At 46.1% G+C, this 72089-nt stretch overlaps 2 protein-coding genes across 7 annotated transcripts in view; both read right to left on the minus strand.

Moving 5' to 3' along the window:
* Positions 1-1034: 1034 nt before the first annotated feature.
* raver1 (ribonucleoprotein, PTB-binding 1) lies at positions 1035-35478 on the minus strand. 3 transcript variants are annotated; one of them, XM_038784633.1, is made up of 17 exons: positions 35114-35477; positions 26805-26871; positions 23996-24465; positions 21822-22013; positions 21377-21506; positions 19945-20048; positions 17432-17518; positions 15298-15406; positions 13240-13511; positions 12853-12931; positions 12121-12311; positions 11071-11142; positions 10571-10651; positions 9984-10055; positions 8750-8872; positions 5573-5650; positions 1035-4019 (listed from the first exon to the last, which is right to left on the minus strand). In XM_038784633.1, exons 1-17 carry the CDS (start codon positions 35423-35425, stop codon positions 3873-3875), a joined length of 2586 nt encoding a protein of 861 aa, XP_038640561.1. In that variant the 5' UTR covers positions 35426-35477; the 3' UTR covers positions 1035-3872. The 3 variants fall into 3 exon arrangements, with proteins under 3 accessions (XP_038640561.1, XP_038640562.1, XP_038640563.1); XM_038784634.1 differs by lacking the exon at positions 5573-5650 and having other exon boundaries at positions 35114-35478; XM_038784635.1 differs by lacking the exon at positions 17432-17518.
* A 23467-nt stretch (positions 35479-58945) lies between these two features.
* The window catches only part of tyk2 (tyrosine kinase 2), a 113478-nt gene continuing 100334 nt past the window's right edge, over positions 58946-72089 (minus strand). For 3 of the 4 annotated variants that reach the window (XM_038784728.1, XM_038784731.1, XM_038784729.1), the window contains exons 19-24: positions 69233-69425; positions 66973-67091; positions 66398-66570; positions 66067-66184; positions 64499-64609; positions 58946-59316 (exon numbers count right to left, since the gene is read on the minus strand). In XM_038784728.1, coding sequence (XP_038640656.1) covers positions 59179-59316; positions 64499-64609; positions 66067-66184; positions 66398-66570; positions 66973-67091; positions 69233-69425 — 852 coding nt within the window. In that variant the 3' untranslated portion in view covers positions 58946-59178. Of the gene's footprint in view, positions 59317-64498; positions 64610-66066; positions 66185-66393; positions 66571-66972; positions 67092-69232; positions 69426-72089 lie in introns of those variants that run through there. The other variant, XM_038784732.1, reaches the window with a different exon arrangement.

Raw genomic sequence — 72089 nt, forward strand, 5'->3', positions numbered from 1 at the left:
CCAACTTAACTGCAGGACATCACAGCTGAGTCTGACTCACATGACTGTAAGAGCAGTCAAAGGCTGGGAATTCTTTGGCAATTGTCCACCGTCTGACTCCTCAAAGCCTGCCCACCATCCACAAGGCACCAGTCAGCAATGTGATGGAATACTCTCCACTTGCCTGGATGAGCGCAGCTCCAACAACACAAGAAGCTGGACACCATCCAGGACAAAGCAGCCCGCTTGGTTGGCACCACATCCACAACATTCACTCCGACGCACAGCGTCAGCTGTGTGGACCATCTACAAGATGCACTGCAGGAACTCACCTAGGCTCCTCTGACAGCACCTTCCTTCACTGTCACTGGGTCAAAATCCAGAACTCCCTCCCTAACAGCACTGTGGGTGTACATACACCACATGGACTGCAGCGGTTCAAGGCAGCTCATCACTACCCTCACAAGGGCAATTACAGATGGACAATAAATGCTGGCCCAGCCACCGACATCCGTGAAAGAATAGGAGGCCAAATCACTGAGTGTCTTTAAGACAGAGATAGATAGGTTCTTGATTAATAAGGGTATCAGGGATTATGAGGAGAAGGCAGGAGAATGGGGATGAGAAAATATCAGCCATGATTGAATGGCGGAGCAGACTCGATGGGCCAAGTGGCCTAATTCTGCTCCTATATCTTATGGCCTAACAAATAAAAACCGTAACTGCATTCACATTGGCTGGATAGAGATCAGGAGCAGGAGCCATAGCCAAACTCTCTCCATTTCAGCCCCAGTGCTCCCAGAGTAAACATGCTGCTTTAAGTGAGATCAACAGGACAGTTTCACACTGGGCAGTAAAGTTACTGGGCTAACAGGGGTCAGAACCGTGCTGAACTGTACTTTCAACTGACTCAAAACGAGGAATAGATGTATCAGATTAAGGAGATCATTAATCACTTCAATATTTTGAAATCCACAATACCAAAATGTAGAGAAGGGAAGGATAACAAGTGATTAGACAGATTGAGAAATGTTTAAAGGAAACAAGAAACTGAATTAAGAGCAATTTCCAATTTTATTAGAGATGTTTTTCATTTTTTCATGTATACAGGACTCTCCAAACATGAAATTGCATTAAGTTCCGACTCAATAAGCAGTTGAATGTATGTCCAATGATGAAAATACTCACTTTTCAGACTCTTTATGCCACCTTTGATCCCCACACAAGCTGCAGAGCTCTGACGTACTTGAAGCAGCTACAAAACAAGCGTATCTCTGGGTGACTGGACTCAAGAGCACAGGGAAGGGGCGGTAAGAAAACATCAAGTCCATCCTCCACCTGCACACAGTTAAAGGATTGAATGACCTACGCCTCTTCCTCGGATGGTGCAGCTAAAGTCAGGGAGACACTGTGGGGGACATCCCAAGAATATTCACACCTACTTCAGACACAATCTGCACATCCTGTCCTCTGGAGGACTGAGAGTGTAGAAATACCCATTTCAATTACAGAAATTGTCTCCAGATTTTGCCCCCCTAACCCCAAGATGCTCCATGATCATTTGTTATAAACAAACCAAGACTGTCAAACAGGGTTCCAGTGTAAAGAATGCAGCTGAGCCCAGTCCTTTACACACACTCTCCAGCAGGGGTCACTTGATAGCAATTCAACGCAGGAATCTGTCAATTTAGCCTTTCACTTCCGAACTCGAGGCTAAGGGACAGATCTGACATGTTAAACATGGCTCACGGCTCTAACGCGCCCCAATGACTTATCCTTTACCGAGGATCTGAGCAGGTGAATCACAGACAGGGAGGGTCAATAAGCAGATCGTGGCTACAATTGGCCAGAGTGGAGTTTGAGGCTCATGTCCTTCATTACCATTGACTTTCTTAGTCTGCAACAATAGACGAGGGCAGGGTCTAGCTTAGGCCGGGGTCTTCCACAGACTGAATGTCAACTGTCACCATCTCTGTCCATTCACAAACTGAGAGTCCCGTATTTCAATGAAAGCAGAAGTTCGGACATGGACCCCACGCCAATTGGAGGGGGAGGGAGTATTGACTTGGTAAGGTCTTGCTATCTACTTGGTCAGAATTGGGACCACTTGCCAGATACACCCAGCCCGAGTTCAGCCTGGAACAGGATCGGACTAGAGAGTCAAAGCACTGAGTATTCAGTTAAAGGACTGGGCACAATTGGAGATCAGTGCTCGATTTCCTCCCATTTGCTTTGTTTTTAGTGGTGAGGCTATTACAAATATTACTCTCCATGCACCATGTGCTTGTTCACCCGAGACTTCACTCATCTGCACTTGTCTTTTGGAGGCTGCAGGGTGTGGGGAGAAGAGAAATACGCCCAGAGATGTTGGTAACCATCTGTTTCTTGCAGTTTCTCCCCGTTCTCTACCCTTCCACACCCACCTCAACCGTGGGCATTGGGAGTCTGCTTCCAAATCCCAACATCTGGAAGATGCAAACTGGACAAATGCTCAAGAAAAACCTGTTTCCTTTCAACTCCAGACTCAAACACAGGAACTGGGGAGCAGTCAAATGGAGGAGGAATTTCACCACCAACTTCAAATATTAAGGGAAAACAAGTTTGTTTACCAGACACTACACACAGCACAGGCGGTTAACGTACTGCGAAGTACCTTCCTGTAGCTTTTACAAGTACACAGTATCCAATCAGAAGCTAGTGTCAGCAGTGTCTGCCACCGTTGCTTCTATTTACGTTGGACTGATTTTAAGGTTAGAGTCCCAATCTTTCTGGTTCACCATCTGGTCCAAACCTAGTGGAAAATTGGTTGGCATATAAATTCCCCAAGTTAACAGACATCAGGAATTCAACATCGAACGTTTTTGTAGAATAAAGTTGTCAGTAAGTTGAAACAAACAGTAATATGTTCACACGTGCCAAATAAAACAGGAACAAAATTAGTTACCCCGACTACTTTGATTTTTTTTTTTTAAAAGGAAAAAAGGGGACAAATATGCAACCCATTTCCTGCAAATAATTAACGGAAAAAAAGGGGCATTTCTAAATCAAAGGCAAATGTAGATTCACAGAATTAAATGAAAAGTTTAAGGAAATACATTGAAAAATAAAACTACAGATTTTAAGGGGGATATGCAGAAGAACTGAAAACCAAAGCAGCCGTGTGCAGATGGATCTTAAAAACTATGGATATTGCGCAGTGCAATGCAAAGGAAAATAACACTCTGGATTAATTCCAATGCCTTAGGAAATGTGTGAAGGAAATTGCACAGAATCAGAACACAGCAGAGAAAAACCATCAACTTATAGGGGCTGGTTTTAAAGTAAAATATCTGCTTAAAATGCTGATCTATTAAGTGTGCACTGTGCTGCAGCAACACCATCAAGTGGTTGTTTTCAGGCTGGTTCTACAGAAAGGCTCACTGAGCCCTCTTTAAAAATGGGGATTGGTACAGGGAGAATCTTTGTAGCCACCTTTTAAGCATTTTTCAAATTGCAGTGGAGAAAACAAAACGAACACTGCCCTAACGAGGGCAAGTGTTCTTCCATAGACCACCCAGCAGCTCACACCAACTGGTCGCACAGTTCAACTAATAACAACGAGAGAGGCAGATAGTGATTTCCACCTCACTGCTCACTCACTTCCATCAATAATGGGAATCTGCATGTTCAGAGATACATTGTGATATTTCTGTGGCTAACATTCGTGGGTGTCACAGTTTCACGTGTCTGGCCTTCTGCATACCCCAACTTCACAGATAAATGTTTCACCCTCATCCAAAAAAAAAAACTAAAGACTGAATTGTTTTGACACAGATTAAAAACGTCTGTACAAGATTTACACCCTTAAGCGAAACATAACCATGTAATTTTAGATGGCAACACCAGGTCCCCAGCTAAAATATCCTCTTCCTCTTCAAGTAAGAGTCAGCGTAGTGGCCACCCAGGCCTTGCGAGTGCTGTCCAATGTAGCCTCCCTCTGGGCTGGGCTCAGGTGATGGGATCAGATGAGAAGCACCCCGCTTGTGACCAACAAGTGGCGCCTGGAACAGAGAGAATTAAAATCAACTGAAGGACAATTTCAATCAACCCCCATCCCACTCGTACCCCTCTCCTCCTCCTAAATTTTCGACCACTGCTGACACCGCTTCAATAGAAAAGTGCTAAAGGAAGAGAGACCATCCTTTTCTTTTTTTAAAATAAATTTAGAGTACCCAAGCATTTTTTTCCAATTAAGGGGCAATTTAGCGTGGCCAATCCACCTAGCCTTCACATCTTTGGGTTGTGGGGGTGAGACCCACGCAAACACAGGGAGAATGTGCAAACTCCACACGGACAGTAACTCGGGTCCTCAGCGCCGTAGGCAGCAGTGCTAACCACTGCATCACCCTGAAGAGAGGCTACCCTTGTTTAGTAGCTCCAATGGGTGTCTGATGTTTACAAATAATATTGGATCCAAGGAATGAAGCTGAAACTATAACACACTGATGTGTAATGATCTGCCTTCACAGGTTGTCCAGCATTTTCTCTAAATACTTTTAACCCTGAGAAAGTCCATTTCATTTTTAGGGTTTTACTGGAGGTATTGTCTGCTTGGGTTCAGTTTTTTGAATGAGTAAGCTTGGATGCTTTCCTACCCAGTATCTTGGTAGGTTGCAGAGAACTCAGAAAAGCTTCAACACTGTTAGCATCTTGGTTAATAAATGTGTGCGCGCGCAATTTTCCTGGGGTTCTGCCTCTCTGCTGTCATAGCGAAAGGGCAGCTAATATGGCAGGTCCTGTATGACTAACGTTGAGTGGTGGTTACCACACAGAACCATTGCATTCTTAACTTGGACAGCACGGTGGTCAGCGTTGCTGCCTCACAGCGCCAGGGACTCAGGTTCGATTCCAACCTTGGGTGACTGTGTGTGCGGAGTCTGCACGTTTGCCCCATGTCTGCGTGGTTTCCTCCCACAGTCCAAACATGTGCCAGTTAGATGGATTGGCCATGCTAATTTGCGCCTGAGGGAGTTAAAGGAATAGGATGGGGGTTTGGGCTCAGGTAGGGTGGTCTTCGAAGGGTCAGTGCAGACTCAATGGGCCGAATGGCCTCCTTCTGCACTGTAGGAATTCTATGATATCTTTCCTTTGTAAAAAGGAAGGTCGCACCACCCCTGACCAAATCCAGAATGAGTAACCTCCTGTCTCCGAGTTCAGACACGGTTATTCCCAGTACACTGTGCAGCTCTGCTGACTCTCCCACCTGTAACAGATTGGTTCTACTCTGACATCCCATGAGAAGGTCACCAAGATTATTAAATCTACAGGTGGATTACTCTTCACAAAACAGTCTTTAATTGAATACCTATTAGGTGGATGAATTTAAATCCTCTTTCAAAATTTGAGTTCTAAGGAAGCCACAAGTTAGGCTGCAAGTCTAATGTTTGAATGCACATTCCTGACAAACTCAGACCATTGCCTATTGCACAATCCTACACCAGACAATACTCCATTAAACTGGAACACCAGGAGATCGCTCATTGTAGTTACGATGCCATGTGCAGAGGCACAATGCAAAGACAATAAGAGAGAAACAGAGCGATCAGATGGTTACCTTCAGCATGGGGCCTGGTGGAGAGTTGGAAGGCCGAGCACCCAAGAGTCCTGCCCCAGAACTCAGCATTGGATTTAACTGCAACACAGCAGACAACAGTCACATCTCCAGCTCTCAGTATCACAATCATTTCACACGGTGACAACAATTATTCTGCATTTACACAGGATTTGAAACACTAAGTGGAAATACTATCAGTGATAATGGGGAAATGGCAGACACGGTGAACAATAACTTTGCCTCGGTGTTTACAGTTGAAGGACGACAACTTGTCGGAAGTCCGGAAAAAAATATTGTCGATAGAGAAAAATGAAATGAAAATCGCTTATCGTCACGAGTAGGTTTCAATGAAGTTACTGTGAAAAGCCCCTAGTCGCCACATTCCGGCACTTGTCTGGGGAGGCTGGTACGGGAATCGAACGAGTTACTGCTGGCCTGCTTTAAAAGCTAGCGATTTAGCTCAGTGAGCTAAACCAGCCCCAGGACTGGGAATTAATACAATTAACCCAAGTACAGCATCAGTAACTAGAAAGTTAATGGAACTAAAGAGTGGCAAATCCCCAGCACCTGACTGGTTCCACCAGAGGGTGTTAAAGGAAGTAGAGGAACACGCTGTAAATGCCCAAACTATAATCTTCCAGAGTTCCCGAGATTCAGGAATAGTCCCTCTGGATTGGAAAATTTCACATGTCACTCCACTTTTTAAGAAGGGTGAAAGGAGAAAACCAGGGAATTACAGGCCGGTTAGCCTGAAGTCTGTGGTGGGAAAAATGCTGGAGTTTATAATCAAGGATAGTGGGGGAATGAACACCTTGAAAAATGTTGGTCAATCAGGGAGAGGCAGCATGGATTTGTGAAGGGAAGGTCATGCCTGACTAATTGAAGAGGTGACTCAGGTAAAGGATAGGGGAATGTCCATGGATGTTATTCACACGGACTTCCAGAAAGCATTTGATAAAGCCCCACATGGGAGACTGTTAACTAAGGTGGAAGTCCACGGAGTTGAGGAAAGATTATTGACACTGTTAGGAAATTGGCTGAGTGCCAGGCGACAGAGTGGGGAATTACTCTAATTGGCAGACGGTGACTAGTGGTGTACCACAGGGCCTCAATTATCCACACTATTCAAGATTAGATGATGGCATAGAAAGTCATACATCCAAATGATACAAAGTTAGGTGGGCATTGTAGACAGTCTAGATGATGGCATAAAATTGCAAGGGGATATTGAGAGACTAGGTGAATGGGTAAAATTGTGGCAGATGGAATTCAATGTAAACAAATGTGAGGTTACCCATTTTGGACCAAAAAAGGATGGGGCAGAGTACATTCTGAATGGAAAGAGGTTATGTACAGTGGATGTTCAAGGAGACTTGGGGGTTCATGTGCATAGATTCTTAACATGCCACGAACAAGTACAGAAAATAATCAAGCCTTTATATTTAGAGGATTGGTGTCCAAAGACACAGGGGTTATGCTGCAGCTTTACAAAACCCTGGTTAGACCCCACTTGGAGTCACTGTGAACAGTTCTGAGCACCTCACCGCAGGAAGGATATTTTGGCTTTGGAGGGAGTGCAATCTAATAATAATAACGTAGGTTTACAAAAACGATACCTGAACTACATGGGTTAAGTTACGAGAACAGATTGGGTGAGGCTTGTTTTCCCTCGAATTGAGGATTAAGGGGTAATCTGATATGAAGCATTCAAGATATTAACAGGGGAAGACAGGGTAGATGAAGATAAACTATTTCCATTGATTGGAGATTCTGAAACGGGGAGGAAAGAGTCTAAAAATTAGGGCCAGACCGTTCAGGAGAGACGTTGGGAAGAACTTCTTCACTCAAAGGGTGGGTAGAGGTTTGGGACTCTCTCCCCAGACAGCTGTTGTTAATGGAGTTAGGTCACAGATCAGCCATGATCTCATTAAATGGCAGGACAGGCTCGAGGGAGATTGTGAGAGATTGCAGAACTCGGAGGAGGAAATGCGAGGCTCACTCATCGACAGAGATGGCAGGTCGTGACAAAACGACGCCCAGAGAAATCTCTTCAAGAGCCCCCCCACCACCACCAGTCCCAATGCACCTGGACATTTCCTGGTGAATTAGATTATCTAACACAGCATCAAGGCTAGTTTAATGATGCTAAACTCGTGAGCTGTGAAATTCTACTGGCTACTTAGTGTACTGACAGAAGCTAAAACCACATTGTGGCATCAGTTGAGAAATCACAGACTTGTTCCAATTCAATGGATAAGGCAGCAAAATGGTGAACTGAATTTAAAATCCATGACCCAGCTGCTAGTTAGAAGGAAGACCCCAGCAAAGGGAGGGGGTAAAACAAGAACTTCCTGAAGTGTCATTTCTCTCGTCACATGGGGGAGTCAGTTCAGTCCTCAACAACCGCCCAGGTTGGGGATGTGCCTTCAAGCCTGACACCAGCAAGGTGCCACGGGATTACAGAACCATTATTTGAGGATACTGTATTAAACAAAGATCCCATCCATCTGTTGACTGGTCAAAGAGGAAGAGGATTTCATGGCATCCTGATAACCTTTCCTCCCTCAACAAACAATTGCCGTAGTGAGTCAATGCTCTGTAAAATAAGTCACTGTACACGATGCACCTGGACATGTTTGAGGATCTTGGTCCAGTGTTACAATTCATTTAGAACCAACATGGGGCGCTAGCGGGGTATGGAGGACTGTATCAACACTTCAACCCCAGCTTTCCACAGGGAGAGGCGACTGCCAGCCGCACTCCTCCCCTCACTGAAGTCTGGCTTCACGTCCGGCACAAACCCCACTTTAGTTGAGTTATTTTAACTGTGGTGAATTCTAGTCTAGGTGGAGTCTATCCGCTGTGAACATTCACACACGGACTCTTTCCAGAGGATATGTCACTGGACAATCAACCAGGAAGAGGATTCCTGACTGGTTCACCCTGGAGTGACATTGCCCAACCGTGGCTGCAATCAGTTAACCAATCACACACTGGGAGGGGAAACCAAATTACTAAAAACTGGAAGGTGGGATATTAAAATGATCCGAGCATCCTAGTTAAAATGTGCTGCCCTCACAGTTAGAGAAAGCTGTGTTGCCTCGGGTGTAAATAAACCCTGGTTATTAGTTAATAAATCAGCTTCACAAAACAGTCTGCTAACAATTGGTGGCATACCTTGCTGGAGTAGCCCTGTCGCAGTCCAGCTCTTACACCACTGGTGAAATAGGATGTGGGAGAGCTGGAGTACATGGAAGGGGCGGCAGGCTCCAAATCATTGTATCCACTTGGTGTTGATCGCTTAAACAAGGAACAGAATGTTAACAATCTTACACTTCAAACAAAGTTCAACAATTTCCAAATGACTGTAATTTGAAGAGAACTTCCGGCCAATCCAGGAGAAACAGCCAAATAACCTCACTTTACATTGCCCCTGTTCTCTCAAGGTTTGTACCAGGATGAATCTAACCAACCTGGACAGTTACATCCCTCAGACTGGACCCCAGCAAAACAGTCTCAGCCGGTGTTGACGCACATGTACTGGATGAGGATCCAGAATTAATAGGTTGATTAGCCTGAACCCATTCTGAGGTTAAGAGTAAAGAAGTTTTGGTGAATTCTAAATATTCCTAGAATTTACAGTGCAGGAGGCCATTCGGCCCATCAAGTCTGCCCCGACCCTTGGAAAGAGCACCCCATTTAAGGCCGCACTTCCAACCTATCCCCCTAACCCCACCTAACCTTTTTTTGGACACTAAGGGGCAATTTAGCATGGCCAATCCACCTAACCTGCACATCTGGGCAGCAGGGTAGCATGGTGGTTAGCATAAATGCTTCACAGCTCCAGGGTCCCAGCTCCGGGTGCTCCGGTTTCCTCCCACAGTCCAAAGATGTGCGGGTTAGATGGATTGGCCATGCTAAATTGCCTGTAGTGTCCTAATAAAAGTAAGGTTAAGGGGGGGTTGTTGGGTTACGGGTATAGGGTGGATACGTGGGTTTGAGTAGGGTGATCATGGCTCGGCACAACATTGAGGGCCGAAGGGCCTGTTCTGTGCTGTACTGTTCTATGTTCTATCTTTGGATAGCGGGAGGAAAATGGAGCACCCGGAGGAAACCCACGCAGACCCACCAGGGAGAACATGCAGACTCTGCACAGACAGTGACCCAAGCCAGGAATCGAACCTAGGACCCTGGAGCTGTGAAGCAACTGTGCTACCGTGCCACCAAGTAAACCCAGAGACCAAGGATCAACCTGGAAAAGGTCTTTATGACAGTATGTAATGCATGTTTCCCTGATCTGTTACTAGGCAACTCAAAATGTTCTGCACAGTACAGAGAAGCTGTGATTTGATTAATTAGCAATCTGGAGTCTGGGGAATAATTTGAACAGTTTTTTAATTCTAATATTTACCTCATTTCGGTCAGATCCATATCCTCCATGTCCAGGGTCCGGCAGCAGTGGGTATCGTTCCATCTCCCTTTCCTAATGAAAAAAACCTCAAGTGAACTTGGATTTTCCCTCCTCAGGGCATCAACTCCTTATTGGGGCACCGGACAGGTTTTACTGACAGCCCACAACTTTTTCAACTGGTCATTATTGGAAGCAAGTGCCATCAGGCTATGCGACTACACCTTGCACCTTCGCCAATCCCTTTGCAGCAGCTGACAGCAAATGAGTGGCTGTTCGGCCTTCCTGCGGAGGCTGACTGTAGTTTGCCAACTCCAGGCTGCCAGAGATGAACAGACAGAGCAACAGACTGGGCTGAGGACAGAGTTGGGAATGTTGGAAGTCTTCCGAGTTCCAAACAACAGCGATGACTGAAATCAGTCACTGAGCTGTCCCGCCCTGATGGGATGGACTGTATCCAGTAAAAGGAGCTGCAGTTACTGGCGGCTGAATTTAATAAGGCAGAGTCGCCAACAAAGGGAGTTATGAACCAGTTAACACGGCGCCCCGAATGCTGCATTCTAATTGTCAACTTGCTTTGCAAAACCTACCTCATTTCGATCACGCCCGTAGCCCCCCATTCCTCCAAGGCCAGGGTCACGGGACATTGAGTATCTCTCCAGCTCCCTTTCCTAATCAGGAAAAAAAACCTCAAAATCAGACCATTCATTTCACTGGAGAAACATCTTTTCTTTGTCAAAGCCCATAATCGCCTGGTACTTCCCACAGATTCCTGCTGCTACCTCTCTCGACCAGCCTTTGTACAAGTGAATCTCAGCAAGGCTCGTCACAGCAGTCTAACCTTCACAGAATCCAAGCTAAACCTAGTTCCTCACTATGCAGGGCACTGGCAATGAACACAAAGCCCAGCACAGTGTACCGAGGTTGCTGATTATAGCCCTGGTGAAGAGTTAACTCTTCTCGTCTGGAGAGGAAATCCAAGGTCCTTCGGCCTGTAAACTGAGCTAATCTATCCCGAGACCCTACAGCACCCAAGCATCCAGCTGCCTACACCAGACTTCCAATCATAGATATCCTTTTGAAGATTTACCTCATTTCTGTCACGACTGTAGCTTCTAGGCCCAGGATTACGTGATGGTGGGTAGCGCTCCATTTCTCCTTCCTAATAAAATAAAATTAGAATGTTAACTTAAAAGAATAAAGTCAGTTTTCTCTTTTCCTTTCTGAGGTAGTTACTGGAACATGGGCAGTTCTATTTCTTTCAGTCTTCACGATAAAGACAGGTAATCTGATATAATAATAATCGCTTATTGTCACAAGTAGGCTTCAATGAAGTTACTGTGAAAAGCCCCTAGTCGCCACATTCTGGCACCTGCTCGGGGAGGCCATTATAGGAATTGAATCCACGCTGCTGGCCTTGTTCTGCATTGCAAGTCAGCTATTTAGCCCACTGTGCTAAACCAGCCCCGATGTGATGGGTATCCATGGGCCAAACACAAGCCTAACCCTCAATGGTTTAACTTGAAAGACGGCACCCTAAACCTAAGCGTTCCCTCAAAACTAGAGTGAATACCCCAATGCACCTGAAAGTTCACAGCATATATAGTTTGCCAATATATTACCAAATTTTGAGTTTCATATGAAAAATGCAAATACTTTGCCACAGTAAAATTAAAGTGACCAGCCTCCCCAATGTGCCTAACTGCTCTGTGGATCAGTTCCCTAAACAAACAGATGATGGGAGACTAGAAACAAGTGTTGGCAACAGCAGTAGACAAACACCGTAGCAAATGTTTACTCAGTAATAGGAACTGAGGGCAGCACGGTGGCGGAGTGGTTAGCCCTGCAGTATCACGGCACCGAGGTCCCAGGGTCGATCCCAGCTCTGGGTCACTGTCAGTGTGGAGTTTGCACATTCTCCGTGTCTGCGTGGGTCTCATCCCCACAACCCAAAGATGTGTAGGGTGGGTGAATTGGCCACGCTAAATTGCCCCTTAATTGGAAAAAATGAATTGGGTACTCTAAATTTAGAAAAAAGGTAATAGGAACTGAACAAGAACGATGGATATGGTAGATTATTCAGATAAAGGATTCCACTGATTGTGACAAACTGCCAACAGACAATATATTCCAAACATACCTGTTCATAATCCCTGTAAGACTGATTGTAATCATCATAACTTTCATAATTTCCATAACTCAACTGGCTGCTTCCAGACTCTGGATAGTCACTGATGCTGGATCCCTGCTGACCTCTGGAGATGGAACTGGGATAGTTCCCCAGAAGACCAGTGCTCTGGCCATAAGACATTGAGTTGCTGCTGGAATCACCTATGAGATAAAGAGCATTTTTAATGGCAGCAGAGAACCTGGTAACGTTGTGCCTCAGAGCTGTGCCTGACATGGATGCTTAAGGTACAAAGTTCAGCAAGGTTCAGGGCGTGTGGCGGGCTGGCGTGTGCGGAATGGAAGAGGGACGGTCTGCGGAGCGGGTGGCATCCGTGAGGCGGGTCAGGGTGGGGAGAGGGCAGGGGTGACGGGTACTAGGGAGACAGATGGTGAGAGTGACCTGCGCCGAGGGGCTGAGGGCAGGTGTGGCACAGATAGGGAGGGGCTGAGACATATTGGGGGGGGGGGGGGGGGGGGGGGGGGGGAGCGCAGGGCTGCTGTGCAGAATGGAGAAGATGGGGTTTCGGGATTGTGGGATAGTGGGTTCACTTAGTTATAGTTTGAAGCAAAATGTTTTCAATCCACAGTTTGACATTCGTTGCAAATATGTGGAGGGAAAATGCAGCATAACGGGAGCATCAATTATGACATGATCCACACCCTCTGATGCTCATTAATATCAAGCTAACCGTCTGCTCCTTACCAGGGAACACACTTTGCAGATTGAGATATGGATTCTGAGGCATTCTGAAGTCTTTTGGTGGTTCTCCCAACAGTGATGGCTGCAACAGAAACATGGCAATATATTTACAGTCAGAATATTCCCTCATCGCAGTCACTACAAACTCTCTGCATTTTACAACAATGTGCATTTAAAACATTTCCAGCTCTGAGTTAACAGTCACGATCTAAACTCCTCAATCACAAGTTTCCAATTGGTAAAGAAAGCACACAAAAAAATGGCTGAACAATTAGTTGGAAGGAATTGCCAATGTTTCCCACCCAGGATGTAACAGGGGACGAGACAGGATTAAACAGGAAAAAAAACCCACTGCAGCCCCTGGAAAATGTTTAAAGCCTGGCCTCTCACCCCTGATGTGACTGAGCCAGTTTCCACTTGCGCCATGCTTTGTTTCCTCTGTTTCTTCAAATCACGGAGCACGGAGCCCAGAATGGACGTGGGGAGGCCTTGTAGAGGAGCTGGAGTAACTGGAGGAGAGGTCACTTGTCGAGAATGCGGCAGATTCTCCATCATTCCCTGCATGTCTGGTGGCATTTGACCAAGGTACTGCTGGGACTGCATTGTTCCCATTGGCATCATAGGCATCTTCATCTGTCCCTGCACTCTTTCAGAATTCAGCCCTGTAAGGAGAACAAATGATGTTGAGAAGACCAGCTTAAGTGAGACGCCTGGTAAAGTAAAGGTAGCCGTTAAATCAAACCATCCTCAATCCAAAAACTCCATATTGTCACCCAATTCAGACTGCAACAGGGGGAGGCAGACATTGGTAATTGTAATATCAATACTGCTAATCTTCTTTCTCCAATTCAGTCCAGTGTTATTTAAAACTCAATCTGTACCGACCTGTAACGCCAGCTGCACCCAATGCAGGAGGTAAAGTCCTTTTGGGTTTAAAAGCACAAGATAAAAATTCTCTACAATGGTTAGAATGAATGCTTTTCATCGATCACAGCCTGTGGTTGTTGGAAGGTGTCAGTCCTCAGAGCGAGATGACGAGGTGTGTGTAAAGATGAACCGACAGGACGTTGATGATGACTGTCGATTCAAAGCAACATGTTTGGTTGGTATATATATATATATTAAAAATAAACTCCACAGCTTCTATTTACGACAAAATTAGCTATTCAACCCTGGGATTCAATCAACCCTCATCTACTTTGCCCAATATTAATGCCATCTGAAACCCTGGAAAGATTAAGAAATCTCTAAATCTCACACTGTGGTGATACTCAGTGTAGTCTGTGCCCTGGACAGCACACCATCCTCATCCCTGTGACATTGGGAGAGGGCCACCTGCAAGCTCTTTGGGTCCTCCATTCACATCTGCCCAGCTGGGACCCAGCACTGACTCCTCCCCTGCAAGCAAATCTAACTGCAAAGCAGTTAGCAAGCTGCAAGAGCCCCAATGAAAGATGCCGATTAGCAGATCTGAAAGCTCTCTCCTCAATCAGTGTAAATTAATTGGTAGGTGCTGTGGGAGCCAGAGGTCCTCAACCTCAGATCAGTAGCTCATGAGCTTAAAGAAGGATAAAGCTCCAACAGCACGTGGGTCGTACCGTCCCATTTCATTATTGGATGTGGATGTTTCAGTGTCTTCCAGTTTTCCTTACAAAATCTTTCTTTGCGTGAGTCATAAGATGATCTCGTCTTTTATTTAGGGCGGGCAGGAACCCATTGGTCAACAGGCATTTTTACAACGGGATAGGCAATCAGAGGGCCTTGCGTTGCCCAACCTGTTATCCTAGGATTGGGCAATGAATATTGAAAAGGTGTGGGGGTGGTATAGCCGGCCAGAGTCCACGTGGGGGTGGATGTAGAGGAAAGACTGTAAAGGCACCAGTTTGAGAGCATTGGTCACAGCTCCCCTTCTGTTTTCCCCAACAAAATAGACACAATGGACAACAATCTGGTGGTGGTGGCCACATTGAGAATATGGAGACAGTTTAGGTGGCATTTTAAACTGGGTGCCTCGTCAGTGTGAGCCCCAGTTTGTGAAAACCATTATTTTGAGCCGGCGGTTTTGGATTTGTCCTTTGGGACATGTGGGGAAGAGGGAGAGAGGAGGAAAGAGAACATGTACGTAATGTGAGTGTCAGCTGTTTATTTCCTATATCAAGGAGTTGGTTCACCGTCAGATTTTAGGGGGGGAACATGGTACATAGGGGATTGGTTCTTTATTTTGGGTGGGTGGGGGGGGGGGGGGGGGGGTGGGGAGGGAGTGTTGTTGCAAGGGTTGAAATCCTGTAATTTATTGTACGTATATTGATGTAAAGGTGATATATTGACTTTTATAGCATTCTGCTACAACACAGATTTGATTACACTAGCTGACAAACCAGTGTACTGGGGGATACATGTGGAAAGTGGGAATAGCTTCAGGGGCTTCTGCATATAAATTATACATACCTGTGGGCGATTCCCCAAGAAGACCCTTTCCCCGCTGTGGAGGGGCTCCGAGTCCGATTGGGTTTTGCTGCAAAGCTGCGAGAGGAGATTCCCCCAGAATGCCGGGCTTCTGAAACACAGACAAACATACAGACAATGCCATTCTGTAACCTGAACATCAATTGCTCATCAATTTAGCTGGTTACCAAGTAAATGAGAAGAGGCAGATCTGCTTCAATCTGTTTGAATGCAGGGCTGTGTCAATTTCTGGAACAGTGTAAAACATAACCCAACAACTCCCCATTGTGTTTATCCAACACATCATCCCTCTTACTGAACTCTCTCCCCTTCTGTCCACACCAATAGGGCCATAATGCATTACAATTCAGTCATTGCTACTCAAGATTTGTTTAGCGCCAAGATATTTGTTTTCCCTTCCAACATCTCCACGTTAAGACTAAATTAATGGCAGTCTCTTGATCAATCTGGTCAGATGGTCATTACAGTGGGAACTCCTTCACTCGTCTATTCATTCCACACTCTGTTCCTTTAAAAACCCAAACTTGCATTCACCTATTCAGCCCCGCCCACTCCCCAGCCCCGGCCACCCCCCCAACCACCCAGCCCAGGCCACCCACCTTTTTCAACTGTGATTGTATGGAGAAAGTATGAGCCGGGATCAGTCACAACACGGAATGGCAAGAGATGTGTTTGGGCCGGGCCGTGGGGCTTTAATGGCACCAATTAAAAATGAAAATTCAAAAGCAGCCACAACTGATTTGCCCATGAGGGACAGCAAATAATCCTGACCCTGCTGCAAAGTGCAGATGTACTTTGGGCTCCGCTACACTGCTTCCATATTTTAATTGCCAATCAATATTCATCAAGGCTTCGTGTACGAAGTTTCAACAGAAACCAATGCCCATGAAATGGCAGTCCAGCCAAAACTCCATGCTAATCTGAATGTTACTTCACAAAACACATTTAATCCCACTCAGCTGCTTCTATATGATCAGCCTTTAAATTGGAATTCCAGGAGACTTTACTAAAATCAGGCAGCTAGCATATTTCTCATTCCGAGAAGGAATTTGCGCTGTTAATAAAAAGCTAGTGCATAGATGGCCATGTCCTGAAAATCGGAATCCAAACAGTAGCAATGTATAAGCAGTCAATGACTTGCCGTTCATTACACCACATGCACACTTTGCATTTTTCACACTTCACTTGCTAAACTGCCATGTGCAAAGCAAGCCCATTCTTGGCAAAGGCTATGGGTGGGATGGGGCGGGAGAGCAAAGGTCAAGCGTGCAAGGTATGAAATATATGGATAAGCAAAGCAAAGGTTAATAAGGATTAAGTGGCATAAAGTGACACCATTCTGATTCTGCACACAAAGTGGGGTAACAGAGTGAAACAGTAGAGACCTTGACCGGCGTGTAGACAGAAAATATGACCTGATCTCGGTCAAGTTGCTGGCACAATGTCAGTGCTAATGCCTCTCAGAATTGGGAATTGCACCCTAAATTCACATGGTTGAATGCAGGGCTCACTCAGAAATCATTCTGATCAGAGTCATGTACAATTTGTCACGTGTAAACAAACTGTCCCTGCAACGTGAAATGGATTCTCGGTCTATCCAAGAGGAGGGAGCAACAGATAAAAGAGAAAGAGCAGGATTCAGGATTGGGGGGGGGGGGGAGAAATCAAATGTGGCAGAACTCAAATTATTATAAATCATAACATGCCAGGTGCTTGCAATGTTCCAAAGGAACGTTCAAGTGAATTGTGCCTATTTTGGGGGGGGTATAAATGACAATGTGTAAACTACACAACTGCACTGACTCAAGATCAGAAAGATTTGACTTTTTTTTTCTCTGTTAAACAAAACACTGAAAGCATTTAACAGCCAATGGGGCACAGTGATCAATCGTCATTGTAAACCAACAGCCTCAATAAGTCCCTTCTCAGTGACATTGATGCTTAGAATGTTAAACTCCTTTTTCCAATTATTGCAACAAACAAGCCAATTGAAATGCCACCACTTAATCCAAATCAAACTGTACACAGCAAGGCTATAATGAATGTGATCAGTATGTGCTGTAAACACTAGGAGGGCAAACCCTAGCACGACAAGCTACTTTTTTTGTGGACTTACATTGAGGAATGCCTGGTTCTCTTTATTGTGCATCAGCTGGGTCCAAACCAGATTCTGCAGAAAAACTGGATTCCCAAGCAAAGCATTCTAGGACATAATAGGTGCAGAAGGGAATGGGGGATGCAGTAGAGAATGAAAGGTCAGTCATTACATCAATAGATTAAAAAGTAAAGCGTAAGAATAGTATAAGCTATTAAATCTCAGTGCCAGGAAAAAAGCCACCTTATTGAATAGATCTCCACGAACTAGCCCACTTCCTATGGAGTCCTGAAAGAATCATATCCATTCCTTTGTATATGACTAAATTTAAAGATAATGAGGCAGACTTGTACCTATAATTCCCCCATCTGAAACTATGTAGGTATGCTCGAGTAAAATATTGTACTGGAGTTCCGTACTTCCTCTTCAATCCATTTGACCTACCAATGCTGCCTTCAAGGTGGCCACACATGCAACTGTTTGCTTTAGCTCCATACTGCATAAAAAATAACTTAATTGCACCATCTCTAGACTTGCCAGTGTGTGGTGGTATAGCCCCTACTTGATCACGATATTGAGTTATAAAGTCAGGAAGGGTTCACATTTCATCCTTTATCACATTTTGCACCACAGGTGTTGCTGTGATGCCTCCCGTTGTTAGGTGACTTGCTAACATTCATCACCTAACACACAGTGAACAGCCACTTGGGCAGCTGCCAGGGTAACAACATCCCAGAGAGTTGGTAATCCAGGAAAGGAGAAAGAAAAAGAAAAACAGGTGGTGGAGCAGGGCTGGTCTAATGTTCAACTCAACTGTCAGGATGTACACAGCACTGCTAGCTTCAATGAGAGTTGACGACACAACGAGTAATTCTGGGCCAAAAACAACGATATGAAAGGAGCCTCAGCCTGTTTTCTGATATTCACATCAGGAATTCAGAAACATGAAATAGTGTTACTTTTCCCCATGAAAAAGAGAACTCCTCCCAGTGACTACGTTCAAAACACATAGCAGTCCCAGGAATATTTGTTATCCTACGACATTCAGCTGCAAATTGTTCTTCGCATTGTGGGTGCTGACAGTTCATCTGGGTTTTAGGCTTCTGCTTGGAAGGCAGCACTGCAAACAACTTTCCTCTGACGCCTATTAAAGGGGTCCGGAGTGAATGGAGTTTGTGCATCCTGGGCTGGAATCCTCGAGGAAATTAATTCCTCATATCATCAGCAGTGGAGTGGAGACAGTGACTCCCTAACTCACTCAGCTGTCATAGTTATTGCATCACTATTTTGCCAACTGATGTCTGGGATCACTCCCAACGCTTCATTGAGCAACAGCACGTGTAAGACAGATGAGCTAATGTTTTCGAAGAAATGAGAATAAGGTTAACAAGAAATGCATTGAACAATCTGCAGCATAGTTAACTTCAAGCTGATAGGAGAAACGGGAGCTGTACAAGAGCTTGCAGGATCTCACAGAATTCATTCGAAGGTCAAGCAACAAGCCAGTCACACTGGTCACTTGGGTCAGCTGTCAGAGGGGTAATTTATGGCCTTTTCCACTTCTACTCAAACAACTTTAAAAAAATTTTAATTGGTGAATGATGACATATTTGCATCACCCAAAGTAAAAACATCTCCATGAAGTATGTTACACACACAGTACAATTGCTCATGCTCTACAGTTAGAGTCCAAGCACATTTTAAAAAAAGATTTTAAATTCTATACTAACATATTCAATCTGCCATTCGACACACAGTCAACAGCCACCAGTACGCACGCATTGTAACTAGCCAATAATAGAAAACATGGGTGGCTGACAATGTGCTTCAATACTGGTGGTTTTAATACTGGCTTAAGCAGCGCTCTGAAACATGTCATAGAACCATAAGTGCAGAAGGAGACTATTTGGCCCATTATGTCTGCACCGGCTCTTAGAAAGAGCACCCTATTTAAGCCCATGCCTTGACCCCACCTCTTTGGACAGCAAGGGCAATTTATCATGGCCAACCCACATAATCTACACATCTTTGGACTGTGGGAGGAAACCAGAGCACCCAGAGGAAACCCACGCAGACACAGGGAGAACGTGCAGACTCCACACAGGCAGTGACCCAAGCCAGGAATTGAACCCGGGACCCTGGAGTTGTGAACCAACTGTGCTAACCACTGCAATCGTGCTGCCCATATACTCATTCAAATGGTCAATTTTGTCATTAGATGGAAATGTTAGTTTTACTGAACCCACATTTTCCATTTCTTCGTGGAGACGACGGTGCAAGTGAAACACTCACTGAACAGCACAGGTGATTTCTGGAATCATCCTCCTGACAAAGTTCTCCCCGACTGATTTGGCACATCAGCTCAGACAGGGAAGAGCAAGAAAAAGAAAGAACAGAGTTCTATGTTACTACTGTAAATGCCAAGCTATCAAAGACAAGTGTGCTTCCTTTGGTCACCACTGAACTCTGAAGCTTCAGCTGAAACCCTCCCTGTGCCAGTTTACAATTACTGGCTTTTGTAGTTGGAGATTTACCTGGGTTTGTGCTGGATTTTGGCTCTGGAAAACCATTTGAAGGAGGGCTGCCCCTAATCCAGGATTCCCCAGCAGAGGCACTGGAGGAGCAGCTCCCAGAAGTCCTAAAGAAAAGAAGTATTGTAGTCAGTATTCTTCATTCAGGAACTTCATCGCTATGTATTTGAAAACATTTTCATACTTTTGGAAACTGGAAATTAAAACCTATTTGTACTTATTTATCAAGTAGGTTTGATGAGACAAGAGTCTCTCCCAGATGTCAAGAGGATAGAAAGGATTGATTTTCTGACATGGAGCACTTGGCATTTCCAAACTTCCCACATGAACAGAAGTTAAACTCTACCACCTAGGACACAAAACCACCGGCAACTCCAAGCTCCCTTCCGAGTCACGCAGCATCCTGACTTGGACATATATAACCATTCTATGGTTAAAAAATCCCTCCCCTCCTCCTCCACAACATTGGGCAGTGCCGCCACTAAACTGACTCCAGCAATTTGAGGAGACCCACTATTGCCTCCTCAAGGGCAATTAGGGAAAGGCAGTGGCACCCATTCAGATTTCACACAGGGAAAAAAAATCTTACCTCAAACCACTTCCCGAGAAACAGTACGAGGCCAGGCCACTGACTAAAGGGCTGGACCATTACTGTTCACTAAATCAGTGATGGCTAACCATGTCAAAGATTAAGGATGAACTGCTGCACTGCACATGCAATACCGGACCTACTCTCGATCGGATGTTGCCGCGGGACAGCAAGAAAGATGATTTTGAATAACTGTGGTAATTATAAATCTAATACAATGTATATTTCTAAAAATGTGCTTATGCATGCATATCCCATTGTGCACACGATTTCTAGTTATATTTCTTGTGTCAGTGTTGCCAAAGTGATACGTTGTAATGGGAGATCTCTGGTATCAGTCTGCTGAAGGCCGTTCAGCTCCTCTATTTTTAAATTTAGAGCATCCAATTTTTTTCCCCCCAATTAAGGGGCAATTTAGCATGGCCAAATCACCTACTACTGCACATCTTTTTGGGTTTTGGGGGGGGGGGGGGGGGGTTTAGTGGTGAGACCCACGCAGACACGGGAAGAATGTGCAAACTCCATATGGATAATGACCCGGGCTAGGATCAAACCTGGGTCCTCAACGCCATGAGGCAGCAGTACTAACCACTGCGTCACCGTGACACTCAGCTCCTGGTTAACTTGGACCTGACACGTTGAGTAACCAGAGGACACAGTCCAGTTATGAATAAATACATAGTGTACAGTCTCCCCATGACTCCGTGATCCCACAACCCAAAAAGATGTGCAGGGTCGGTGAATTGGCCACGCTAAACTGCCCCTTAACTGGAAAAAAAAAAGGAATTGGGTACTCTAAATTTTAAAGCAAAAACGAATGAAGACATGTCTATCACTCTGTCTCACCCTGCTGGGCGCCTGTGGCCCCGTGCATAAACGGGTTCAGGAGAAGCTGCAATGTGGCTGGATTATTCAGGCTGTTCAGAATCTGCACAGGATTCGGTTCTGGGAGAAGACCCTTCCCACGGTTCATTGCCTAAGACAAGAAACAAAACAGATGAGAGTTTACAATACTCAACAAAATGACAGATGCAGATGCAAGGACGTCAAAGTGCAGAAGCACTGGCTGCTCTCTGTTGCCCCATCTAAATGGCAGCATGAGCAGTGTTTCAAACACGGCAGCATTGTGGTCAATTAGTGACTTGCTGTCCCATGACATTGTACTTTGTATCCCAATCCACCATTGCTTAAAGCCAGTTGGATTTTGAGAGTCTCTGCGAGGTTTAATACAGGTTGTGGTTATCCAGTGCTCGAATGTGATATATTGATGCAAATTAAATTATAGACTCACCATAGCTTGGGCTGCGATCAAGGCAGGAAGCATACTCCGCCCTGGGGGTCCAGGTGCACAGAATGAGACCCGAATGTGGTTCCCACCAACCCAGAGCCCGTCCATGTCCCTCTGCACTTCCTCAGCTTGTTCCGCAGCTTCATACTCGACAATGGCAAAGCCTCGAAATTGCCCATCAGGTCCCTGAGCCAGCTGCACCAGAGGGGGATCCAGGTGATAGTGGAGGCAACGTATGGGAAATGGTGAAGAGAAAAAGAACAAATAAATAACAGGTAATCAGATGGTTGTGAAAAATGTTTCACTCCAAAAGCACAAAGTCACGTTGAGCACTGCAGTGGGTCTGATCCGGATGCCACGAGGACAGGGGCTTTTGAAGTTTATAACTTTTTAAAGATGAATATAGTTTTTGGACAGGGTGAAACAAACATCCTGCTTTAAGTGCTACACAACTGCCAACTCAGGAATAAGGCAATTTGCCACCATTTGCCAATATTGTAAAAAAGGAGTTACGATGTCCACCAGTAACTTTCAATGGCTTAAGTCAAAATCTGCAATTAACACTAAGCCCGAGAATAGACATGCTGCATAAATTTGGAAATCATAGATGCTCCAGGCCATTGAACAGTTAACTGTGTCCAATACTCCCCATCATGTCTCACATTTCCAGTTAAGGGCACTTGCTCCAGGCAGTCTGTAAACAAGGGAACACAAAAAAGACCAACGTACAACTAAAATTAACCAGATTCTTCTGGAGGGGATCGGGATGCCTGGCAATTCAGTGCAAATTATTTCTTCAAAATTTAACTTATCCCACGGCACTAAACAGCAGAGAGCAAATCAGTATTAATCATCAAAGCGTTCAGCAACTCAAACCATTTCACAAGAGTCAAGTCATGAAATAAGTTCAGCAAAACCGTCAGCTGACAAGGCACTCAATGTTAACTCTGTTCCTGGTCTACTCCTATTTTGTGTATTCCCTCGCCACAGTTGCCGACACCCCTACTAAGTTTTCCAGCATTATATTTTTATGTCAGATTTGCAGCATTATAAATGAAGTGTTATTGCACCAGCACAGGTGAATCAGCATTTGATGTACATTAGCACGCAGGAAGCAGTTATCAGTCTGGACAATCTCTGTGCATGCTACCTCATTATGTCCAGATCGAATGCATGGATGTGCACTAACTAACTGGCTGTGGAATCAGTGGCACAGAGAAAGGTATTGGCTAAGTTTAACAGGTTATCTTTACAATTGTTTCTTATTCCCTTCACTGCATCTGCAGAGGAACCCCTGACAGGTAGAATAAACCTTCAGTTATTTACAATTCCTGGCTTATTATGGGGTTAGCTTCCACACACCTATATCCTTCATCTTCCCAAGACACAGTCTCCAAAGAAGCTGTAGTGTATGTTAGAAAACAGAGCTAGAGTAGAAACATCACAAGACTGGAGAATCAAAATGCTGCACCTCACAATACAGGTTTAAAAAGGTTGAAATGTGCATTAATGTGAAATAATAGCAGCGAACAAAGTAATTTGAAGCATACCTTGTTTGGCACTAATATTTATGAAGGGTTAAGCACCAAGAGGAATTACAGAAGAGGCTAAACCCAGGCGAGGCCAAAATGTACAAAGCAGCAGCTCAAAGTTTCAGATATTATGTTGGATGGACTGGAGGAGAAAGAAAACTGTGATTGGCAAGGACAGATGTCATCATATCAAAACCGTCTGGTCCAAACAATCAGTAAAAGGGTGGAGTGGGACAAACTAAGACAGGAGCAAAAACAAAGCGTAAGCCCATCACCGGCACACACAGCAGTTAAGATGCTACTTTTATAATCGTGGCTGTATATTCTAGTTCAAGAGAAACCGAAACTTGCAATTAACAAACAAGCCATGAGCATCAGTCGCCAGCAGAACCAAAAGTGGAGGCTCCCGAGAGAGGGATGGAGGGGAGAAAGAGGAAATTAAAGATATGCATTGCATTAATTCTCTAACCTCGGGCTGACCAGCAGCATTTTCCCCAAGATATTCTTCAGGTCAATGTGGGGTGGCTACGACTGATCTTCCAATAATGTAAAGAGAACCCTTAACTCGTGATCCTGAAAAGATCAGACTGTGCATTGACTACAAAATTTTAAGTAAGGCTCTAGACTTTCCATGATTGCTCATACCTGACAATACATTGGCTCGTAGATGTTGCTGAAGGCTTGGCTGAATGTCTTCAGGTCTTTATAATCATGTGGAAGTTTGTCCACACACAGGCACTTGGAATGAATGAGATCAAGAGTCAGTTGATTGACGTCAGTCCAGTGGACATAGAGGGTTCTTGTACCCAGCTGTTTTCCGAGAAGTTCCGATTTAGCACGGGCAGCGGAGTCCTTTTTCATGTATTCCACAAAACCGTACCCCTTGGAATGTCCGGAAACCTCACTGTACACAAGGAAACATCGCTCCAGGTTTCCAAAAGGTCGCACCAGCTCTTCAAACTGCTGCTGTGTATAGGCAAGAGGCAGATTGGCAATGCAGAGCAGAGCATCCGTAGGCTGCAGCTGGACTGAAATTTCTCGATCCCGGAGTGTCGATTGGTGAAATTTCTCAATGGCATCGTTTGCTTGGTCCCGGTTCAATAAAGTGACAAAAGCTGGAAATAAACACGGAAAAGACAAGTTAATGCAACTGGCTTCTAACTCTTCTCTGCCCTCGGTAATGCTGGAATGCACCTCTGAAGGCAGTGCTCAAATGTGCGAGGCAGCAAGGGAAGGGGCTATGGAAATGACTTGTGCCAAACCCACACAGGTCTGCACTCTCCAGCACTGTGACTTTGAGACAATCACCAACACTGAGACCAAGGGGAGATAATCATGTCTTGAAGCCTTAAAGAGGAAGGCTTTCAAAACAAAAAGTTAAAGAGGAAGGTTTTAAAGACTGCCTTAAAGGAGAGGTTTAGGGAGGGAATTCCAGTGGTAGGGCCCAAGTGGAACGAAGGAAGATCATATGGGAGAGGCCATTCGACCCTTTGAGCCTGATCCACTATCCAATAAGATTATGTTTGACAAGATTGAGGCTACAATTCTACTTTCCTGCACCCTCCCCCACCAGAACCTGTCCAAGGAGGAGGGGAGAACACAAGAGGCCAGTATTGAGGAATGCAGAAATCTCAAAGAGATGCAGGAGGTTAGATATCTTGGGGCACTTAAAAAAAAAAACATTCCTTCCTTGGTCATCAAGCTTCTCATTTCAGTTTAGTTATCCTCAATCAAAAGATTTTTCACAATTCAAAATTTGTAAGGTACAACTGAACTACAGAATGACCGCATGGCAGGCACAGCATTACAGACAGGTCCAACATTGAACAAAGTCTAAATCTGGAGTACACAAGTTTACTGACATCACAACTGCACAACTTCGACAATTACGAGCTACTGATACCTTAAATTCCTTTCCCCTCCCACATTTAATTACAACTTTGAAGGCAAAATTACCTAAACTAAATCCAAAGTCCATTCAGTATTCATTAAAAGATTACATATCTCAGAGGCCAGAGTTCAGACAAGACATGCAACTGAGCATCCCAGGGAATCAGCAGAACAGGATCAAAGCCTCCCTCTGTGGAGAACACACCAACTCTCTAATCCAGTGTTAGCAAACTGACTCAATATCCCTCTAGCTGTCTAATCCAGTTAGCAAACTGACTCAATATCCCTCTAGCTGTCTAATCCAGTGTTAGCAAACTGACTCAATATCCCTTTAGCTCTCTAATCCAGTGTTAGCAAACTGACTCAATATCCCTTTAGCTCTCTAATCCAGTGTTAGCAAACTGACTCAATATCCCTTTAGCTCTCTAATCCAGTGTTAGCAAACTGACTCAATATCCCTTTAGCTCTCTAATCCAGTCAGCAAACTGACTCAATATCCCATTAGCTCCCTAATCCAGTGTGTTAGCAAACTGACTCAATATCCCTCTAGCTCCCTAATCCAGTGTTAGCAAACTGACTCAATATCCCTCTAGTTGTCTAATCCAGTGTTAGCAAACTGACTCAATATCCCTCTAGTTGTCTAATCCAGTGTTAGCAAACTTACTCAATGTCCCATTAGCTCCCTAATCCAGTGTTAGCAAACTGACTCAATATCCCATTGGCCATTTCCTCCCTAGCCATGGACTGTGGCACCCTGGGATATAAGCAAACAATCATGGAGCAAATGTTCCCTCAACTTGGAAGGAGCACACAGTCATAGCTTACTCCTCAGCTCAGAAAGGGTGCAAAAGGAAACATACGGCTTTGATTGCAAAGAGGAATAACAGTGGGGGTGGATTGCAGAACTTTAACTTCGACAGTCTGGAAGAGGAGGGTTTAGGTGAAACCTAAATTGATAATGTATTAAAAGGGAAGACAAGGTAACTCCACATGAATACTTAAAAGTACACAATGTTTACAGAACCAAACAAGTGCCAATTAGTGAAAGGGAAATTTGAAACAAAGTATCAAGAAAAACCTCTACATTAAGAATAATAAAATGTCAAAATAATTGACCCAGAAAATCAGAGACACAAAAATAAGCTCCCTTTGTTTAAAGATGAGGGGTTTACTGTATGAGCCAGTGTTCAGAATGGCGTGATCCCATCACAAACTTCAAACAACCTCATGGAATAATCAACCAGGTATGTTTCATCGAATGGAATGTATGGAAACTGCAGCTCATTACAATGTCAGAGATCATGGCATGTATTTATTTATTACGTATACACAAGTCAAGCAGTTTTAAAGCAAATTACTGTGGAAACTGGAATCCGATACAAAAAATATTAGACAATCTCAGCAGGTCCGACATCCTCTGATGAGAGGAAAGGGAGCTAACGTCGCGACTCTGTCAAAGCTGCTGAGATTGTCCAGCATTTTCTGTTTTTGTTCAAGTCGTTTTAACGTAGCCTTGCCTAAAAATCAGGCACCTGGTGACTGAACTGGGAGCAGGGTCACTCACCTGTTCCTTTGTATTTGTCCACAAAGCAGTATTTTAGATCATACTCGCTCAGCAGTTCATAAACTTCCTGCAAAACAAGGCAAATTAGTTTTGATGAGGGATTTTAGTGGGATTAAAACAGTGAACTTTCTAGGATGAACAATTTCTGATATATGACCTGCAGAGATTTAATTAGAACTCCATTATTATTATTCTTAGAACACCACCTATTCCTTGAGCCAAAAATGAGCAAATGTACAAAACCAACTCGAATCAATCCACTTTCAAAAGTGTAGAGGGCTCCTGCAATCATTGAAACTAAAACTAGATTGGCAGCCATTTGGCATCTTGGCCCTGTGCTAATTCTAAAGTTTCATCATTTTTCAATTGAATTCTCATCTTAAATGATGCAATAGCCTGAAGCTCAACAGCCATTCATGGCAAAGCATTTCATGTTCCTATAACCTTGTGACAAATTAAAAAACTTCTTCCTTCGTTCACTTTGTGACCAATTCAAGTTGTTATTAAAGATTCATCAAACAGTGGGAAGACAATCTTCCACTGCTCACCCACTAGGAACCCACACTGGGCTAACCTAGTCAGTTTGAGTGTTAAAATCAGTGGCATATAGCTTGGCTATGATAACACAAAGATTTTGTTAATGGACTAGCAATCCGGAAGCCTGGATTAACAAACTTCTAAATTCTTGTCAGTTTTCATCCTTCCCTCAAACCTTGGAATTCAGGTGGAGACATTTTGTATAAGATCATCTCCAAAATGAGCGAACCAGTCTGGCAACACAAAAATCAGGAAAAATAGTGAACATGACATTACCACCTTCTGTAAAAATCCATCTGGTTATTAACATCCTAGAGGGAGGCAAATCTGCCATCATTACCCAGTATGGCCGAGATGCAGCTCCAGACTAACAGCAATGTGGTTGGCTCCAAAATGACCTCCAATGGCTAAGCAAGCCATGACACAACGCACCACCTTCAAGGGTAATTAGGGATGGGCAATAAATAGTGGCCATTCTACATCTCATGCATGAATAGAAAAATTCGACAGTACGGTGGCGCAGTGGGTTAGAACTGCAGCCTCACGTTGCCAAGGTCCTAGGTTCGATCCTGGCTCTGGGTTACTGTCCGTGTGGAGTTTCCACATTCTCCCTGTGTTTGCGTGGGTTTTGCCCCACAACCCAAAAATGTGCAAGCTAGGCGGGTTGGCCACACTAAATTGCCCCTTAATTAGAAAAAATGAATTGGGTACTCTAAAATTTATTTTAAAATTAATAGAAAAATTCTTAAATCCCTTTAATATTTCAAACTATGATTGCAACATGATGTGAACTTTTACTGTAGCTTTGCATCAGTCCAATATCCCTCCGAAAATGAGCCACCTAAAACTGCAAACAGATTTGCTTCGAGAAATCCAACAGCTCTTACCTGCTTAAAAAACTGGATAAAAGCAAAATTACTGCGGATGCTGGAATCTGAAACGAATGACTCAAAACGCTAGCTCTTTTCTCTCCCTGCAGATGCTGCCAGACCGGCTGAGATTTTCCAGCATTTTCTCCTTCGTTTCAGCTCTTACCTACTTCTGCACTGTACCCATGAATATGACAAAGTCCCTGCCGTTCCTTCGTCAAAGGTTTCTGCATCTACAGTTTAATAGTTCAGTGAATTCAGCCAGTGAGTTAAAGAGCCACATTCACAAAGAATGTCCGAGATTCACATGTGACGAGTGAAGCAGGAGAATATTAGGGTTTTTTGTGATGCTTCCATTGTCAAATAGCTCATAACTACACCTATAATAAATGGCTCGCTCGATTAAGTTCTGGATATCATCTGGCTCCTGCACAAGTGACTCTCAATCTGAATTCCAGGGTTTGAAGGAAGGGGGGGGGGGAAGCAGACAGTACTGTTGTCAAGACCGTTCAGGATGTTATGAACATCAATCAAGTCACCCCTCACCCTTCTGAACTCCAGTGGAAACAAACTCAGTCTGTCCAACCTTTCCTCGAACGACAACCTGCTCATTCCAGGCTTCAACCGAATAAACCTCCTCCGAACCGCATTTACATCCTTCCTTAACTATGGAGACTCAAACTGCACACAGTATTCAAGATACAGTCTCACCAATGCCCTGTATAACTGAAGCATCACATCCTTACTTTTATGTTTAATTCCTCTCCTAATAAAAGGTTAACATCTCATTAGCTTTCATTACACGCTGTACCTGCCACACTAACATTTTGTGACTCATGCATGAGAACACTGAACTCCCTCTGCACCTCAGTATTCTGCAGTCATTCCCCATTTCAGTCACACTATACTTTTTCACTCTTGCTGCCCAAGTGGACAACTTCACACCGTCCTACATTATACTACAGCAAAGAGATTTTTGCCCACTTACTCAGCCTATCGATGTCAGTCTGCAAACTCATTACCTTCTTCACAAAATACCTCCCTATCTATCTTTGTGTCATCTGCAAATTTAACTACCATGCCTTTGCTCCCCTTATCAAAAGTCATTTATGTAAATTGTAAAAAGTTGAGGCCCCTGCAGGACTCCAGTCGTCACATCCTGTCAATCAGAGAAGGTCCATTAATGCATACTCACGGTTTTCTGCCAGCCAGCCAATCACCAATCCATGCTAACATGTTATCCCCGACACCACAAGCTTTTATTTTTTGCACCTTATAAAACGCTTTCTGGAAATTCAAGTACAGTATTGTCCCAGAGAGGTTATTTTAGACTTGGTAATGTGATAGGATTAATGAATGATATCAGGATGAAGGCATCCCTCAGAAGCAGCAACCACAACAGGTTTGAATTTTACATCCACTTTCATAGAAACCAGACAGTGCAGAAGGAGGCCACTCAGCCCATCGTGTCTGCAACGATCCTCTGAAAGAGCACCCTACCTAGGCCTACTCCATCGCAACTCCAGCTAACCGTTGGACACTAAGGGGTAATTTATCATGGCCAATCTGCCTAACCTGCACATCTTTGGGCTGTGGAAGGAAACACACGCAGACACGGGGAGAAAGTGCAATCTCCACACAGATAGTCATTGAAGCCAGGTCTCTGGTGCTGTGAGGCAGCAGTGCTAACCACTGCCACCCAGTTTGAAAGGAGGAAGAGTGGGTCGAAGACTTGTATTTTCCACAGCACATTACCCCTTCAAAGAACTCGAGCAAATTGGTTGAACTTGATTTCTTTTCATAAAATCATGTTGATTCTTCCCAATTACCTTGAGTTTGTCCAAGTGACCAGCAGAAAACTCTTCTTTTAATATTTTCCAATTAAGGAGCAATTTAGTGTGGCCAATCCACCTAACCTGCATATCTTTGGGTTGTGGGGATGAGACCCACGCAAACAATGTGCAAATTCCACACGGACAGTGACCCGGGGCCGGGATCGAACCCTGGTCCTCAGCACGGTAAGGCAGCACTGCCGTCCCAGCTATAAACTCTTATGATCGATTCAAACACCTTCCCCATGACAGATGTCAACTGGCCTATAAACTTCTTCTTCCCTCCCTTCATGAATAAATGGGCTATATTTCACCAAGATCCGCTCTCCCTTCAACCTCCCAATTTACAGCCATTGCTGAAATGCTTCTTCTATAAAAAGTGAATACATTAGCAAATGTCTGTTCATTAAATCTGCCATTTCCTTATTATCGACTCCCTATTCTCACTTTCTGGAGGACCAACGCTCACATTACTTAATCTTTTCCTGTTTAAATATGCTTGCAAACCCATGCCATCTGTTTTTACATTCCCAGCTAGTTTCCTCTCATACTCGAATTTATTTATTCTAATTAACTGTCGAGTTATTTCTGATAGTCTTTATATTTTGACCAATCATCTCACCTTCCACTGCAGTTATATGGCTTTTGCTTAAGTTTGATATTTTCCTCAACTTCTTTAGTTCACCTTGGACAGTGGCTCTTCCCTTTAGGATTTTTCTTCATAGTAGGAATATATTTATTCTGAGTACTCTGAAATATCCCCTTAAATGTCAGCCGCTAGTCCTCTATTTGATCTGTCCCCCTTTCCTCGAATCCTAGTTGACTTCACCCTGCTCAGCTTTCATGCCCGTATATTGGCCCTTATTTAAGTTTAAAATAGGAGCCTTCTCCCTTTCAAACTAGATGTATAATTCAGCCATAGTGGTTGCTGCTACCTGGGAGTTTCTTCCCTCTGGGGTCATTTATTAATCCTATACAATACCGCGTCTAAAACGTGTGCTCTGGCTGGTTCCAGAACACACTCTTCCAAAAAACTGCCTCGAGAGCATTCTATCAACTCCTCATCCAGGCTCTACTCATCTCATTTTTCCAGTTTATCTGTAGATTCAAGTCACCCAGGATCATTGCCATTCCTTTATCACAAGCAGCCAATATTTTGTCCTACATTGTGGTTACTGTCGAGAAAGCCTGAGAGTTTTGTTCAATTAATTTTTCAATTTCATGTCAAGATGAGACTCTTTCAAGAGTGATTGAAGAAACAAATCTGCAACAATCTAAACCAGTCTAGTTCAGTAAAAGTATTCAAATGAAATCCAATTTCCAGGTTGTGGTGCAAGCAGTGCAAAGCACTTTCAGTCACTGGTAACCACACACTTATTTCCCCTCCCCTCCCTCGCCTGGTGCCAACAGCTTCTACAGGCGGAGGCTGCTCTATTGCAGCATCAAGCTGCAGCAGCAGCACATACAGCAAAAGCAGGATTGAAGGGAAATATTACAGCCAAACATCATCTTGCCTTACTTAGCCAACTTTCACATGCACATTTTCCAGGCAATGGACTATGATTGAAAATCAGAATCTTTCTGCTTCCTTTCACTAGTCACTGTTCTCGCTCCCTGCTTCGCTTGGGGTCAGTTAATTTAACACAGCCCATCTTGGGAGCCTTCTTTCTTTGTCTAACAGAGGACTACTCCAAAGAATTCATTCACCCTCCTCCTTTCTGTCTTCCTGGGAGTGGGTGTTGGCGCGAGAAAGGAAGCTCACACTGTCTTTACTTGATAAACAGGACAAGGGAAAAGAGATACATATTGGTTCATGTTTAGCCAGAAAAAGATGCTTACTCAAGATGTACAACTGACATTTTTCAACATGCAGAATACAACTGACAAATGTCCTGTGTCTCACAGTGAAACACAGCATGTTATTCTAATGGGGTGAAAACAACAAGAAGGATGTAGAGGACAAATTCACAACCGTAACGAAGAAACAAGCATTATGATTTTTGGTGGTAAAAGCAGAGATAGTGGGGCAAAGGGGTTGAGGGAAAAAAATTGCTAAATCTGATGCCTTGATATTCAGGTGTTCCCTGCTTGCATGGTGATGCCTGTCGTTTTGTGGCAAATGGCAAGAATGCCCTACTGTAATCCATAATCAACTGCTGCAAAAATCACACCCTATTCCTACAGAGAGCCCAGCGAGAATTATTACCTTAGTTTAAGCTTGCCAAGATCTTTTAAAGCACAGCTCCTGAAATTAACAAAAGGAGTTCTACGTGCTTTCAATCAAGGGAAACACAGCTAACAGTATGATGTTCGAACACAGGTCCACTAGATTGATATCGGGAATGGGTGGGTTGTCTGATGAGGAAAGGTTGGACAGACGGAGGTTGAGGGCGACCTGATAGAGGTTTACAAAATTATGAATGGCATCGACAGAGTGGATAGTCAGACACTTTTTCCCCAGGGTGGAAAAGTCAATTACATGGGGACATAGGTTTAAGGTGCGAGGGAGAAAGTTTAGAGGAGATGTGCGATGCAAGTTTGTGGTTTTTTTTTTTACAGAGGGTGGGGAGTGCCTGGAAGTCGCTGCCAGAACCAGGTATACAGTGACGTTTAAGGAGCATCTTGACAAATATATGAATAACATGGGAATAGAGGGATACAGAAGGTTTTAGTTTAGACAGGCGTCATGCGGTGCAGGCTTGGAAGGTCGAAAGGCCTGTTCCTGTGCTGTATTGTTTTTCAATCACCAAATAATTTTTGCTGATGTCAGTGGTTGTTTCTCAGTCAAGTACTTTATATTAGCATATTTTTATTACAGTGAGGAAAAGCTAACTAAAATGAGGGGTTGGATACAAAAGCCGAAGGAAATCTCGGAGTTTTAAAAGGTGTTGGAGAAAGATTCCTCGGCAATATGAATTGGATCAAAATCATTGTGTTCACATAAAACAAGTTTGGTTAATTAAAAATGTTAAATTAGGAAATACTCAGTCTTAGCTTGCAAGCTCCGTGAAATTTCTCCAACATGAACCAACAATGCACCTACAGGTTCTCTCATGCTCCATGAATAGTCACTGAATTACCATCAAATTAGAATTTTGTTTTTATACAGATTACACTCCATCCTGCCAGTCTATACACTATATCCAGTTTATTCTGTGTTGCAGCTTCGAATTTGTGTTTGCCTTTGCTCCAAGTTTACCGAGCCCTGCTTCTTATAACCGTCATTGCCCACTGGGTAATATCCAACATGGATATTTAGGGGCAGCAGGGTAGCATGGTGGTTAGCATAAATGCTTCACAGCTCCAGGGTCCCAGGTTCGATTCCCGGCTGGGTCACTGTCTGTGTGGAGTCTGCACGTCCTCCCCCTGTGTGCGTGGGTTTCCTCCGGGTGCTCCGGTTTCCTCCCACAGTCCAAAGATGTGCGGGTTAGGTGGATTGGCCATGCTAAATTGCCCGTAGTGTCCTAATAAAAGTAAGGTTAAGGGGGGGTTACGGGTATAGGGTGGATACGTGGGTTTGAGTAGGGTGATCATGGCTCGGCACAACATTGAGGGCCGAAGGGCCTGTTCTGTGCTGTACTGTTCTATGTTCTATGTCCAGGTTATCTGATAATTGATGTGACAGAATAGCCCAAGATTATACATTTGAAAAACGGGATCAATTCATTAAAAACACCACTGTGTTTTTCACAAGGACTGGTTGCCGAGGTCATGTGGTTTTTACCCTTCTGGGATCTTAGTTTAAATCTACCCTGATCTGCTGACACCAAACTCATGAATAGATGTAAATGAAAAGTAGTTTTAGCCCAGGGGCACAGTTCAATGCACTCAGGAATTCTATACATTCTGTCTCATTCAGTAACAGTAAAGGATTTTGAGTACAGCAGCTGAGACTGGAACCAAAATTCATGTGAATCGCTCAAATTAAAATACCTGGTTGAAATACTTTTACCTGGTCACACTTGGCAAAAACATTGTGGACAAGAAACACTTGACTTTCAAAACAGAAACAAAATTAACAGATAGCAGCCATTAGGAAGGATTAGTATCAGTTGTGAAGATAAATGGGCCAGAATTGCAAACTCAGCTCAGCTTTATTTATGCTACTCCCGAAATAGACTTAAAAAACACAAACAGCACTGTTGTTTGTCTGTTTCCAACATAAGATGATACATTATTTTGCGGAGGATGGATAACAGTGGAATCTCCATAATTTGATGTTAAAATACATTTGCATCAAAACAACATGCAAACAAAATTTGAATTGTGGTTTCCATCTTGAAAGCATCAACTCACATTAGTTAAACATGATTTGCACTTAATAAATCTGTGCCTTGGCTTTCTTTAATGAATCCAAATATATATACCCAGGTCCTCAGCGACGTGAGGCAGCAGTGGTGGTGTAGTGGTTAGCACTGCTGCCTACAGCAATGAGGACCCGGGTTCGAGTTCGTACACTCTCTCAGTGTCTACGTGGGTTTCACCCCCATGACCCACAGATGTGGAGGGTAGGTAGACTGGCCATGCTAAATTGCCCCTTAATTGAAAAAAAAAATAGGTATTTTAAATTTAAAAAAGGAAATGCCCAGAGGTGGATACACAAACTGCTGGAAATACCCACAGAACACGGCACGGGTTAGCACAGTTGCTTCACAGCAGCAGGGTCCCGGATTTGATTCCCACTTGGGTCACTGTCTGTGCAGAGTCTGCACGTTCTGCCCGTGTCTGTGGGTTTCCTCCGGGTGCTCCCGTTTCCTCCTGAAAGACGTGCTTGTTAGGTGAATTGGACATTCTGAATTCTCCCTCTGTGTACCCGAACAGGCGCCAGAATGTGGCGACTAGGGGATTTTCACAGTAACTTCATTGCAGTGTTAATGTAAGCCTACTTGTGACACTAATAAAGATGATTATTACACGCTGCAGGTTTAGAGGACATGAGGACTCCTGATTGACAGCTGGGCCCGGGCGGTGTGCAGGCAGCCGCGGAGCGCCGGCGGCCAGCAACAGGGCCCAAAGCCCGGACTCCCCCTGCGGCCCCTTCCAGCCCCGGGCCGGCCCCGCTGCAGGTTACCTGGGTGATGATGTCCGACGGCAGGTTCCTGATGATGATCTTGCGGCGGTTTCGGAACTCGCGGCGGGTGCGCTCCAGCCGCTGCTCCCGCTCGGCGGCCTCCAGCTCGGCCAGCGTCTCCTCGGGAGTCCGGCGGCGTGGCGGCTCCTCCTCCTCCTCATCATCATCCAGGTCGCCGCCGTCCGTGTCCGGCCACTCCTCATCGTCGAAGAACTCTTCCCCCTCTCCCTCCTCCTCCAGTTGAGCCGCCTCATTTTCACGGTTCTTCCTCAACTCACTCGCCGGCGAAGTAACGGACACGGTGGCCGCCATCTTGAATTAGCAACAGGATCGCCCGCTCTGATTGGTCAGCCCAGTTGAAGTGGCACGTGACCGGGCGCGGGCAGCACTTCACAGGAAGGCGACGCTCGATTGGCCCAGCCCGCTTCCGGTCCTGCCGGGTCTCGCGAGATTGGCTGGCTGGGGGCGGGGCTGAGGGTGGGGGAGGACCCAGGGGGCGGGGCTGAGGGTGGGGAGGGTTCAGGGGGCAGGGGAGGGCCCAGGGCGCAGGGTTGAGGGTGGGGGATGGCACAGGGCACACAGAGAGGGGGGGGGGGGGGGGGGGGACTGCTGGAAACCAATGGAGGATACAGTAGGGGAGAGGATAATGAACGGGCTGGTGGGAACCTTCACTCCTGCCGGTTGATGCCGGGCAGCACAGTGGGTTAGCACTGCTGCCTCACAGCGCCGAAGTCCCAGGTTCGATCCCGGCTCTGGGTCACTGTCCGTGTGGAGTTTGCACATTCTCCCCGTGTCTGTGTGGGTCTTACCCCCACAACACAAAGATGTGCAGGGTAGGTGGATTGGCCACATTATATTGCCCCTTAATTGGAAAAAATAAGAATTGGGTACCTGTCTTGATCCCCCCACCCCAGATAATGAAATGAAATGAAAATGAAATCGCTTATTGTCACGAGTAGGCTTCAATGAAGTTACTGTGAAAAGCCCCTAGTCGCCACATTCCGGCACCTGTCCGGGGAGGCTGGGTGGGAATCGAACCGTGCTGCTGGCCTGCTTGGTCTGCTTTAAAAGCCAGCGATTTAGCCTGGTGAGCTAAACCAGCCCGTAATGGAAACCTTCCCTGCATGATCTCCAGGAACACTTTCCCTTTGGGCTTTTCCAACAACACACCATGACCCAAGGCAAGGCTGAACCCCCTAGAGCAGTGCTTCTCAAAGTGTGGTACCGGTACGCGAGCCATCGTCTGCTGGTACTTGGAGTGTTTCCAGGAAAGAAAGAGACAGTAATCCTGGATTGGCTTGTTTCGCTCACCGGTCCCTGGCACATTGAAAAAAAAAACTGCCGGTCCGCCACATCAGATAGTTTGAGATGCACTGCCCTAGAGGGTGTGACGCTGGTGGTGACCCTTCTCCCCAGCTTGTCAGGATCCAGTCTACTCGTAGTCAGGGGGCAGGGTGGCGTCGCTCGGCCCAGGTCAGATGGTCACGGATTCAAGTCACTTCACACAGGCACGTGTGCAGAAAATCTCGGCTGACACTTGAGTGCAGCGAAAACCTAGTCACCAAGTGGTATGAACAATATAGGGCATCTGACCCTTGATAAACTGGCTGTTTGTGGATCTTGCAATGCACAGATTGACATTCATGCTGATTGACATGGAAAGTAATTCAATGGCTGTGAAGTGCTTTGGGAAAGCTTGAAGACATAGAAATTGCTACAAAATACAAAACAGTTTCACACACACCATGCACTACTCGGTTTGTGCTTAGCATGGTTCAGGTATTACAGAAAAGGTTAGAATTGTGCATTATGCGATTTAGGATCCCTGAGTGTGTTTAGTTCGACACAGAGCAAAATGAGATTAAAATGTTCATCATCTATCTTGTTGTGTTCGGTGTTTGTTGTCCAGCAAGGAATCTACAGAACTGTTGCTGACTTGCCCAGACCCAGGATCCTTATTAATGCACACGTGGTAAGATAATGATCAGATACAGAGCAAGTTATCATGGAGTTTCTTTGTACTCCCCTGGAACTACCCCAATGCACCACCGTCCTCGTGTATGCCTTACAACCTTCTGAGGATTGCCGGATCTGCCCTGACCTGTATCTGAGTGCCTTGTCACATGACCACCGCCTTGCGACTGCATGGTGGATCTGTACCGCCACCTGCTGGTTGGAGGTCGCACCAACAACTATACACCGTCTACAGGCATATCACCATAAATCTTATTTCTTAATTAGGAACTGAGGACTTGGAGCAGGAAAAGGCCAATCGTCCTTTCGAGCCTGCTCAGCCATTCAATAAGATCATGGTTGCTCTGGTTGTGGCCTCAACTCCGCTTTCCTGTCTGCACCCCACCCATCCCACCCCAACCCTAAACTCCTTGGCCCAACAAAAAATGATCAAACTCAACCTTGAATACATTTAATAACCCCGCTTCCATTATCCACTCTACTTCGCTGGTTAGCAAAGTGTCTGGCACAGACCTCACTGTGATCGTCATGAGGGAACATCTTCATTGTTAGAGCTGAAAGTGTTCAACCCACCCTGCATCTTCTCTAGCGATGGGTAATAAATGTTGCCCTTGCCAAGCAAAGCCTGCATCTCCAGAATGTTTTTCTTCAAATGCATTTTCCACCAGGGGTCATTCACAAGCGACTGAGAGAATATCTGGAGTGATTGACCTCTTTAATCGATATGTATTGAGGTCAATTATATTGCCAATCTGCCCGAGGTTAGTTAACGCCATGCAGACAGGAGATTAAATTCAGACTTACTTCTGGTCTGTTTTCACTCAGTTCCGCATATGAACTCAGCCTGGGGGTGGGGGGTTAAATTAAATCTCTGTTACACTCATCACTGTCCTCCGCGGGCCCCAGGCTCACTGTCCTCCGTGGGCCCCAGGCTCACTGACCTCCGCGGGCCCCAGCCTCACTGACCTCCGCGGGCCCCAGCCTCACTGACCTCCGCGGGCCCCAGCCTCACTGACCTCCGCGGGCCCCAGCCTCACTGTCCTCCGTGGGCCTCAGTCTCACTGTCCTCCGCGGGCCCCAGGCTCACTGACCTCCGCGGGCCCCAGGCTCACTGTCCTCCGCGGGCCTCAGGCTCACTGTCCTCCGCGGGCCCCAGGCTCACTGTCCTCCGCGGGCCCCAGGCTCACTGTCCTCCGTGGGCCCCAGCCTCACTGTCCTCCGCGGGCCCCAGGCTCACTGTCCTCCGCGGGCCCCAGGCTCACTGTCCTCCGCGGGCCCCAGGCTCACTGTCCTCCGCGGGCCCCAGGCTCACTGTGCTCCATGGGACTCAGGCTCACTGTGCTCCATGGGACTCAGGCTCACTGTCCTCCATGGGACTCGGTCAGGACACAGTAATCAAAGAAAAGCAGGCAAGATTGTTTTAGTTCAAGAGGCCAATCCGCCTATCATGTCTCCAAATGAGCATTTCACCAAGTGATATTCTCCCACCATCTTCCCGTAACTCTGCAAGATTGTTTCTTTTCAAATAATTATGTAACTCCCTCTTAAATGCCTGAATTGAACTTGCTTCTATCACACTCAGACCAGATCTTAACCCCTCAATGTGTGAAATCAATTTTTCCTCATTCCCTTTTGTTCCAATAATAATAGCTTATTGTCACAAGTAGGCTTCAATGAAGTTACTGTGAAAAGCCCCTAGTCGCCACATTCCAGCGCCTGTTCAGGGAGGCCGGTACGGGAATTGAACCCGCGCTGCTGCCTTGTTCTGCTTTACAAGCCAGCTATTTAGCCCATTGTGCAAAACTAGCCCCTATAATCCCAGCAGATTCTAATAATGGACAAGTCAGATCCCAGGGTGAAACCTGGTTTGATAGATCATAAACTTTTTTTGAAAAATCTGTGCATGGCAGTTACTGCACATATTCATTCGCAAGAGTCTGCGGATGAACTTCAGAAAACATTTATTGAACAAGAAACATGAACTTTATTACACCAGACAAAAGGTTGGAAAGATTTCAATACAGATAGCAGAAAATGATTCAAATTCTCACCATTCATTTTCTCCCAGCAACCCTTACAGACACAAAAGCCCAGTGCAGATTCACCACTGTCTCAAGGTTCCTTGCTTGGGTTGACTCATCTCAAACAGTTTGATTCTGAAAAAGCCTGAGTATTCAATAGTTCAGATCGCTGCCTGAAACACCCAAAACACCTAAAATGAAATGAAAAGAATGAAAATTCGCTTATCGTCACAAGTAGGCTTCAAATGAAGTTACTGTGAAATGCCCCTAGTCGCCACATTTCGGCACCTGTTCGGGGAGGCTGGTACAGGAATCTAAACTCTCAATTGCTTTAACTTCAAAGCAAATACACGGGTTCCTTAAACCCAGTTCCTCATTAAGCTTTCTTTTTACAAGATTTCTTATTGGAGAGATAAGACTCCACTTTCTAGTCTGCATACACTAACACTTAATGGCTCCTAATCTTTCCTCTAACCCCAAACAGCTCCTTGGGACCTCTCCAGAGTCTCAGTTACACAGCCAGCTCACAGCACACTTGCTGTTTAGGGGCTTTTCTCCAACTCCTTTTTTCTCAACTGGGACGTGTTTCTGCCCCCTGTCTTTTGCAACCCCCCAACCCCCCCCCCCCCACCCCCAACCTGGGTAGTCTTTTTGGACCTCTTTCCCCTCCCTTGTCCCCTATCTAGGACACTTCTCTTGGGATTAAGACTGACCAACTGGAAAATAAGACTCAGATTTGACTGACCCTTGGTCTTATAGAAACTTACAAGATAATGAATGGCTTGGATAGGATGGACGTAGGGAAGTTGTTTCCATTAGCAGGGGAGACTAGGACGCGGGGGCACAGCCTTAGAATAAAAGGGAGTCACTTTAGAACAGAGATGAGGAGAAATTTCTTCAGGCAGAGAGTGGTAGGTCTGTGGAATTCATTGCCACAGAGGGCGGTGGAGGCCGGGACATTGAGTGTCTTTAAGACAGAAATTGATAAATTCTTGATTTCTCGAGGAATTACGGGCTATGGGGAGAGAGCGGGTAAATGGAGTTGAAATCAACCATGATTGAATGGTGGAGTGGACTCGATGGGCCGAATGGCCTTACTTCCGCTCCTATGTCTTATGGACCCTTGAACCGCAGGGGAATCGATCAGCAGGCAACATCCTTGTCCCGGGGCAGAAGTCGCAGGACCAGCAATGGAACATGCTGTGCCTTAAATGCAGAAATGTCCACGGGGAGACACAGGCATAAAATCAGTGCTCTCTTGTTGTCGATCCCTCTGCCAATTGGAACAGCTTCCCCCGACCTACTCTGTCCCGACCCCTCAGGATTTTTAATACCTCTACAATACCCAGACCAGACCCCAACAGTGGCGAGGAGACTGCACTCAAACCCCAGCGTTTCAGTTTATTAAGGACTGCAGAAAGAATGATTCGCTTCGGCAGCGATTGCATGAAAAAATAGGGCTTCGGTATTTCTAAAACACAACTTTATTATGAATACAATATTAAACTTGTAACTTCACACCCAAAAGGAAGACCCTTTATTCACAGACTCACCAGCAAGGGGCAGTGAGCATAAGCCTCAATCTTGCTGATACTCAAGAAAGACAAAGACCCGAATGAGGGTCCGACAGGCCCATTTTGCAGCTCAATGTAGACACAAAAATAGGGCAGCATGCGGTGCAGTGGATAGCACTGGGACTGCGACGCTGAGGACCCAGGTTCGAATCCCGGCCCTGGGTCACTATCCGTGTGGAGTTTGCACAGTCTCCCCATGTCTGCGTGGGTTTCACCCCCACAACTCAAAGATGTGCAGTTTAGGTGGACTGGCCACACTAAATTGCCCCTCAAGCGGAAAAATAAAAACAATTGGGTACTCTGAATTTTTAAAAAAATTATAAAGGAAAAAAAATGTAGACACAAAAGTACTGGCCATGGTCCTGGCCAGGCGACAGGAGAACTGCAGAGGACCAGGCGGGCTTTGTTCAGGGTAGGTGCTAACATCAGGCTCCTGCTGAACGTGATAATGACCCCATGTGGGGAAAGAACACCAGAGGTGATCATCCCCCTGGACGCAGAAAAGGCCTTCGACAGAGTCAGTGGAAATAACTGATAGAGGCACTGGAGTGGATTGGGCTAGGGACAGGGTTCACTGTATGGGTGAAACTTCTATACAGCGCTCCCACGTCGAGCGTGTGGACTAATACCACCAGCTCTAAATACCTCCAGCTGCACTGGGGCAAAAGGCACGGATGCCCGCTGTCCCTGTTCCTATTCGCCCTGGTGATTGAACCACTGGCGATCACACACAAGAGCAGCAAAAAATTGGAATGGGATCCAGAGCGGGGACAGAGAGCACAGCGTCTTACCCCATGGGGATGACCTGCTCCTCTACATCTCAGACCCTCAATGCAGCATGGAAGGGATCATGATGCTCCTGACACAGTTTGGAGCCTTCTCGGGCGACAAACACAATCAGAGCAAAGGTGAAATCAACCCAGTGTACCTGCAAAAAGGGGGGGGGGGGGGGGGGCGGCAGAGCTGGAGGGACTGTGCTTTGAACACGCCCAAATCAAATTCCGCTACCTGGGCGTCCAAATCGCCACGACTGGACACAGATCCACAAGTGGAACCTGACAAATCTGGTGGAGCAAGTAAAGAAGGACCGGCAGAGGTGGGACACACTCCCATTCCCCCTGGCAGATGAACGTACTGCCCAGGTTCCTCTTTCTGTTTAGACCCATACCAATGTTAATCCCCAAGGTATTTTTGAACACGATAAATAAAATTACCATGGTGTTTGTGAGTGTGTGTGTGTTTGGCTTGGGGGTGGGGGTGGAGAGAATCTGAGGATCACGAAAACTATTCTGCAGTGAAAGAGAAGCATGGGAGGCCTGCTTTCCCCCCCGCCCCCCGGAAAACCTGGAAATTACCACTGAGCGGCCACAGCAGAAAGAGTGAGGGGATGGGTAAGCGAGCCGGAAGCAGAATGGATAAGGATGGAGGAGAGCTCCTGCAGAAGGCCGTCCCTCCAGGCCCTTGCCACAGCAACACTTCCATCCCCACCAGCCAAGCACTCTGCAAGTCCAATGGTAACAGCCACACTCCTGACATGGAACCATTTAAGGCAACACCTCGACCTGACCAAAATGTCCAGTATTTGCCCCCATCTGCAACAATCACAGATAGCAAGGAACGGGGATGGGGAGGGGGGCTAAAAATCCACCACACGCGAAACACAAGGGGCACAGCCACAGCGAGACACACCCAAGGGCAAAAGGAGGTCCAGGGGGAGTAGCACCAAGTGGAGAAGCGCAAGTTATCACCAAAAACAGGCAGAGGCAGACCAGCCAAATAAGCCACTGAAGGGGGATGGAGCAGGAAAATGTAAATACACCAGGAGCCCAGTCAGTTTGTGCTTTGAACAACTTGTTAAATTTTCTCTCTTGCATAAACCAGAACCGCAACCCGATTTTCTTTGTAAAATACTACTCACAGGGACATCTGTAACTCGACGGTCAAACTAAAAATATATTTTATAAATTGACATGGGAAAACAGGCGGCATGGTGGCGCAGTGGTTAGCACTGCTGCCTCACGGCACCAAGACCCGGGTTCGATCCCAACTCTGGGTCAGTGTGTGTGGAGTTTGCACATTCTCCCCGTGTCTGTGTGGGTCTCACCCCCACAACCCAAAGATGTGCAGATTAGGTGGATTGGTCATGCTAAATTGCCCCTTAATTGGGGAAAAAAAGAATTGGGTATATGCATTAATGATCTGAAAGAAGGAATTGAAGGCATTGTTGCTAAGTTTGCAGTTGATACAAAGATTTGTAGAGGGGTAGATAGTATTGAGGAAGCAGGCAGGCTGCAGAAGGATTTGGACAAGCTAGGAGAGTGGGCGAAGAAGTGGCAGATGGAATACAATGTGGAAACATTGAGGTTATGCACTTTGGAAGGAGAAATGGAGGCATAGACTATTTTCTAAATGGGGAGATGCTTAAGAAATCAGAAGCACAAAGGGACTTGGGAGTCCTTGTTCACGATTCTCTTCGGTTAATGTGCAGGTTCAGTCGGCAGTTAGGAAGGCGAATGCAATGTTAGCATTCATGTCAAGAGGGCTAGAAGACCAGGGATGTACTTCTGAGGCTGTATAAGGCTCCAGTCAGACCCCATTTGGAGTATTGTGAGCAGTTTTGAGCCCCGTATCTAAGGAAGGATGTGCTGGCCTTGGAAAGGATCCAGAGGAGCTTCACAAGAATGATCCCTGGCATGAAGAGCTTGTTGAATGAGGAACGGTTGAGGACTCTGGGTCTGTACTCGTTGGAGTTTAGAAGGATGAGGAGGGGATCTTATTGAAACTTACAAAATACTGCGAGGCCTGGATAGAATGGACGTGGAGAGGATGTTTCCACTTGTAGGTAAAACCAGAAGCAGAGGACACAATCTCTGATTAAAGGGACGATCCTTTAAAACAGAGACGAGGAGGAATTTCTTCAGCCAGAGGGTGTTGAATCTGTGAAACTCTTTGCCGCAGAAGGCTGTGGAGGCCAAATCACTGAGTGTCTTTAAGACAGAGATAGACAGGTTGTTGATCAAAAAGGGGATCAGTGGTTATGGGGAGAAGGCAGGAGAATGGGGATGAGAAAAATATCAGCCATGATTGAATGGCAGAGCAGACTCGATAGGCCGAGTGGCCTAATTCTGCTCCTATTTTTATGGGTGCTCTTAATTTACTTTAAAACATAAAATGTGAAAACGAATAAAAATATATTTAAAAAATAACTTCCTTGCATTAGGGGCAGCAGGGTAGCACAGTGGTTAGCACTATGGCTTCACAACGGCAGGATCCCAGGTTCGATTCCCGGCTTTGGTCACTGTCTGTGCAGAGTCTGTACGTTCTCCCCGCGTTTGCGTGGGTTTCCTCCGGGTGCTCCAGTTTCCTCCCGAAAGACGTGCTGTTAGGTGAATTGGACATTCTGAATTCTCCCTCTGCGTACCCGAACAGGTGCTGGAATGTGGCGACGAGGGGATTTTCACAGTAACTTCATTGCAGTGTTGATGTAAGCCTACTTGTGACAATAAATATTATAATGATAATATCAGCATAAAATTGGATCCCTGATCTGATTGAATTCCTTTTCCAGTAAAAAAAAATTGGTCAAGTCCTCTACAAACCTGTAACGTTTCGTAATGGAATTCCCTCCGGAAATCTAGTTGACTCATCCATCAAGATCAACACAAACTGATTTCCACTTCTGATTTTAGGCAGGGGTCCTACACGATCAATAGGACCCCAGTGAAAGGTTCCTCAAATACTGGAATGGATATTAAAGGTGCTGGTTTGATTACAGTTTCCCTATTACCTGATGTTATAACCTGCCTGCTTACCACTGGCTGGGGACTAATGACAATCCCACAATCCTTTGGGAGTATGAACTTCCACAATGAGGGGGGGCGGAGAAATCATCAGCAGACTCGCTGCATAAATAAAGCTGGCCAGTTTGGAACCAGCGAGAGAGGAGAGAGCAGCAAGGGAGTTGCTGCTGCTGTTGTATGTATATGTTATTGTAAATAAATGTTATTTCCTTCTATCCTTCAACTCGCGCTGGATTCTTTGTGGCCCTCACAAAACCTGACATGTGTGCCATCCATGGCAAAATTCAACTACATCCTTATGGAGTGCAGGCCAATAAAAAGTATTTTTGCCTGTGCTTTCCTTACTCCTAAATGACCCCCTACTGGAACCTCATGCGCTCCTCACAAAACATCCTTTCTATAACCCACTGGTAATACCACTTGATGAACTTCTGCCCATTTCTCATCGTCATATGTAACGGTCTCCATTTTCTTATTAATACATTATTTCGAATGTAATAACATTCTGGTATACACTCCAATTCCATTCCATATATGCTTTCTGATACAACCGCTTTACCTCTGAATCTTTTTGTTGAAATTCAACCAACTTGCTTGAACTAAAATTATTTGCTTCATCCATCACCTTTACTAATCCATGCTCTTTACTAACCATTTTTTACTAACCATCATGGTGGTTAGCACTGATGCCTCACGGCGCCGATGACCCGGGTTCGATCCCGGCCCTGGGTCACTGGCCCTGGGGTTTGCATATTCTCGCCGTGTCTGCGTGGGTCTCACACCCACAACCCTAAAAGATGTGCAGGGTAGGTGGATTGATCACACTTAATTGCCCCCTATTTGGAGAAAAAATGAATTGGGTTCTTTAAATTTATAAAAATAAATAAATAAAATACTAACCATTAAACATGGTTTCTGACAACTGAACCTCAGCCTCCCTATCGGTAGTCTCAAGTTCTCTTCCTCCTGTCTCAACCTGTGGCTTTGTGACCACACAATCAGGAAACACTCCCGGATATACATCTTGCAACATCTCAATTGTTAGTTTTTCCACTGGCGTTTCAAACACAGTGGATTGCACTCCCACCTGTGATCCAGCTATATCATTACTACGGATAAACTGTACACCTGGAAAAGGTAATTCCCTATTACTCTTACTACTACTTCACTTTTCACCGGACTCTCTAAGCTTACACTAATTCCACGGGACAGGAATCGAACAGTGCTGCTGGCCTGCCTTGGGTCTGCTTTAAAAGCCAGTTAGCCCTGTGTGCTAAACCAGCCCCATTTCATTTCATTTTTCATTTTCAACTTCTGAACAGGCCGTACACTCTGCTGCACCTCTTCCACTGGGATAATGTTTTTTTACTCCCACTTTAATAAACCCCACTGGCTTATCCTTCTTCACCGAGTCTGCCTTCCCAAGACTTTTCTTAAGCTGCCAACACTGCGACTTCACACATCCAACTTTATTACAATGAAAATACTTCATTTTCTTATCTCTCTGCCACTATCCTAGGTTCCTTTTTACTTTGAGGCAAACTCTCCTTGAAATCACCAACTAAACCTCCTTTCCATTAACCGTGTGCGAATTTCTCATTTCCCCAGTTTCTATCCTTCAAAGATTGAATTTGATATTAAAAACCAAACATTGCTTTATGAAGCAATTCAAAATCATCAACCATTTCTGCGGCCTGTCAAGCAGTTTTAACTGTTCGTAGGCTGGCACAGTGGCACAGTGGTTAGCACTGCGGCTTCACGGCACCGAGGTCCTAGGTTCGATCCCGGCTCTGGGTCACTTTCCGTGTGGAGTTTGCACATTCTCCCCATGTTTGCGTGGGTTTCGCCCCACAACCCAAACAAACGTGCAAGCTAGGTGTGATTGGCTACGGTAAACTGCCTCTTAATTAGAAAAAATGAATCGGGTACTCTAAATTTAAAATAAAAACAAGTTTTAACTCTTCGCTCTTTCTCACTACTCTGGGAAGTGAAACTTTAAATTCCAGAGATATTTCCCTAAAGGCCTCATACGTTTGGTCTATTTTAAAATCTCTTACCCACCTATCAAAATTATTTTGTTTAATTCTTTAAAATTCTATATACCGTATACACTCGCTGATCATGCGATCTCGCGTATCATGCGACCCCTAAATTTTCGTCCCCAAAACATGATTTTATGCTATATCTCATGTATCATGCGAGTCACTTTTTTGGAAATTAATGCCCAAACTAAAACTTCCAAATGGTATCATTGTCTGTGGATTCTGCAGAGTGGATTCTGTTGTGAAAGCTGTTCGCGAATCGAACAGCTTTCCAGCTGGCTTGACTAGCGTCGCTCAGCCACTTGATGTATCCATTCATAAAAACAGCAAGGAAAACACCCGCGAATTTTGTATCGGAAAAAGACGGCCATGTATTGAATAAACTACCCATATGATCAGGAAGACAACGTGAACAAAGAATCAATAGTCGTTAATGATTTGGATACTACTCTACAGATTTTGACCACAGCATTCTGATGGGAAGATGTTCAGCCACTTGACGTATCCATTCATAAAAACAGCAAGTAAAACACTCGCGAATTTTGTATCTCGCGTATCATGCGACCCCCCAAATTTAGGTTACAATTTAGGTCTTCAAAAGTCGCATGATACGCGAGTATATACGGTATGTCTGACCGAGTTCTTTCCTTAGATTTCTAAACTCCTCTCTGTAAGCTTCTGGCTCTAGTTCATTTGCACTTAATAGGGTTTTTCTCACCTCACTATAATCCCTACAGAGCTCCTCTGATAGTGATGCAAACACTTCACTAACTCCACCTACCAACTTTGAACCACCATGGTCTTTGGCCAATTGAATTGTGAAAATAAAAATCACTTATTGTCACAAGTAGCTGGCTTAGCACAGGCTAAATCGCTGGCTTTGAAAGCAGACCAAGGCAGGCCAGCAGCATGGTTCAATTCCCGTACCAGCCTCCCCGAACAGGCGCCGGAATGTGGTGACTAGGGGCTTTTCAAAGTAACTTAATTTGAGGCTTACTTGTGACAATAAGCGATTTTCATTTTCAAGTAGCTTCAAATGAAGTTACTGTCAAAGTCCCTAGTCGCCACATTCCGTCGCCTGTTCGGGGAGGCTGGTATGGGAATTGTTTAGCCACTTCCTCAAAGGAAATGAAAAAGGCTTCCACATCTTTCGCATCAAATCTTGTTTATCTTTTTCCTGCATTTCGGTTTCATTTGTTTTTTTTGTTTTTTTAAATTTTTTTTTTAAATTTAGAGTACCCAATTATTTTTTCCAATTAAGGGGTAATTTAGCGTAGCCAATCCACCTATCCTGCACATCTTTGGGTTGTGGGGGTGAAACCCACGCAGACACGGGGAGAATGTGCAAACTCCTCACGGACAGTGACCCAGGGCCGGGATTCGAACCCGGGTCATCAGCGCCGTAGGCAGCAATGCTAACCACTGTGCCACCGTGCCGCCCTCTGTTTCATTTGTAATTGAATTCTAGCTAAGTCTAATGATGCAGGCTGTGTCTCTGAAAAGTTTAAATAAGTTTGACCTATAGCTTGTGCTATTTCTACCTTCCTCACTGCTTTTGATAAGGTTAACTGCAGCTTTTCTGCCAAACCCAGATGTTTTGCTTTAGTATCTATTTGGAAACCATCCCAAGTAATCTCTTTCACATCCAGGAAAACTTTCGCAACTGAAAGAGCCATCTCCAGTCACTCCCTATTTAAATTTCAAAACCTGAAAGAATGCAATTGTTCCACACCCACTCACTGTCTTTAAGTTCAATAACCCCAAGTCAAACAAGGAATAATACATAAGAAACCAATCCCGATCTTGATCCCGTACGAGCTCCCAAATGTATTACGATCCCAGACCACACCCCAACAGTGGCTAGGACACTGGACCGAAACCCCAATATTTTAAGACTGTGTAATGAATGATTCATTCGCTCCAGGAGTGATTGCATATAAAAATAGGGCTTTGGCATTTCTAAAACAAAAATTTATTATGAATACAATATTAAACTTTTAACTTCACACCCAAAAAGTAGTTTCCAATTACCCCTCAACAGTACTAGACAATTTCCCATTAAACAAGAAAAGAAACATACAGCTTTTAATCCAGTTTAAAATTAGCAGGGCATAGAGCAGGGGTGGGCAAACTTTTCTGTGCAAGGGCCACATTCAGAAATTCACAATTTTAAAGGGCCGCATAGTATATTAAGTAAAATAATTAATATTTAAAACAGCCAAAATAAAAGGTTTTTAAAGAAAAAAAAAGCAATTAATTTTTATTAATTAACATTTTAAAGTAGAAACTTTACATGAGACACATTTATTTGAAAAACAAAGTAACTCAGTTTAAAGAAAAAAAAGCAATTAATTTTTATTAATTAATATTTTAAAGTAGAAACTTCACATGAAACACATGTTGTGCCGAGCAATGATCACCCTACTCAAGTCAACGTATCCACCCTATACCAGTAACCCAACAGCCTCCCCCCCCCCCATTAACCTTAATTTAAAAAAAAATTTTAAACAAATTTTTTTTTTAATGACTTGATCTTGGTGGGCCGCATAAAGACCTTTGGCGGGCCGCATGCGGCCTGTAGTTTGCCCACCCCTGGCATAGAGTAATACTTGCTTTATAAAAGACATTTGGCTCTGATTGGAACCCCTTCAGACTCTGGCTGAATATCTTCAAATAGCTGTCTCAATTAGGTTGTTTCTGTCTCTTCCTTGTCTTCGGACAAGACTGCTCCGCTTTCAAATATTACTCTTTTTTTTCAACTACCCGATTTGGAAAGAATTGTGGACTCAGAGTCACGCAGATGAGAACTCAGCTCCTATTGTTGCTCTATTAATAATGTTGGTGAACCACAAGCCTTCCTTTATATCGATCAAATGACCACACAACTAGTTAGTTAGTTTAAAAGATGTTTAGCTACATACACAAGAGTTATGTCGACATGCAAACACAATATCTACTATGAGTTAAACTACACCTATCAGCTACAATAATCTATATTTAACTTCAGGGCGACCGGCACTGTGCAAATGGATAAGGCCTTTATCTGGATTTCACTTGGCTGGTTCGAAGAAAGTGGCTCTGTTTCTGCTGGGCTCATCCATCAGGTAGCAATCGTTGGTCTTGAACTTGGCTGGCTGTTCCTGCTGCAATTGGGTTGGCACTGCCAGATCCAAAAGAGACAGAACACAAGGCTGTGCTCTCTTTTTATCCCTCTGGGATTTTGCGCTCTTTGGGGCAGTCCTTAACCTTGGACCCAATAGTTCTACAGGGCTCTGATCACTGTCTTCGATTTTGGCCAATAAAGGGGTGGGTGCCTTGGTGGGTCCTTAGCGGTCATTGACCTTGGCAGTTGGGCTTTCTGAGGAAAGGGAGTGGCGCCGATCAGCCAGTGGCTGTACCGGTTGCTTGATTGGAGTTCTATTGTCCTGGGAAAATGGGCCATTAAAATGCAAACGAGGGGGGGGGGGGGGGGGGGGAGGGTCCGATTTGGCCTGGTTACCTGTGTTTCAGAAACACATCGGCTCTGTATCTGTCTAAGTCCTGGCTTGGCCATAATTCCCATGGTCCTTTGCAGGTGGCCATCTCAGATGGCTGCGCTATCTCTCTGAAAGCTTCTCCGAAACTCACTGCTTCTCTGAGCTCCACCCAGCAATAACCTCATCTCCCCAAGCTGAATAACTAATTAACTCCTCAGGGACTTCCCCAGTCAATCCACAATCAACTGATCAATTTCACCTCTTGGTCCCAATATTTAGAAGCCAATGTTCCTGAAATCCTTCAATCGCCACTCTATCAAATCTCCTGTCGGCTGTTTTTACAGAGAAAACAGTCCCAATTTCTCCAATTTCTCTTCGTAATTCCTCATCCCTGGAACCATTCACATGAACCTCTTCTGCAATCTCTCGAATATGTTCAGATTCTTCCTAAACTGCAGTGCCCAGAACTGTAAGCAATACTCCAGTGAGGTCTAACTAGTGTCTCACACAAGTTCAACATAACCTCCTTCCTCTTGTACTCTATGCCCCTATTAAAAAAGCTGAGGATACGGTTTGCTTTATTAACCGCTTTACCACCTTTAATGACTTATACAAATATACACCGAGCTCCCTCTGTTCCTGCACCCATTTTCAATTAATACTCTTTATTTTATACTGTCTCCCCCATGTTCTTCCTACCAAAATAAATTACATCACATTTCTCCACATTGAACTTCATCTGCCACTTGTCAGCCCATTTCACCAACTTTTCTATTCACTTTTAACATTTTGTCTCATCTGCAAATTTTGAAATTGTCCCCTGCATACTGAGGTCTAGATCATTAAATACATGTCAGGAAAAGTAAGGACCCCAATACCAACCCCTGGGGAAGGCACCATAAACCTTCCTCCAGCCCGAAAAACATCCAGTCACCATTACTGTGGTCCTGTCACACAGCTAATGTTATATCCCTGTTCCTGCTTTCCCTTCTCTTCCATAAGCCACGCCTTGTCTCACAAGTCTGTTGTGCGGCACTGTATCAAATACGTTTTAGAAATCCATGTACACCACATCCACAGCATTGCCCTCGTCGACCCTCTGTTACCTCTTTTAAAAATTCCAGCAAGTTTTTTTTTCTATTAATTTAGAGTATCCAATTCATTTTTCTTTCCAATTCAGGGACAATTTAGCGTGGCCAATCCACTACACCGCACATTTTTCTTTTTGGATTGTGGGGGCGAAATCCACGCCAACACAGGGAGAACGTGAAAACTCCACACGGATAGTGTCCTAGAGCCGGGATCGAACCTGGGAACTCAGCGCCGCGAGGCAGCAGTGCTAACCACTGTGCCACCGTGCTGCCCAAATTCCAGCAAGTTAATTAAGCACTATTTTTTTCCATAAGAAATCCATGCCGACTCTGCTTAATTCACAATGGGACTATTTATTGTGTGATGAACTGCAATTTCTAAAGTTTCTCCATCATTGAAGTTAAACTAACTGGCCTGTAGTGGCTGGGCTTAACCTTACACCCTTTTCTTCTTTTCTTGTATTAGCAATTTGCTAGTTCTCACCTCCCCCCCCCCCCCCCCCCCCCCCCCCACCAGTCCAAGGAAGACTGAGAAATTATGGCCAGTGCCTCCACAATTTCTACTGTCCTTGGTTCCCATTCCTCTGTCACATTCCGGCAGTGGACAGCCAGGTCGCCAGAACATGCCTCTGGGTTTCTGGATTACTAGTCCCGCAATAATACCACTACGCCACTGCCTACCTCATACGAGACCACATTTGAAATACCGCGCACAGCATCGGTTGCCTTCTTTAAGGAAGGATGTAAGTGCGCTGGAAGCAGTTCAGAGGTTTACCAGACTAATGCCTAGAATGGGCAGGTTGTCTTCTGAGGAAAGGTTGTACAGGCTGGGCTTCTATCCTCTGGAGTTCAAAAGAGCAAGGGCAGACTTGTTTGAAAACATACAAGATCATAGGGGTCTTGACAGGGTGGATGTGGACAGGATGTTCACTCTTGTGGGAGAATCTGGAAATCGGGGTCACCCATTTAAACCTGAGATCTTTTCTCTCTGAGGGTCGTGACTCTGTTCCTGAAAAGGCGGTGGAAGCAGAATCTTCAAATATTTTTTAGGTTAGAGCTGGATGCAAGAGGTGATAGGTTATTGGGACCAGGCGGAATCCAGGTTTGAGGTTATAATCAGATCAATTATTTTAAAAAAAAGAGTACCCAATTTGGTTTTTTTCCCCAAATCAAGAGGGAATTTAGCATGGCCAATTCACCTACCCTGCACGGCCTTTGGGTTATGGAGTGAGACACACGCAGACACGGGGAGGGGGAATGTGCAAACTCCACACGGAAGTGACCCGGAGCCAGGATCAAACACGTGTCCTTGCCGCCATGAGGCAGCAATGCTAACCCCTGCGCCACCCGCTATCAGATCAATTATGATCTTATTAAATGGCACAACAGGCTTAAGAGGCTGAATAGCCGACTCCTACTCCTTATTTGTATGTTCCATCAGCATCCTTGGATGCATCTCATCTGGTCCTGGTGCCTGACAACTGTCCTGTATAGATAGCCTATCCAGTAACACTTCCTCTTTCATAGTTCCCTGGGTAGCATCTTATTCCATAGTAGTCATTAGCAAAGTACTTCTTACCTCAGCTATGTCCCCTGCCTCCTTGTCTAAGTTTCCTTTTTCGTCCATAATCGATTCCTCCTTCATCACCTTTTGCTATTCATATGCCTGTAGAAGACCTTTGGATTTTCCTTTTTTTTTGTTAGCTGCCAGTCTCTTTTCATACTCTCTCTTTGCCTCTCTTTAGTTGTTTCTTTCACCTCCCGTCTGAACCTTCCATATTCAGCCTGGTTTTCAATTAAATTTCCTATCTGACACCTGTCTGAAGCACACTTTTTAAAAATCTCATCTTAATTGTCATCCAGGGAGCGCTGGATTTGTTTGTATTACTATCCCTTTTGAGTGGAATATACCGTGACTGAGCTATCCCTTCTTTGAAGATAGCTGATTGTTCAGACACCATTTTCCCTGTCAAACTTTGGCTACAAATGATTAGACCCAGACCCATTCTTAACCCAATGAAATTGGGCTTCCCCCAGTTAATTATTCTTTGTTTAAAATAAATTCAGAATACCATGGCTAGCTAAGGCCCAAAACCAAGCTAAATAAACATGTTGAGGGGGTGGGGGGGGGGGGGGGGGGGGGGGGGGGGGGGGGGGGGCGCAGTTACTACTACGAAGATGCTTACCTGTAAATATGTATGTTAATTTTTGCGTGTTTGGTTTTTTTTGTTTTTTTTTTTGTTTTGTCTCTCTCTCCTAACAATTTGTAATTTGTTCAATATAAAATATGAAAACTGAATAAAAACATTTATAAAAAAAAAAAATTCAGAATACCCAATTCTTTCTTTCCCCCCCAATTAAGGGGCCATTTAGCATGGCCAATTCACCTACTCTGCACGTTTTATGGGTTGTGGGGTTGAGACCCACGCAGACACGGGGAGAATGTGCAAACTCCACACAGACACTGACCCGGGGCCGGGATCGAACCCGGGTCCTCAGCGCCGTGAGACAGCAGTGTTAACCACTGCACGAACGTGCCGTCCTCCCAGTTAATTATTCTTACTTGTCCTTTTCCAGTGTTCCAAAAACTTTTGATACAATGATCCCCTAAATGTTCTCCCACTGACCCTTGATCTACTTGGCCCACCTCATTTCCAAGAGCCAGGTCTAGCAGTACCTCTTCTCATTGGACTGAACACACACTGCTGCAAAATAGACAATAGAATGAAGCAGTTTATTACTTCAGGAAAGGATAACAGGTGCTGGAATATTGCACACTCAAATTATCAAAATAAAATATAAAATTGCATGAAAAACAGTGAATTCATACTTATTGGAAAAGCGTGTCAAAGAAATATTTACATATATTCCAAATAAAATGGATTTTTAAATTTCACACCCCAAATTCCCTTAATTATTGGAGACATAATTTAACCGAAAGTAAACATTTGTCACATCAGACAGCACAAGAAAAATAACACACTCTACTTTGCACCATTAACACTCAACGACTTGATATTTGGCAATAGATGTGGAACCCTTTCCCAATTAAAAATTACCTTTTAAACATGCAAAAAACAAATGAAATACAATCCACTTTCCAAAAGTACAAAGCACAACTCAAAGATTGGCGGGGATATTAGTTTCATACAGATCTGAGCCGACAGATCACAATGCAGGAAGGAAGCTGACACAAGCACTGTGTCTGCAGAGGAAGGAAGGTAAGCCTGAAGCCTCCAATGTCTGAACAAAGTTGCCTCCACAGCTGCCTATCCAGTCAATGCGACACCAGAGGGTGGGGGACACTGGTACAGGAGGGTTTGCAATCAGGCTTAAAAAACATGTTCTTCTATTGATAACATGTAAACACTCTCATTCAAAAGCAGAAATGGCATGAGTTCTTTAATGCAATCCATCAAATGAAATGAAGTTCAATGCAATTCAATCATGAATAATAGGCGAAGCAGGGGAAAGTGCAACGTAATACCACGAGGGTGAAACAGATAAAGGATAAAGCTGACGGAGGACTTCAGACACCACTGAACACACACCAATAATATTTTCAATCACATTCCTGGACTAGTAAATTGTCGCCAACCGGAAGATAAATACTTTCTTGAGAGACAGAAAGGTGGAACAGACAGAATTTAATTTTTTCGCCTGATCCGGTCTAGAAAGTGCAAATATGTACGAGTCCATAGAGACCCTCACCCAGGAATCCAAAAGAGTCAGCTCTGCCTCATCACCGTGAAGCTCGAAGAATTAAACTATTTCAATAGTAAAGTGACCATGTATTTTGCAAACAATAACATGGCATAGTTTACCCCCATTATTGGCAATCACAATCAGTACATAACGGTGAAGATAATCTTGTAAAAGTCCCACAACTGAGTTTTTTTTTTGGTATTTCACATACATCTTCAGTCCTGCTCAAACAATTGTTGTCCGCTTCAGTTCAGCTTTTCTTGCCTCTACTGAGGTCCAGTCCAACAGGGCGATGCAAAGAATTTTGCAAATATCCGAGTCTCTCTCTCGGTTTAAACAGAGTCTTCCTGTTTGCTTGGAGTTTGCTTGCTGGAGAGATGACGGTCAGAATTTCTCACTGCCACTCATTTCAGCAAGCTCACCACTGATCGTATACGGTTGGTGAGCGTTGGGCTTTGCTTCTTAAAGGTGGAAGGTTGATAAGGTGATCTCAGTGTCTGCTTTATTAAATCTAATCCAAAGAGCAGTCACGCAGCACTCGCTTTTTTTTTTTGCATCTCTGCACAGAAGACAGGTCTTGGACAAGGTGAAACAGATAAAACATCAGCAGCTCAACGTTTGGAGCTGGGTTCTTGCACAATGGATCAGCCCTGGAGGCCACGCTCCAGTCATGCACTTGCACCCTCTCCTCGTTCGTCTTTTTCCAAATTGAACGAGCTGAAAGTGTCCAGGAAAGTACCTGGTTTTGTGCAATCTCTCCGAGTGGCTCAAGGTTGCTTGATCGTCATCAGCTCCCTCCAGAGGTTGCCAAACTGACCGGTTCATCAAAAACAGGCCACTCTCTGAAGAGCTGACATCACATCCAAACTCTTGAGCAGTCACAACACCCAGAGACTCGAACAGATCCTGACCGCTAAGAGGCAGTTGGAAGTAAAATCAAAAACCATTCAATGGGAAAACTGCTTTGGTAAGACCGAGTGAACTGATGGAGGAATGACATTGAAAGAGGAACCGAAACATATCTGCACCCCCTGAATATCATTTAAATGGTTGAAAATATTCATGCAGTTCACTAACATCCATGAAGCTCAGTAATTCCTTCCAAGCGGTTTTCCCTCACGAGCGGATCCTGGTGTCTCAGCTTTAAACATTAGTTACATTGTGCTAACTCCACAATTCTGCGTCCGTAACCATCACTTCAGTACTGGTACCAAAAACATTGTGGGAAGACAGACTGCTCTATCCCCCAATACATCGCTAGGTATGAAATGTCTGAATACTAATAGAAAGGAAGCTGTGGGAAAGCACGCATGAAATCCTCTGGCAATAGTACGAGTGATAAACTTGGTATCTGCTCAACCCTGCCAGGTGATAGCAGAGGCTTCTCCCGCCTGCCTCCCCTCATCAGCGCTCATGGTAAAAAAAACACAGAAGATAATACATTAATGGTACAGGACCCATGTTAATACAGACAGCTTGGTTTGGCACTGTTAACAGGGTTTCTTCAGGGAGAACATGTCTGCCCATCCCATTGGCTTCAGTGGAGAGTACAGCTCGGAGTGTCTCACCACAGACTGAGGTGCTGAGTCAAGGTGTCACTTGCTCTATTTAAAGTTGCAGACGGACAGATGTAGTGATTTGCCCGTGAGGCCCACATGCCGGGAATGAATTTTTAAAAAAGCTGTTTAATAAATCAGAAACGTGCAAAAGGCACAGGTTAATTGGCACTTAGTAACAAGACCCAAGAATCTGCAATAATAAAATAATACAACAATAAAACAGTCAGACTGTTACTGGACAGGAGCATCACTGAATTTTCAAAGTCATCCTAAAAATAATATTGCTGCAATCAGAGCCATAATTGTAGCATGTAGATTACGCCAGATAGTAAATTTATATTTGATTAATCAAGAGGTCAGGTTATCAAGAGGCATCACCGATAGGGAATAGCCATTGCCATTCTGCATGGAGTATATATTATGGGAGATATTAAATGCAAAGCAAAGGGTGAATGTTTATGGTCCATAACTTCTGGGTTCCCCAGCGTCACGTTTCGGGGGTACCCCAATGATGTGCCGGGAATTCTGAATTTTGCACGCAAGGGATTTCCCGGCAATTGTGCAGAAGGGCTAACCTCCCTGGACAATTACGCCTCTCTGGGAACCACCCAGCAGGAGCAACTTAACTCGCAAACTTTGGATCATTCTGCCAGTTTAACCCTGATGGTTGTTCTGAAAGAAATCACTTCCAACTCCAGAGTAACGATTTTAAAAACCCAAACTCGCACCCACCCCATCCAACAAACTCCCCACCAGACCCCCTACTCCAGTCCGACACCCTCCACCCCCACCATTGTCTGAACCATTTAACTTTTAATTATCCCTTTAAACATCTCCTTTAAAGCTACTGCTGTAAAAAGGGTGTGTTTCCCACTTTTCTGCCCCCCCCCCCCCCCCCCCCCCCCCCCCTCCCGTTACTCCTCACCGTGCAGCCGGGGGCTCGCTTCGCTGCTCCTAGCCTGAGTGAGGATGGATGGGCGAGACGGGGGCTTTGGAATCGCTTTGGGTAAGTCCGTCGAAAGTGGCAATCTGCCAGAGGTTACTACTCTGAGCAAGTTGTGGGCCGACATATACTGAATTCTCCTTATTGTAGAACAAACACAAGGACCCAAGGCGAGATGTGAGGAAGGGGTTAAAACATGGACCTTCACCGAATGTCTTTTTCTTTGTTGCACCTTTTTCTCCATTCATAAAATCTTCAATGCACATCAATGATTCAGACAAGATCGCAGAGTCTTATGGATGAGATGTTGAAGCAAGGTCTAGTCTGCCTTTTTAGACACTGTTAGAGAAACTCAGCTCATGTGTTGAACAACATTCATCCTGTATCCAAGAAGTCCAGAGTATCGGCTCATTTGTCTCATTGTTGTCTGTGGGACCCGTGTACAAAATACACCTCGGTCCACAGACATTGTGAAGACTCTTTACAAAGAACTTAGTCAGCTTTGAAATGTACCAAAAAGAACAAGTACGAAGAAATAGAGGTGGAGAGGAGGCAGCACGGGAGCAGAGAGAGAGAGAGAGAGAGAAAGAGGGAGGCAGCATGAGAGAGAGGGAGGCAGCACGGCAGCAGAGAGAGAGAGAGAGGGCAGCACGGGAGCACAGAGAGAGGGGGCAGCACGGGAGTACAGAGAGAGAGAGGGCAGCACGGGAGCAGAGAGAAAGGGCAGCACAGGAGCACATAGAGAGAGAGGGCAGCACGGGAACACAGAGAGAGGGGGCAGCACAGGAGCACAGAGAGAGGGGGCAGCACGGGAGTACAGAGAGAGAGAGAGGGAGGCAGCACGGCAGCATAGAGAGAGAGAGAGAGAGAGAGAGAGAGAGAGAGAGAAGAGAGAGAGAGAGGCAGCGACAGCACGGAGCAGAGAGAGAGAGAGGGAGGCAGCACGGGAGCACAGAGAGAGAGAGAGAGGCAGCACGGGAGCAGAGAGAGAGGCAGCACGGGAGCACAGAGAGAGAGAGGCAGCACGGGAGCAGAGAGAGAGAGAGAGAGAGAGAGGCAGCACGGGAGCAGAGAGAGAGAGAGAGAGAGGCAGCACGGGAGCAGAGAGAGAGAGAGAGGCAGCACGGGAGCAGAGAGAGAGAGAGAGAGGCAGCACGGGAGGAGGGAGCAGAGAGAGAGAGAGAGAGAGGCAGCACGGGAGCACAGAGAGAGAGAGGGCAGCACGGGAGTACAGAGAGAGAGAGAGAGAGAGAGAGAGGGCGAGGGGGCAGCACGGGAGACAGAGAGAGAGAGAGAGAGAGAGAGGGGCACGGGAGAGTACAGAGAGAGAGAGAGAGAGAGGGAGGCAGCACGGCAGCACAGAGAGAGAGAGAGAGAGAGGCAGCATGGGAGCACAGAGAGAGAGAGGGAGGGAGCACAGGAGCAGAGAGAGAGAGAGAGAGACGGAGGCAGCACGGGAGCACAGAGAGAGGGCAGCACAGGAGCACAGAGAGAGGGGCAGCATGGGAGCACAGAGAGAGAGACGGAGGCAGCATGGGAGCACAGAGAGAGGGGCAGCATGGGAGCACAGAGAGAGAGACGGAGGCAGCATGGGAGCACAGAGAGAGAGAGGGCAGCACGGGAGCACAGAGAGAGAGAGGGCAGCACGGGAGCACAGAGAGAGAGAGGGCAGCACGGGAGCACAGAGAGAGAGGGGGCAGCACGGGAGCACAGAGAGAGAGGGGGCAGCACGGGAGCACAGAGAGAGAGGGCAGCACGGGAGTTTAGCGAGAGGAGCAGCGGGAGGGTCACATGGCAGCAGAGAGGGGGTCAATCCTGCAACATTCATAGAAAGTGACCAAAATAGAGATAGAATGGTGTTGCTCGGGAGCAATTGGTATTTATAACTTCTGCAGAATGTTGCAAGTGTCAATCGGTTTATATCTTTCACAATACTTCTGAAAGAATGTGATGAGATTTTTAAATGCGGGCCGTTGAGCTGGATCCGAATGCCAACACTTGTTCATCTGCTGGTAAACCTGGGCAAAGAGGGTGAGAAGAAAGCAGAGTCAGCTTTGCTCAGTACAAAACAACAACAAAAGCACAAACATTTCCTGTCCCAAAGACAATCTGATGCTCTGAGTGGGACCTACAGAAGAAAATCCCTTTACTGCCAGTTATTTTCTGTTCCCCTCCCTTTCATGAAGTTACAGCACAGCATCCCCTGGGTACCATCTGATAGCCGCAGGCACTCCCTGAGCCATCAGTCACACTCTGCAGGGCGAGGTCAGGGCCAGGGCGAGGTCAGGGCCAGGGCGAGGTCAGGGCGACGGCGAGGTCAGGGCGACGGCGAGGTCAGGGCGACGGCGAGGTCAGGGCGACGGCGAGGTCAGGGCGACGGCGAGGTCAGGGCGACGGCGAGGTCAGGGCGACGGCGAGGTCAGGGCGACGGCGAGGTCAGGGCGACGCCGAGGTCAGGGCGACGGCGAGGTCAGGGCGACGGCGAGGTCAGGGCGACGGCGAGGTCAGGGCGACGGCGAGGTCAGGGCGACGGCGAGGTCAGGGCGACGGCGAGGTCAGGGCGACGGCGAGGTCAGGGCGACGGCGAGGTCAGGGCGACGGCGAGGTCAGGGCGACGGCGAGGTCAGGGCGACGGCGAGGTCAGGGCGACGGCGAGGTCAGGGCGACGGCGAGGTCAGGGCGACGGCGAGGTCAGGGGGACGCCGAGGTCAGGGCGACGGCGAGGTCAGGGCGACGCCGAGGTCAGGGCGACGGCGAGGTCAGGGCGACGCCGAGGTCAGGGCGACGGCGAGGTCAGGGCGACGGCGAGGTCAGGGCGACGGCGAGGTCAGGGCGACGGCGAGGTCAGGGCGACGGCGAGGTCAGGGCGACGGCGAGGTCAGGGCGACGCCGAGGTCAGGGCGACGCCGAGGTCAGGGCGACGGCGAGGTCAGGGCGACGCCGAGGTCAGAGCGACGGCGAGGTCAGAGCGACGCCGAGGTCAGAGCGACGGCGAGGTCAGAGCGACGGCGAGGTCAGGGCGACGGCGAGGTCAGGGCGACGGCGAGGTCAGGGCGACGGCGAGGTCAGGGCGACGGCGAGGTCAGGGCGACGGCGAGGTCAGGGCGACGGCGAGGTCAGGGGGACGGCGAGGTCAGGGGGACGGCGAGGTCAGGGGGACGCCGAGGTCAGGGGGACGCCGAGGTCAGGGGGACGCCGAGGTCAGGGGGACGGCGAGGTCAGGGCGACGGCGAGGTCAGGGCGACGCCGAGGTCAGAGGGACGCCGAGGTCAGGGCGACGCCGAGGTCAGGGCGACGGCGAGGTCAGGGCGACGGCGAGGTCAGGGCGACGGCGAGGTCAGGGCGACGGCGAGGTCAGGGCGACGGCGAGGTCAGGGCGACGGCGAGGTCAGAGGGACGGCGAGGTCAGAGGGACGGCGAGGTCAGAGGGACGGCGAGGTCAGAGGGACGGCGAGGTCAGAGGGACGGCGAGGTCAGAGGGACGGCGAGGTCAGGGCGGCGGCGAGGTCAGGGCGACGGCGAGGTCAGGGCGACGGCGAGGTCAGGGCGACGGCGAGGTCAGAGGGGCGCCGAGGTCAGAGGGACGCCGAGGTCAGGGCGACGGCGAGGTCAGGGCGACGCCGAGGTCAGGGCGACGGCGAGGTCAGGGCGACGGCGAGGTCAGGGCGACGGCGAGGTCAGGGCGACGGCGAGGTCAGGGCGACGGCGAGGTCAGGGCGACGGCGAGGTCAGGGCGACGGCGAGGTCAGGGCGACGGCGAGGTCAGGGCGACGGCGAGGTCAGAGGGACGCCGAGGTCAGGGGGACGCCGAGGTCAGAGCGACGCCGAGGTCAGAGCGACGCCGAGGTCAGGGCGACGCCGAGGTCAGGGCGACGGCGAGGTCAGGGCAACGGCGAGGTCAGAGGGACGCCGAGGTCAGAGGGACGCCGAGGTCAGAGGGACGCCGAGGTCAGAGCGACGCCGAGGTCAGAGCGACGCCGAGGTCAGAGCGACGCCGAGGTCAGAGCGACGCCGAGGTCAGAGCGACGCCGAGGTCAGAGCGACGCCGAGGTCAGAGCGACGCCGAGGTCAGAGCGACGCCGAGGTCAGAGCGACGCCGAGGTCAGAGCGACGCCGAGGTCAGAGCGACGCCGAGGTCAGAGCGACGCCGAGGTCAGAGGGACGCCGAGGTCAGAGGGACGCCGAGGTCAGAGGGACGCCGAGGTCAGAGGGACGCCGAGGTCAGAGGGACGCCGAGGTCAGAGCGACGGCGAGGTCAGAGCGACGCCGAGGTCAGAGCGACGCCGAGGTCAGGATGACAGGAGTTGTCTATTGGTCATCAAGCTGTATTGCTAATGTTAGGCATGGTATAAATCAGAAAATTCGAGCTGCATGGAATCTGGGCAATAAGGATGACTTATGGATAATGGATAACTTCAAATTATATATAGACTGGGTAAATCCAATCAGCACTAATGCTGTGGATGATGAATTTCTGGAGTACGAGAGGGGTTTTTAAAGGAGTATGTTTAATAACCAACTATTTTCGATTTAATATTGTGTAATGAAAAGGGACTAATTAATAAGCTTGCTGTAAAGGAGTCTTTCGGAAATAGTGACCATAATATGATAGAATTGGATGATGACAGAATAGTCTAACAAGAGACTAATGATAGAATTCCAGTGGCAGAGAGGTTAACACTGTTGCCTCTCAGTGGCAGGGACCCGGGTTTGATTCCGACCTCTGGTGACTGTCTATGTGGAGTTTGCACTTTCTCCCTGTGTCTGTGTGGGTTTTCTACGGGTGCTCCGGTTTCATTCCGCAGTCTCAGTTAAAAATTGCATTAGATCAAAGGAAGTGGCTTAAAGATTACGAAACAAGAAAGGTGCCAAGCCAGAGGATTGGGGCAATTTAGAAACCAAAGAATGATCAAGAAACAGATTTTTAAAAACGGGGAAAGCGGGCAGCATGGTGGGAAACAAAAATGAATTGGGTATTCTAAATTTATTTATTTATTTATTGTTAAAATTTAGATTACCCAATTATTTTTTCCAATTAAGGGGCAATTTAGCGTGGCCAATCCACCTACTCTGCACATTTTTGGGTTGTGGGGGCGAAACCCACGCAGACACGGGGAGAATGTGCAAACTCCACACAGACAGTGACCCAGAGCCGGGATCGAACCTGGGACCTCAGCGCCGTGAGGCGGTTGTGCTAACCACTAGGCCACCATGCTGCCCTCTAAATTTATTTTTAAAAAGGTGGCGGCAAGGTGACGCAGTGGTTAGCACTGCTGCCTCACGACGCCGAGGTCCCAGGCTCGATCCCAGGTCACTGTCCCTGTGGAGTTTGTACATTCTCCCCGTGTCTGCGTGTGTCTCACCCCCACAACCCATCTTTGTGCAGGGTAGGTGGATTGGCCACGCTAAATTGTCCCTTAATTGGAAAAATAATGAATTGGGTTCTCGAAATTTATTTTTAAAAATAATTGATTTTCAAAAATGGAAAAGAGAATATAATGTAAGCAAGCGAGAAATATAAAGGCGGACTGTAAAAGCTTTAGGTGTTTAAAAAAGAAAAGATTAGCAAGGAGAAATGTGGAAACGGCAGAGAAACTAAACAATTTCCTCCTGTCTGTCCTCATGGAGGAAGATACACAAAACCTCCCAGAAATACGAGGAATTCAAAGGACTTGTGAAAATGAGGAACTGAAAGAAGTTAGTGTAAAGAGGGAGCACTCAAAACATTAACTGGATTGAAGGTTGATAAATCCCCAGGACCAGATGGGCTACACACCAGAGTATTGAATGGGGTGGGCTGTAGAGGTAGTGGATACATCGGTGGTCAAAATTCTCTAGATTTTGGAAAGGTTCCTGCAGTCTGGAAAGTAGCAAATGCAACCCCAATAATGAAGAATAAACAGAACAAGCTTTTCAGTCTGACAGAGCAGTAGGGAAATTATTAGAATCTAATGTAAAGGATGTGCTAATCGGGCACTTAAAAAAGAATAATGAATGGGCAGAGTCAACATGGATTTATGAAAGGGAAATCATGTTTGACAATCCTGATGAGTTTTGGGCAAGAACATGGCAAATGTAGTATAACGTGAATATGTGTGACGTTACGCACTTTGTGTGAGAAAAATGGTGAGGATTGGGGGAAGTGTTGTTGTCTAAAGGGACCAGGGTGTCCTTGTTCATGAAAAACTGAAAGCTGACAACTAGGAAGGCGAATGATGTGTTTGACTTCACCCGAAGGGGAGGGGAGTACATGAATAAAGAGATCTTGCTGCAACTGGACAGAGTCCTGATGAGGTCTCACCTGGAGTATTAGCTACAGCTTTGGTCACCATATCCAAGGAAGGATATACTTGCCATCAAGGAGGAAGTCTTATAATGAGACACTGAGGAAACTGGGCCTGTATTCCATAGAGTTTTGAAGAGATGGTCTCATTGAAATTCATACAGGGTGGATGTAGAGGGAATGTGGCTGCGGAGTCCAGAACCAGGGGACAGTCTCAGAATAAGGGGCAAGTCATTGAATCCCGTGATGAGGAGGAATTTCTTCACTCAGAGGGTAAGTGAATCTCAGGAATTGTCTGCTCCAAAGGGCTATGGAGATTCAGTCACAGAGTATAATCACTACAGGGATGCTAACGAGATGGGGATAGTGGGGGGAGAAATGGCGGAGAGATAGATCAGCCACGGTATGATGGAACAGGCTGGGCAGGCCGAATGGCCTACTTCTCTCATTTTCCTAATTCAGAGCTAATTATGGGCAGTTTTGTACTTTGGGTTCAAACTCCCAGATACCAGCAATAAACCCCGACAAACTCACAAGATGCTGGCAAGCAAGTACGAGTCTTTCCAAACTCAAGTGTCAGACGTTGACTGAACTCTTCCACACGTTAGGAAGGATTTCAAAGCTTCGCAGAGCTGGCAGAGACACGTTAATGATAGTCGGGATTTCAGTTCCGGGTTGGTCAGACGGGGCATGGGTGACGGTACCTAAAACACTAAACTCCCGAGCATGCCTGCAACCAGAGAAAGCTGCCATCAGCTCAGCGACAGCTCAGGAAGAAAATAATCAGGAAGCCTGGAGACTGTCGATATTTACATCGGAGGCACGGGCGAACCGATTAACAGGGATATGGAAACATTGTCCCAGTAACTGGAGATTCATTTTGAGAGTGGTTGTTTGCCTGAATTTTCTGTTCTTACCTCTAAGGGACAGGACTTTGGACAAGGCAAGCGTTGCCCCCTTTCCAGCAGATCGATCAGTCGTACCACTGTCATCTGTCCATGAGTCACTCCAATCATCTCAATAAATTTCTAAGAAGAATGGTTGAAAATACCTGAATGAGTTGCAGACATCACCTCATACATACATAGATACATAGACATACATACAGTCATACATACAGAGACAGACAGACATACATACAGACATACATAGACATACATAGACATACATACAGACAGACTACAGACATCACCTCATACATATATACATACATACAGATATCACCTCATACATATAGACATCACCTCATACATACATACATCACCTCATACATACATACATACATCACCTCATACATACAGCCAGACATCACCTCATGCATACAGACATCACCTCATACATACATAACCTCATACATACAGCCAGACATCACCTCATACATACATACATCGCCTCATACATACATACATCGCCTCATACATACATACATCACCTCATACATACAGCCAGACATCACCTCATGCATACATACATCGCCTCATACAAACATAACCTCATACATACAGACATACATACAGACATCACCTCATACATACAGACATTACCTCACACATACAGACATCACCTCATACATGCATACAGACATCACCTCATGAAATGAAATGAAAAATGAAAATCGCTTATTGTCACGAGTAGGCTTCAATGAAGTCACAGTGAAAAGCCCCTAGTCGCCACATTCCGGCGCCTGTTCGGGGAGGCTGGTACGGGACTTGAACCGTGCTGCTGGCCTGCCTGGGTCTGCTTTAAAAGCCAGCGATTTAGCCCAGTGTGCTAAACCAGCCCCTCATATATGCATACAGACATCACCTCATACAGACATCACCTCATACATAGACATCACCTCATATATACATAGACATACATACATAGACACACATAGACATACAGACATCACCTCATACATACATAAACACAGAACTAAAGGAATCTTATCAAACCGAACTGTGAGCAGAGTACAGCCACAGTAAACATGCCAGCTACACTCAATGAAATGGTGTGGCAGAATGCACAGAGGAAGCGATGAGCAGCAGGTTGTACAATGCACAGTGGATGTCATTCCGTGCCCCAGTCACAGGGCTACCTTGCTGCAGAGAATGGTTCAGACTGGTCTTGTGCACGTCACTGTTATCACAGACAACAGGCCAGTCGGTGGCGCAGTGGGACCGACACATGGCAGTCAGCGGCACAGTGGGACCGACACATGGCAGTCGGTGGCACAGTGGGACCGACACATGGCAGTCAGCGGCACAGTGGGACCGACACATGGCAGTCGGTGGCGCAGTGGGACCGACACATGGCAGTCGGTGGCGCAGTGGGACCGACACATGGCAGTCAGCGGCACAGTGGGTTTGGACACGAGCAAGTCGGTGGCGCAGTGGGACTGATACACACCAGTCAGCGACACAGTGTGTTTGGCACATGTTAGTCAATGGCAGTGTGTTCGGCATACGTTAGTCAGTGGCACTGTGGGTTTGGAAAGACTTACCGCTGGTGGACTCTGGCGGGCCTCGCAGTGCGTTAGAAGCTCGTATAGCGTGACTCCAAATGACCAAACATCAGAAGCAAAATTGAATTTTCCTTCCTTGAGGCAGTCAACAGCGTACCTGGAGCAAGACACAAGAGCATAAATAGACTTTCCAAGTTACAGCTACACTCAGCCATTAACACAATCCCGCAATAATGCCAACAGGGGTGAAAAAGCTCTCTTTACCTCCTCATATTGGGTCTGGTGAACACACACACGTTTAACTCGGGAAACAGACACTCACGTTGCTCACCCACTATAAACTGCTCCATGGTGCAGTGCAGAAACTCACCAGAACACTGGGCTGTCTCCATCGTCCTTCACTCGGTAATAGTCCTGGTGTTCCGGGATTGCCTTGGCAAGACCAAAGTCTCCAATCTTCACCAAATTCTCATTTTCCACAAGTACATTTCTTGCAGCCAGGTCACGATGCACATACCGCTGAGACTGGAGGTAGAACATGCCCTGAATGAAAGACACAAACAGCAAGGGTCAAAAGACTTTCCCACCGGCTTTAGGAAGTGAGGCCTGATTGAGGGACCTCTGTTCCCACATACTTGGTACCACACTCTTTGTGCAGTTCCTGCACTGCTGCAAGGAGTACAGAAATGTCATTGAATGAGTATGACAGGCTGGGATTGAACGCTGGAGATGGAGGTTTTAGTTAATTATTAGGGAATGTTTTGCTCAATCCTTTCTGGTAAGAACTTCCCTGGTGCCATCTCCTGGAGTCTACATCAATGATTAAACAGGCTGACAGGCCAACGTAATGCAACATACAAGCGCCATTAAGTATGGCGAGATTTAGAATATCTAATTCACCCACTCAAAAAGGGAAAAAAATAAATATCCAGTGTGCATTTTTACCTGACAAATCTGCTGTGCAAACAACATTAGCTGCCCAAATCCGAGGTTCTGCTTTGGGAGGTAATCCCTCAGACTACCCAGAGGCAGGTACTCCATTATCAGCTGCACGATCTGGCCTCCTGAGAACACAGCAGAAGTAAACATTTAGCTGAATGATTGGATTTGTCTTGGTTGATAACAACAGCTTGCATCAAGGTGGCAACTTTGATGTAGCAAGGCAGGAGTGTGCTCTATCTACGCGGGAAGGCCATAAAGCTGGTTTCTTCCTTCGTGTAAGTTCATGCCCTCCATCAGGACGACTTGCCTTTGTACCCTGTGCACCAGGGAAGCCGGGAGAAGGAGAAACCTTATCTTCAGTTCCCTTTAAAGCCTTTCGGTCAACGGACATTTTTTGTGTCTCTTTACCTCTGTCATTGTCTGTTTTCTGGAATGTAAATATCCATGTACAACACACGCTCCATCCCCCGCTGGTCTCCATTACTGCCCTCCACTGGTACTCTCTATTCCTTTTTCAATCACTTGGTCTCCTGTTTTAGTTCCTGTTTACTTATGTAAATTTCTGATTTAAATTTATCTCAGCCCCGTCTGCCCTTTTTAATTCTCCCACTCACTTTCTTGCAGGATCTGGACTTGCTTATTCATGCATCACAAAAAATAATGAACTGTTTATTCATCGTATGTGGGGTGGGGCCATATTCAAATTAACCATTTCCCAGCTTAACAAGTGACTATAATTCAAATGACGGTGAGGTACTTTAGGATGTGGAGGATGTGACGAATGTCAGAATATCAAACATAGTGTTATATGTATTTGGCGCAGTAAGGGTTAAAAGTCTGAGTTAGTGTGTGTGACTGCTGCAGTCATGTTTTTTAAAAATCCTGGTTTGAAAGGCAGCCAGGCTTTTATTTGGAGGCAGAGGTGCAATTAAAGCATCGTAAAAGTAAAATTGGACGGCACGGTGGTGCAGTAGTTAACACTGCTTCCTCACGGTGCCGAGGACCCATGTTTGATCCCAGCCCCAGATTACTGTCCGTGTGGAGTTTGCATATTCTCCTTGTGTCTCGCCCCCACAACCCAAAGATGTGCATGGTAGGTGGATTAGCCACAATAAATTGCCCTTCTTTGGAAAAAAAAGAATTGGGTACTCTAAATTTCTTTAAAATAAGTAAAAGATCATACTTCATTCCAGCCATGGATGCTGCTTGCTGAAGTTGGGCTATAAACTTTGTTTATATTAAAAGGGTTCCCCGGAGGGGAGTCACGGTGTAGCAGTGGGTTGGCCCTGCTGCCTTGCGGCGCCGAGGTCCCAGGTTTGATCCCGGCTCTGTGTCACTGTCCGTGTAGAGTTTGCACATTCTCCCAGTGTTTGCGTGGGTTTCGCCCCCACAAACCAAAAGATGTGCAGGGAGGTGGATTGGACACGCTAAAGTGTACCTTCATTGGAAAAATAAATTGGGTACTCTAAATTTATTTTAAAAACAGGGTTCCCCGGGAAGTAGATAACTCGAGACATTGTGTTTGGCCTCAGTCAGATGGTGTACTAATGGGAGGAGCTCGGGCTATACCAGGTGTCTAGCAGGCAGGCAGAGATTAGTGAGAAGGTGAGCGGAGAGGCAGTTTCTGGGGATACAGCCAGACATTCCGCATTACGATGACGGAGTCAGGTCTCTCTCTTTCAAGCAGTCTCAAAAGACCACTTTTTCTCAAAGTGGGTTATCAAAGACATCTCTTTACAGCAAGTATTCCCGAGTCTGCTAACTGTATTTAAAAGTGGATTGTGATCTGAGATGGGTTTTGTTTGAGTGGAGATAAAGATAGTAGTTAGAATTGTTCCATTGTATGGTTAATGCATTGTTTAACTGGTAATTGAAAGCAATTTTTGTTATTATGTTAAAGTTTAATCCTGTGTTAGTAATAAACTTTGTTTTAATAGACCATATCCCTATTGTCCTGGACTGAAGTATCCTTTCCTCACATTCTTACAAATTAAATAAAATATCGTGAGTTTCTGTCCGGTATCCTGGCCGAGGATCATAATAAGGATCTTAATGATCCAGGTTTGTTTCTTTTTCTTTTAGGAGCAGATTGAGCAACTGTTTCTGGTTTCCAGCTGGAATAGGTTACAGCACTACAAATATAGCCCTTGTCTAATCTCTCGGCTTTCCTCTGCATCATGGGCAGTGAGGTTGCTCACGAAACCAGTGGTGAGATTAATACCGAGTGTCAACGGCGCCTGGCACTCTTGCCTCCCGAGGTTACCTTGCTCACTGCTGCTGCCTTTGTACTTGACGATGTTGTCGTGATACAGCATTTTCAGAATCTCGATCTCCCGTGTCCAGCTCGTATGGAGTTCTTTGCTGCACTCTGACTTCAATGATTTCACTGCCACAACTTCCCCAGTGTTATCGTTAAATGGGTCATAAATGTACAGGCCCACTTTGCCAAAATGGCCCTAAAACAAAGCAAGATAGTTAAGCTCAAATTATTGCTTTCTCTATCCAATCTCTTCCCCATTGCTCCTCACAAAACGGCAATCTGACAACTTTTCAACAACCTTCCTTCTTTGCCAGTCCACAAATTTAGTACGGTACTTTTCCAGGATCGGTGTCACAACCAGATTGAATCCTGGTTAGACCCCGTCCTGCTGGTTACTGGTACCCAGCCCGTCCCGCTGGTTACTGGCACCCAGCCCGTCCCGCTGGTTACTGGGGTTACTGGTACCTAGCCCGTCCCGCTGGTTACTGGTACCCAGTCCGTCCCGCTGGTTACTGGCACCCAGCCCGTCCCGCTGGTTACTGGTACCCAGCCCGTCCCGCTGGTTACTGGCACCCAGCCCGTCCCGCTGGTTACTGGTACCCAGTCCGTCCCGCTGGTTACAGGTACCCAGCCCGTCCCGCTGGTTACTGCTATCCAGCCCATCCTGCTGGTTACTGGTACCCAGCTGTCCCGCTGGTTACTGGTACCCAGCCCGTCCCGCTGGTTACTGGTACCCAGCCCGAACCGCTGGTTACTGCTATCCAGCCCATCCTGCTGGTTACTGGTACCCAGCTGTCCCGCTGGTTACTGGTACCCAGCCCATCCTGCTGGTTACTGGTACCCAGCTGTCCCGCTGGTTACTGGTACCCAGCTGTCCCGCTGGTTACTGGTACCCAGCCCGTCCCGCTGGTTACTGGGGTTACTGCCACCCAGCCCATCCCGCTGGTTACTGGTACCCAGCCCGTCCCGCTGGTTACTGGCACCCAGCCCGTCCCGCTGGTTACTGGCACCCAGCCCGTCCCGCTGGTTACTGCCACCCAGCCCGTCCCGCTGGTTACTAGTGCTCGGTTACTGCTACCTGTTGACTGTCCATGTGTTTACGTGGTTACAATTCAGTTCAGATTGGGCAGCATGGTGGCGCAGTGGTTAGCACTGCTGCCTCACGGCGCCGAGGTCCCAGGTTCGATCCCGGCTCTGGGTCACTGTCCGTGTGGAGTTTGCACATTCTCCCCGTGTCTGTGTGGGTCTCACCCTCACAACCCAAAGATGTGCAGGGTAAGTGAATTGGCCACATTAAATTGCCCCTTAATTGGAAAAAAATAATTGGGTACTCTAAATTTATAAAATATAACATATCAGTTCAGATGAGATGGTGTCTCAGCCTGTTCCTTCAGACCCCGTGCCCAGTCCCCCGCTCTCTGCCCAGTTAACTAGTACCAGTGTGACAGGACAGATCATAAGGATCTTTTACAGGGATTCATTTATCTCAGGGCTGAAACACCTCGTGTGAGCACTGCCAAATAGATGGTGTGAAATAATTGTCTTTCAAGTTTTGTTTAGAAGTGTGCTGAGTCACTGAATGGCCTGAAAGATATGGATTGCCCACAATGACAAACAGATAAATATCCTGTGGTCCATGCAGCCTGAACATCGTTATACTAAACACAGGCCATCTCCACATCATCGTCATACAAAACACAGGCCATCTCCACATCATCGTCATACAAAACACAGGCCATCTCCACATCATCGTCATACAAAACACAGGCCATCTCCGCATCATCGTCATACAAAACACAGGCCATCTCCGCATCATCGTCATACAAAACACAGGCCATTTCCACATCATCGTCATACAAAACACAGGCCATCTCCACATCATCGTCATACAAAACACAGGCCATCTCCACATCATCGTCATACAAAACACAGGCCATCTCCACATCATCATCATACAAAACACAGGCCATCTCCACATCATCGTCATACAAAACATGGGGCATCTCCACATCATCGTCATACAAAACACAGGGCATCTCCACATCATCGTCATACAAAACACAGGCCATCTCCACACCGTCATCATACAAAACACAGGGCATCTCCACATCATCGCTATACTAAACACAGGCACACAGGCCAGCTCCACATCATCGTCATACAAAACACAAGGCATCTCCACATCATCGTCATACAAAACACAGGCCATCTCCACACCATTGTCATACAAAACACAAGGCATCTCCACATCATCGTCATACAAAACACAGGCCATCTCCACATCATCATCATACAAAACACAGGGCATCTCCACATCATCGTCATACTAAACACAGGCCATCTCCACATCATCGTCATACAAAACACAGGCCATCTCCACATCATCGTCATACAAAACACAGGGCATATTCACATCATCGTCATACTAAACACAGGCCATCTCCACATCATCGTCATACAAAACACAGGCCATCCCCACATCATTGTCATACAAAACACAAGGCATCTCCACATCATCGTCATACAAAACACAGGCCATCTCCACATCATCGTCATACTAAACACAGGGCATCTCCACATCATCGTCATACTAAACACAGGGCATCTCCATATCATCGTCATACTAAACACAGGCCATCTCCACATCATCGTCATACTAAACACAGGACATCATTATTTTGCTTCAATACAAGAACCCTTCTTCACACAGTTTCTGAACAAGACAAATGACCAATCACATCTGCATTACTATCAGCCCAGACAGCGGTAAAATCTCCTCGGTCTACTGATGGTATAGTTCCTCAGTGAAATTGTTTTGCTGCAATTGCAATCTAATTGCACTAGACGCAGGCCCAAAAGA

This window comes from Scyliorhinus canicula, chromosome 25 (genome assembly GCF_902713615.1).
Source record: "Scyliorhinus canicula chromosome 25, sScyCan1.1, whole genome shotgun sequence".
NCBI classification, from domain to species: Eukaryota; Metazoa; Chordata; class Chondrichthyes; order Carcharhiniformes; family Scyliorhinidae; genus Scyliorhinus; species Scyliorhinus canicula.

What these genes read in the sequence shown, in the direction of transcription:
- raver1 (XM_038784633.1), bottom strand. Translation starts at nt 35,425, where the DNA reads ATGGCGGCCACCGTGTCCGTTACTTCGCCGGCGAGTGAGTTGAGGAAG. An exon ending in ACGAGCCAATGTATTGTCAG is followed by an intron (nt 22,014 to 23,995) that starts GTATGAGCAATC and finishes CCTCTGGTGCAG; the next exon opens with CTGGCTCAGGGACCTGATGG. An exon ending in CACCAGGCCCCATGCTGAAG is followed by an intron (nt 4,020 to 5,572) that starts GTAACCATCTGA and finishes TCTCTGTTCCAG; the next exon opens with GCGCCACTTGTTGGTCACAA.